The following is a 54,627-nucleotide window of genomic DNA, read 5'->3' as shown; positions in this document are numbered from 1 at the left end:
GAGAATCGCAGAACTTTTTGTTTTTACAAATACAAACTGTAGTCGGATGAGTGGTTGGTTTGTTCACGATAAATATCTAGAGGTATCTTTCGCTCTATGGCTGATATAGATTCTAATAAACATGTTGAAAAACGCGAGAAAAAAGTTCTTTTTGAGCCACCATTTTGTTTGCATCGAAATTTAGCTTGATAAAGCTATCAACTTAAGTTGAAATATGTCCAAAAAGACTTCCTACTGGTTTGGCAATATGTCGAAAAAATACCTACTTTGTTTGACAACCTGTTTCAAAATAGATTTCCGTACGTATTTAACCGCCAGTGTTCCCAATTAGGACACTAATTTGGGCAGTAGGCTATGGCATTTTTTTATATTTCAAAAAAATATAGACCATTCTTAGCACTGTGGTATAATTTGTTTCTCAAAATAAAATTGTGATATATACGTTTATTTTGCCTTATTTTGCGATAGCGTTTTCGTGCTGTGTAGCTTCTGATCTGCGAACCATAATACAGCTCAACAAAAGCTATCACAAAATAAGTTTAAAACCTATATCACTTGAATTTATCTCGATTATCGTTTGAACTATTAAAAAAAAAAAATTAAAAATCGTTATTAAATTAAAATTAATTGCAAGCATTACGCCTGGTCGGCAACACATACGCAATCTTTTACGATATTCAGGCGGTGGGCAACGCTTAAATCCGCTGCCAGAAGCTCAAGTGGCCTTCGAAACCGCCGCCTGGCGTTGACTGGAACCACTTGACCGCTAATTGGAGGCGCCTCGTCTCCAAAACGTGACGTTTTTGACGCTCACAGCGGCCTCGAGGTCAAAGGCCACAGGATGGACTCTGCCCTGATTCGCCTTGTGCCTAGCGAAGGGGCGTGGTCCAATTTTTAGGGGCGGGGAATGTACCCTTGTCCCCCTGAAACCCTATAGTTGTGTTTTAACGAGTGGACATTTTGGACAGAGGCAATTGTCGTGGAAAATAGTTGTTGTTTATTTTCGTAACTTGTACGCCTTATTTAAGTTTCTAGGAAGAAAGGTTTTGCTCGATATCGTATCAACAGAAGGACGCATAAAGGCGCTGTTTCTTTGACATGTTTGCTAATGGCAAAGAAATAGCAATGAAGTGAATCACTGAAAAGCATTGAATGAATCACCATAAAAACAAATTAATTTACAAAAAAAACACATTGAGTAATGCACCACAAAGGCTGTTTTACCAGTTTTACAGTTTTGCTTTTACGGCCAAAAAAACAGCACGATAGTAAACCCCTAATTTCCTTTTTTTCTTACTTGTTTCACGTAACTTACTGGACAATTTTGACGTTGTTTGTTGTGCGTCAAGAATACAGGGGAGTCCTGATTTTGATCTTTCTTATTTCCTGATGTGTTTTGTTTTTTGATGCTGTGGTGTTATTTTGTGTTTTACTCGCCCAATTCCACATCTACCCAAGTTTAAGGTGTGCGGTTAAGGTTTCCCTTATCCCATAATAGCCTCGACCCTTTGCGAGATTGATATCCCAGCTTTGACCTTAATCGCACCGGCATCCATTTATCAATCGCTTAACGTTGGGTTACACCTCCCTTCCTCATAACTGTTTTCGTCCCTGGGCCAAAAATTAGCACGTTGGTAAGCTTTTCGAAGGCTGATCTGCAGGCCACTTTGGTAGCTTAACCTAATCGACTGACAGTGATGGTAGAGTAGTACATCATCTGCTAATAATAGCAACTCGCAAGCTACAGAAAGGTCGAGCAGATGCTGGTAGCGCCGCAAACTTTAATTTCCTGCTGCTTTTAGCCACGTGGCGTGTGTTATGCACCGATTTTACCTTTTTAGATGCGCGTTTCGAATTCTAAAATGACCAATTATTTTTGATGATTAAGATGTAAACTTGAAGTTATTTCCAGTGTTGTAAATAAGTCATTTTGAAATGACTCGAGTCTCGCTGAAGTATAAGCCAATTTTCAACAAATACCAAGTCCGGTTCCAGTTCAAGTCTGCCATTAACACAAAATTTTACTACCGTATTATTACTAAAAAATAGTTTGCATTACAAGCAATATTACGCATAGCAAACGCCATAAACAAACCAAACAACAAGTAAATTGTTTCAAGCTTAAAATTTGAGATAGATAACTCATTTTTGCGAAAAGTGTTTTTAATAAAATATTCATGACTTTTGTCAGGCAACTTACTCAGTCATTTCAACAGCTTATTTCATAAAAAAATTATTAGGCAATATCAAACGTTTTGTTGCTGTTTTTAAATCGCACGTTGGTTAATTGCAAGATGTGCCTCGGCCGATTTAGATGTAAAGGTTAGACAGACCTTGTTCGAAGGTTGACAATCATCAGAACAACGATAAGAAGACGATATTTGGTCGAGTTAGAAAAAAATTGTCACACAATTTTACCTTCGGATGGACACATTTTCATTGCATATATGATTTAACTTATTCGTAAATTAATTGACTAAGTCTTTTTTTGCAAAATGACTTGACTCGCTTCGAAAAACGACTTTACTTAGTACTTGAGAGTTTTCATTAATAATTCGTGATAAAATTAGTCAGTTTTACTCCAAATTTCTGCTTTCAAAGCAGTCTGATTGCTGTATGTTAATTTTCTTTGTTTTCTAATCAAAACGTCCTGTAGAATCAAACGAGTTAATAAATTTCAATGATTTCAAATTTTAGTTCGATGTAAATCCATAGATTTGCTATGACAATGACTGGGACTTTACTTGCCAGTTTTTCGCAAATGATTGGACTTGGTCCTGATCGATTTTCAAAATGACGTGGTTTTAGGTCACTTCAAAACAACTTGTTTATAACTGTGGGTAACTGTAATGCAAACAACGTGGGTTATTTAAGTGGTATTTAGGAATTTTTGAACGTAACAAAAGAACAGCACAACTAACCATTGAGAGTACAACGTTTATTAACTTTTTTTAAAAAGCATTCGCTTGGTTTGAGAAATTATGGCCCCCTGGTAAAAATTTTAATAACTGTTTTTTATGTTGTTGATGATTATTGTTTTAAACAGGCGATTTGCGCAAATTCTTGCTGTTCAAGCGAAGGAAAACTTTTGAGCCCGAAACATTCGAAAATTTGATATGACTTAACTTAGCCAAGTTACAAAAACACGAAAATTCGCGTTGGACGACCAGTCTTACTTCCCCGATTGAATTCGTTTGAAGCGGCAAATTGCCCGCATTTTTTTACGACGTCAAATTTCCAAAACCTTCGAGAAGAAATCTCGCCAAACGTGATTGTTTTTTCGACGTGGGCGTCCTGAGACAACGTGTGCAGTTACAGCACAATCTAGCTCGAATACAAAACGGTTCTCTTAAGAAACAACGCCCCTTGATCGAACGCCAGGCCATTCCGATCGCTGCTCTAAAGTGCACCCTTCGCCTTTGATAGGAGTATCGTGTGGGAAAAAAGCTTTTCGAAATCGAAAGTAGTCGCAATTACGACGACTAGACAGGAAAAGCGAAATGCACGGAACACGTTGGAAGTGGGTTATTTTCTTCGATCCGGCCTCACCACAATGAGAAGGCGATTTTTTTTGTTGGATGTGGTTTCGGTGATGTATTGGCTAAAGCGAAATAAAACCTCAGAATTATGAAAAAATTAAAAACACAATTTAAACTACGTACCCTCTGAAAAAAAGCGCCGAATAACAATTTAAAACCCCCAAATTTTTTTTTAAATATTTCTTTAATTTTTTTTATTAGAATGACAAAAAACGTCAAAAACAGTATTTTTTTCTTCAGAAATTTCCCTTAATTTTTGAGAAATATCGAATATATTCACGTGAAAGCAAACATCAACTAAACACTCTCAAATTGTCTTGGATTGAACTGTGTATGGCAACCACAATTAAGACGAAAACTTACATAACACACGAAATGGCCGCTCAATTACGATAATGGCTCTTACAGTGAAGACGATTATTTGATGGAATGAAAAGGTTCTACACTGGCACTATATGTAAATCGCGTTAGGCACTGAAATACACTAGCTTAATTAACGACAAAATGAAGTGCACGATTGTTAGGTAAAAAGCATAAGAGAAACTAAAACTAGTGTGGAGCATAATGGTTGGAGGTTGTAGTAAAACGTAGTAAGAAGTTCAAAGCCCATACAGAAGTAGGTAGCATTTTGAACGTTTCGAATAACTCTTTTTTTATGAAAATGAATAAAAAGACATTAAAACTGCTGCCTATACATAATTCTTATCAAATGAACTAAAATGGTAAAAAAGGGTACTACAGGCGATATAAATGGATTGAAAATGGCGATAAAATTACAGTGATAATTAATTAACAAAAGCCTACAATGGCAATGATGCAATAAAAAAAACACAGTCTACAAATGCATTCCTAAACTAATAACACAAAATCATGGCGTCATATTACGGAGTAATCAATACATAACGTCTAGCTTGAACTTATTAACTATATTTACAAAACACAATTCACAGTTTTGAAAAAAAGGGATTGGAATTACTCAATTCAAGTTCTGCTAGAAAGCATGGCTTTAACAAACGATGCAGAGTTTTATACCATTTGTGCTTCAATGTTTAGGTAAAATACAAAAGGGTGTTTTAAAAATACCAGTCATAAAAAACAAAATGAAATGCTGGCAGTTGTAGGTCCTTGTTGAAATATTTAGTTATTGTACTCGAGTGTTTGGGTAAGTATTTGAAAATGTTGAAGCCCATCGTGCTTCGTTTTGTGGACTCAAAAATTGTTACATTTTTCTCCCAAACTAATATCTCATGGAAAAATTGATACCTGACGAATTACCAGAAAAAAATGCGACGTTTTAAAGTTACAACAAAGTCGGCGCCGTAACGCAATAAAACCTGAATACACGGGAGAAAATCTCGTTAAAAACTGCCCAAGAAACATCCAACAATGCATTACACGGCAACACAAACCAGTAGTCATAGGCGAAAATAAAGCAAACGTGCCGGGAAGCATTCAACTCGTTAGTCGCACCATTTTACATGCAACCGCAGATTAAAGGCTTAAATCGCTTTAAAGCCTATCGGAGAAGTCGCGAAAGTCCCAGATTCGAATAGTTCCGTCGTAAGAGGCGCTAGCGATCCGGGTCGCGTCACACGTCACTGCGTTCACTTGACCTTCGTGACCTTGAAGCTGGTTGACCTTGCCGGGCCTGTGCAACAACGTGGAGGTCACGCAACGATCTCGAGTGCCTAGAGAGGCTTACACGAGCCTAAAAGCTCTTATAAGTCAAGTGCGATTGAAAGTAGGCAGTTTAAAACCCACTTTGGTAAAAGCTGATTACTCTCTAATTAAAACAGCGCCCGTGTAGCTTAGGTAAACAACGTGACAAGCAAAAACAAGCAGCAGCAACGGTGCACGTGCATAACGCCTGTTAGATGTAGATCACATTTGCTGATTTCACCAAGGTAACGACGTCTATTAGATGTACTTGCTGTTTCATTCTGATATACGATATTTGAAGCAAAACGTATCCCGATACAATACGATACCAAACAACGCCACCACCGTGGTGAAATCAGCAAACTTGATCGAATATGCGATGGTGATATTATTCATTTTTTTAATCAGCGAAAATAAATTATTTATTTTTATCCACAGGATTTCAAATAATATTTTCTTCAACATTTACCTTACAAAGTGGAAAACTCTACGATTGCAAAACATGGCAGAAACACACACTGTAAATTTGGCATTGGATCGGCACCGATTCGAAATTTTTGGATATCCACAATGCCAGTGGTTTTCATAACACGTTGAAAAATAACACTTAAAGACCACATGAATTCAAAAAAACCTTCCTCGTTTTTCTAGGGCTAGGCGACCCTATAAAAAATTTGCCTTGGCTGTCTACAATGCCGCGAGTTTTAATTGTCAGATTAAAAAGAAAATATGGTGATTTATTTAAGCGACCGGCACAAATATACCAAGGCTTCTAAAACTTTGACAAACGCTGTCGCCTACTGTTTCTTTCGTTTAAAAAAAATAAATTATAGATTTTAGGTGTAATTAGAAATGTCCGATCCTAGGGTGGTATCGGTGACAATCGATATCAAACAAATATAGGAATTTCTGGAATGATTTACGCCAAACTGCACCTACCCTACCTTGAAAGGTAATTTTGTTAAAAAATAAAAGTTACCAACTGGATGCAACAATTACGTTTAAAAATTTTAATTTCATCTATTGTGCTTGTTTGGACATAGTAATGACATCATTTTGTATAGGATCGCGATGCCTTACGTCAAAAACATCCGGTATTGGTAACGTAATAAGACTATTGTACATTCCTTCGTGTAATAAGGTAGCGTTATATATCCAAATAAGACATTCCAAAGTCGCGAAGTTTGGAAGTGATGTACACTATAAATTTGGTATCGGACCAGCAGTGATAGCACCAGAGAATCGAACTAGTGCCGATACTATAGCATTTGCCACCCGGTATCGTAGCTTAGGTAAACAACGTGATCAGCAAAAAACACAAATCCCTTCGTGTAATAAGGTAGTATTATACATTGAAATACGACATTTCAAAGCCCGCACAAAACTATAGGCAACTTTGCTTGAATTAATAAACACATCTTTATCCCCTTTCGACGTCTGAATAAAATAAATGTTTATTCTACAAACAATAACAACAATCGAACCATATACAGACCCGTGCAAATTCCAGTACTTGATTTTTCCGTCTTTCCCGCCAGTAATTACGACACCAGAGGCCGCTACCGAGCCACTGACCCGAAGCAAAACTGTTTCGATTCTAAAAAAATAAACACGTCTTTGTTTGTGTAAACCAATAGTATTTAGGTGAACTAGGCACGGATATATAATGTAGCTTGACAATAAATGTCAAAGCCAAAAAGTTCGAGTATATCATATTAACTGATGATTAGGGCGAATATTTTTTGACCAAAAAAATAGGAAATTTTGACATGAAAATAATTTATTTTGACAAAATTTAGACCTGTTTTTAGAAATACATTGATTTAAATAACCTAGGCGTCGTTAATCACGCGTTTTTTATACGATATATTGCTCTAATGAAGATATAATACGGTTAAAATGACTTTGAACTTACATCAAAACTAATTTTTTTTTTGATAAAATGAAAGATAAATTTCAAAATAACCGACCGACCAATTTCAAAAAGCTGACTTTAGTTTTTTTTTAATTCTGTAAGCGATTTATGGGCAATTTTATTCGATTTTAACTTACAAAAATATTGACAAATTTTGACCTAACGTGTAAATTTTTTTTTTTAATATTCGCCCTACTGATGATAATACAAGTGCGTATCGTTAATCAAGATAATGTCGAGTTACTCGAACTTTTTGGCTTACATTTATTATTATCAAGCTGATAAATACAGTCAAAGTTTTATAACAGGGTTGCTTCCAACTAATTTAAAAAAAAAAAATTTTTTGACCTCTCAACAAATACAGTCTCCTAAAGAATTAATGCAAGTGTTGTGAACTTTTTTTAACGGGTACCTTAAAAAAAATTTTGGTTCGCGTTGACCAGGGTCGACATAACTTTTTGGAGCCAATCTTACAAATCTACGACGCAAAAAAATAACCTTTTAAACCGTTATCAGTCCAAATGCGTGAAATTGAAATCATGTCTAAAAACATTCAAGGAGAAGGCACCAAACCGTTTTTCAAACAAACGATTTTAATCCATTCCACTTTTTTAAATAAAACGCTTTCACCAATAGGTCCAGACTCTAGTAGACCTTCTTAAACTCCGTAAAACCAAGCGGTATAAGTACCAAGTTAAGGAATCCCTGGTCTAGGGAAAATTTTCAAGGTCGCATAACAACCTATAACGTTCAAAGTGATATTTTATTCCTTTAGTTTGTTTTATATTGTCGATTATTATTACGAAAAACATTAGAACATTAGGTCCGACAACGGGTTTCCATTAAAAAGACAATAATCGGATTCGATAACACGCCTAACAATCAGAGATTTACCATTTTTTTATAGATCAATTTTATGCAATTTTCGGCTTTAATCAAGTTGCCATAAATATAAAAATATCTTTTAAATGAAAAATATTAAAGGCTGCTGTCTAAACAATATAAATTGAATAAAAAAATTTTCAAATGGCAAAAGTGATTTCTCGAATAGGAAAACATTTTCTCAGATGTGAACTCTTCCAATTAACGGGTGAAAGTGATTTACAAAAAATAAATTTTGACAATCTCTTAAGAGAAAAAAAAAACGTTTAAAAAGTCTTGTTTTTACTCCGTACCTCTTCTTGTGGGCTTTATAAGCGCGCACTCGCGTTCCGGTCGAGTGCTCCCAGACCGTGACCTTTCCGCTGGAGGCGCACGCGAGCAGGTGCCGGTCGCAGCTTAGGGACATCACCGAGCTACGCTCACCGGTCCAAATCACACGAAGGCAACGTCCGTCCTGCACGTTCCAAACCCTTATGCTCTGCGTGAAAAAAGTCAACTTTTAAAGAGAAAACCGGTTGTCAATTTACCCATTTTTTTTCGGAAATCAGGTTAATGACGTCATGCTGTAGACTTACTGTCGTCACGTAATTTCTTTATACTTTTGGTCAGTGGTTCCCCAACTTTTTTGGCTTGCGGCACACTAAAAAATCTTAAATATTTCGCGGAACACTTTTAACAGAACAACAGAGTAATTTACAATCACCATTAACACACGACAAACTATATGTAAATATCTCCAAATTACTGATTTGTAAAGGATAGTGCGCATTTAAGTCAAAAATGCTTGCGAGTATGCCTATTGGTAAGACAAATTTAGCGTAATTTCCAAAATTACAAAAAGTTTCGCGGCACATTTGACAAATCTCTATTGACGGCACATTTGACAAAGCCTCGGCACACAGCTTGGGAATCAGTGCTTTAGGTCTTCACAATTGCGGAAATCAGGTAAATGACGTCATGGTGTGGATCGACTGTCGTTACGTCATTTCTTTACACTTTAGGTCCTTACAATTTAGCGCCGGTTTTGTTTCGGGCCGAGGGTCGGTTAGAAATATCTATGAATCCGGCCAAAAAATTAAACTCAAGCCCGACCCTGTAGACTACATTTAGCCCATTTACGTAACTATATTGATGCAAATATACAGCAAGCCACACATAAGGGGTGTCATTCACTCACAATACATGGTGGGAAAATATTCCACTACATGAGAAGAGTTAGAAAAAAAACGCAAAAATACCACATGGACGGCAGAAAGACTGTACGGCAGGGGTTCTTAAATTGGGGTCCGTGAACCCCTTGGGGCCCGTGGACTAACGTAAGGAGGTCCATGCAGGCCTAGTTAAAATATCAGCGTGTTCTTTCAAAGTTTAATAAACTCCTTTGATGAAAAGAGTTCATTTGAAAAAAAAAAAACGATTTGTCGCATTCTCCCTGAATTCATTTCGATTTTACTTCAGTTTCATATTTGTTTGACAGAAAACAGCAGGGTTTCTTATTTGTTTTATGACGTCATCTCTGAAAATTTTCATGCCGACCCTGGTCCAATTTTAGGGGTCAAAAAAAACGCATTACGGTTATTGAGTCAAGCAGTCCTTTGTAAATCTTAACGCGCCAACGTTGTTCACTAAATAGGTTTGCAGGAGTCCAGTTGATATGCCGACAACCACGTTATTAAATGCTGTAATGCACCTCAAAAAAATAAGTTTTGTGCCAATAAATATTGAAAAAATTGCTGATATTTCATCTTTATCTTTTCTTTTGCTATATTTATCTTTTTTTTTGCTATATGGTTAGATCAAGATTTTTTTTAATTTTAGAACTTTTCAAGCAATAAAAAACATGGTAAGGGAATTGGGTACTCTTAGTCTCAAATAAAGTTTAAGGAAACACTGATTTAGTTAAACTTTTTGCGATTCTTCACGTTTTTAAATGAAACACCGTTTTTTTTCAAATAATTTCGCAAACTGTCTCAGTAATCTCATACCAGGCGAGTAATTGCGCGACATTTTACTCGGACTTTTGCCGAGCTTGCATAAACCTTCAATCGCTGCTTACCACGAGCATTTTTAACCGTCGGTCTTGTATTCCAGCTACTCTTTGGCGGACAGTGCTAGCAAGGATCTTACATAAATAAAACACTTCGTTATTTGTACAAAACGAAATAGGGCAACACTGTATTGCCTCGGACACCAGATGTTCATTAACTGGCGTGTCCTTGTTTTTAGTTTCAGACAAAAGGCTTTCAATTTCATTGATCCCTTCATGTTTTTACGAAATCTCATGCATTTCCTCGTTTTGCCTTATTTTTAAAACGTTCCAATGATTTCTTATTTCCGCCCGAAAACATCCCTTTAAAGTACAAGTAAAATTTTTTGTCTTTGGTAAACGCAGCTTTAATTCTTTTAAAGACAAAACAGCATTAAAACGCTATAAGACGGACGCCATTAAATGCAATACATGGGTTGCAAGGGTAACCGTAATAGATTAGTTTTTTGTTTGCTCAAACTGACAGGTGCATTCTTTCGGGCGACTGGGCATTCTATTTATAGATTCAGGCCATGCTACCATTATCACGTGTTATAATCCGCGGCAGGTGCCCTGATCTGTTTTACGATAGGTGTAGATATTTTCGTTGCAGTAATTATTGAGCTATCTCAGTGTTTATTGTGTTTGAATGATTCTCTGCTAAACGCACTGAAAGATCATTATCTCAATCAGTTTAATTTTGGGGTTTTGCAAAACTTGCAAGTCAAGTCATTTAAAAACAGCAACTTAAGTCAAGTCATGGACTTAAGTTATTACAACACTGTTAATTTCTGCCCATATGTAAAATGGATTTTTTTACGGTAAGAAATGCTGCACCCAGTCTACATCAGATAGGATCGCAAAAACTAGTCGGCCATTTGCCAAAGTAATAAACGTTGCTCTTTGTCTGCCAAATTATTTTTTCGCCACCCCTGTCGTATAGCTCTTTCGAGTAGCTGTTGGCAATCGCCTAACGAGTGCGTCGATCGCTTATGACACAACAATCAAACGCGACTGCAGCGACGGCGCACTTGAAGAATCGACGCGCTAAGAGAACGACCGCTACATCAACCCTCTCAAGTGCTACTGGCTTCGTGGACAGCGCTGTAGGCTATCAGAGCCGATGTTATACGCGCCGGTAGAATAACAACCAGGTACCAGACTTGGACAACTAGATTTATTTTAGCTGTTTAAAGTTAGATCAGAACTAAAATCAGATCATTTTAGGGCGCTGCTCTAGAATCCTACAACAACACACATTATTTGGGTTAAGGTGCGGGTTAACGTTTGGGTTATGCAATAGAATTAATTAATGAATATAATAATACTTGACCCACGCACACCCAAACGCTAACCCACACCCTAACCCAAATATTGTGCTGTAGTAGGATTCTAGAACAGCGCCCAGTTTAGTTTTTTCAAATTAGATTAGAAGCGGAATTACCGCATTTTGGAAAACCAGAACTTTAATTAGAACTTAAACTATAGAATTCTTATTATCTATTCAACAAGCAGTTTAATTTAAATCGCAGTTTATTCTAGTAAGAATGTGCACGGTAAATATGTGGGTGCCAATTTTTATACATTTTAGCACAGCCTATTGTTTTTAAAACGTAAAAATCACCAAAATGTAGTTCCGACCAAAGCGTTTCAATTCAAATTCTTTGTTTAGACTAAGCGTTTAAAAATGCCGTTGGACAAAGTAGCATTTTTGGTCAAATCTGAATTAGATTAGAACTAGAATTTGAGCACAAAAGCCATCTCCAAATTAGATCAGAATTAGAATTAGCCACATTTTTCTCTAATTCGTTGAATTAGAAAACTTTTGTCCGGTACGAGAATGGTGTTCTTTGTAGAAGCGTTTAGGCTGAAACTGTGGCGAGTTTGGGTTCAATTTAAATTATACACGAGTTGCAGAGAAAAAGAGAGAGCTTCCAAAAAGCTTACTTTAATGAATTGCAAAGCCAAAAAGGTCGAGTAGATCGACATCATCTTGATTAAGACGTTTAGATACGAACTTGTATTATCTTCAGTTAATGTACACATTAACATTCACACATTAACTGAAGATGATACAAGTTCGCATCGAAACGTCTCAATCAGGATGATGGCCATTTTTTCACCATTTTGGCTTCGCAATTCATTACCAAGGTACGTTACAGATCTGTGCATAGTGTACCCAAGCTCACTTTACCGTTTTAGATAAGGTTTTGTAAAGTAGTGGGATGAATGTAGACAAGGTTTGCAAGCACAGGAAGCATTTATTTGAAACTATAATACATACAGCTTGTAAGAAGGGACTAAGTTTAAAACTGTAATTTTGATAATACCTGATGGGAGCTGAGTATATGTTATACAGTAGGTTCGATAAACACCTTTCAGCTAAACCATTAGACGCCGACTTTTGCTTAAAACTTTGCGCTAAATATTACGTCATCAAATGGCCGCTGAAACGATAATTTTATATGCGGAGTGGTGAAAGATGTAAAACGACGTCCGTATGGCATGCAGAGATGCGGGTTTAAACAAGGTGAACTGCCAGGGCTGTGGAGTCGGGTAAAAATAATCCGAGTTAGACTTTAGCCCAAAGGTTGAACACGACTCCAAGTTTGAGATTTCGTCAAGCCCGAGTTCGGCTCCGACTCTACAGTCTGTATTTCACCTATTTACGAAACTAAAATAATATGAATATTCAGCAATCAACTCCTAGGGGCGTCATATTTGATCTAACCATAAAACATGGTTTGAAAGTATTACAACATATGCAATTCCATCTTTACAATTTACAGTTTGCAGCCTTAAGTTTCGAAATTTAGTACTGCGCATGCGCACGTCGGACTCGGAATCCAGGTAGTTTTACGTGGTCTTACTCAAGTCCGACTCCAGTAAAAAAAAATTAATAATAATTTTTTAAACTTTTTTTACGTTAAACCAAATTTTGACCTAATGACCTGGAAAAAAATAACTGTAAACGGTTCAGTTTTATCTTTTTTGCCTCTGTGAGCATAAAGATGACGTCACTTGGTATCAGATCAGATCGCAATATTTTTTGTCCAAAATATGTGGTGTCGGTATCGGAATAAAAGTATCCCAACAGCGTAGCTTATTTGAATGTCTTTTTAGACCCCTGTGCCGGCCATGTTAAGGATGCAGTTTAATTTTTTTGTTCGAAAATTCCTTTTATGTACTTATCCCAATGCGTGGAAAATAAAAGTTACTTATGTATCGGACATCCCTCAATTCTGAGTCCCAGTAGTGATCTGTGGCGCCGCAATTAACACAGCGGCGACAAGCGAACGTTCGTGGTTAGCTTATGTTAGGTGATTGTGTCCCGCGGGGTTGGGCAGTATGTGTTTTAGTTGGACTCGGGAGAATTCGTTCAATTGGGCAGCGAAATTATTCCAAGCGTAAACAACAAATGTATTGGGTGAGAATTGTGTGATAACTTTTGACGATCGTTTGCATTTTGAACGTGCTGGTTATAAAGGGTTGTTTTCAAGCCATGGGTGCCTAAGAAAAGGGTCACAAAACTTTTTCATAAAAAAACGAAAATATTTTGAAACAGACTTTATTGATTTTTTATAATTAAACGGAAATTTAAAAATTGATTAAAATATTTATATATAGTAAGCTTTCCGAAATCGTTATTTAGTTTAAAGTTGTATCAGATTTTAGTTTTCATTTGCAAACATTTCTTTTGGTAAACCATTTTTCTGTTTGTTTTACATCGTACAAGAAAATGTGGGCCAAAATTATTTATCTCAGGTCGCAATTTAATGATCCCTTCCTCAAGATAACAACTATAAAATGTTATTTAAGAATGAAAGATGCACACACACATGTGTGTTAACATCTGAGATCTAGCCCTTCTGAATCTGCTTTTTGACCGATTACGGCTTAGGTATCATTAGTACACCGAAAGCCATTGCAGACTCACCGAATCTGTCGATCAATGATGCAAGCAGATCAGGCTATGTTATAAAAGCATTGCTTTGTAAAACAAAACGTAACATAAACGAACATTGAGCTTTGTACAAAAGCTGTAAATTCAGAATTGGGATAAAAAAGGCAAAAAGCATATGTAAAAAAACGGACCTAGCATTTTTCTAAGAGGCCCTGGCATATGATAAATGAGTGGGATAGGGAATACGTGGCAATTTTCTTAAGAATTTAGAAAAATCGCTACCTTAAAATTAGGGTAAAAAGGACAAAAAATGACAGAAATGGGCACCAGGAGCTTTCTAAAACTAGACAAAACTAAATTTATTAAAAGCAAAAAACGAAAAATTCACCAAAAAAAATAAACCAGAAATAAGGAAAAGGGCACTCAAGCGAGACCAAAACTAAAATCCTTGTCACTTCTCGTTGTGTTCGCCAAACTGAAAAAATAGCTAAAGTTAAGGCACAAAAGTGTTTTTTAATAAGGGTAGCCTTGCTTCTGTCGACTGGCTTATGGTAATGAGGGCAGCAGTTTCCTGTTTAAAGAGATGGGCTCATTTAATTTACAGTATGTGACAGCCAACCGCTGGTCTATAGTGTGCATTATACAAACCGTTCAGCGGCAAAGCGTAATTAACAAGCGCAGATAAGCTAGACCAGCGGTCCTCAACCAGTGGGTCATAAGAACATTTTTTTAGGGGGCCACTTACACAATTTAAAAAAAAAATTGTTTTACTATACTTAGTTTACCAGGAATAATGGCTTGTGGAGGAACTTAGACAAAATGGCAACAAAAAGCAAACTTATTGTACAGCAGCAAGAGTAGCTCACTAATGCACGGTTGAATAAATAATATTCTGTTTTGATATATGTTCTGCTGTTTTGTTTTTTTCTTTCATAAAAATGTATCGAGCTACAGTATATTTGTGCAACGAAAATGGGTCACGGAAGAAAAAAGTTGAGAACCACAACTAACGACACCTTAATAATAATAGACAAATGCTGCGTGAATTGACTGAGCGAAAGTAAATGGGGGATTGCGTGTTTGGTGTACTCGCTATGCCTTTAATTTTTAAGTTAAATTTAAATTATTCGGTGAACAGATGTTTTGGCGTCTGGTGAAATCTATATTGCGCGTTTTACTATTTCGGCGCAAAGCAAAGAAACAAAAAATATCAGTCATCATACTTTTAGACAATCTTCCGCACAACCGTCAACCAACCGTGGTTCATCTGATCAAAAAATAGAATTTGAAAAATAGATTTTCCGTAGGTTTTTATACTTTGACCTGATAAAGCACGGTTGTGCGAAAGCTTGACGAGAATTCAATACAATTTGTTTTTATACAGTGCCACCTGATCACCCTATTTATAATTAGACAAATGCGGCCATTTACAAAGATTGATATACTTTGACATTTAAAAAAACCCAGATAAATAGGGGGGGGGGGAGGTGGGGGATTGTACGGGCCGCTACGTCACTCTGAAATAACAGATTCTAAGTAGACTTTAAAAATAAACTCGAAAGCTATACACAGACGAAACCGGGGTTCCTGTTTCACGTGCGGTTGACATAAACGGCGGAAATGAAAGGCGACGATAAAAGAATGAGTCACTCGTTTGCACAAAACAAAAAACAATCGCCGCCGCTCATTAGCAGACTGGTGCAGTTGTGAAGATAGATGATTACAGGGTTGTAAACAAGTCATTTTTAACTCAAGTCCTAGCCAAGTAATTCTTAAAATAAATGAAATCCGAGTTGAGTCTTTTGGACTAATTAGCAGACCAAGTCCCAGTCAAGTCATAATTAAAGCAAGTCAACTTGAAAAGCTGGTAAACTCGCCTGATTATGTGAGCATTAACTCAAGGGGCCCAGGGGTCTGACATAGTCCGTTTTAGTATCAACGTTTCGGCGCCTTTATTTCGATCTTAATGGTGATCGAATAATGAAACAATTTTTTTCAAACCAAATTTTACCACTTTATAATTATAGTAAAATAATTGTATTACTGCCGATCCCTCAATAGCCTTCACGTTATACTTGTGATACGCGTATCACAGGTTGAGACCCGATTATGTAAGGTAATTTCGGCTTTCACTACAGATTTCTGTCATGGATAATTTATTTTCTGTTTTGGTAATGGAGCATAACGGCCCATTTTCAATACACACTGGGCAGCGACAAAAATAACGCACCGGTCTCAATCCTAAATTATTGATAACAAGGGTACCCATTAGCGGTATGTCCAGCGCACCGACATTGTACGAAAAACACAAGTGTTTTCGGCTTATATTGTGCATTTAAGTGGGCGGTTTTAATCTTGTTTGGTACACCCGCAACCAAAAACAGAGCAAAATACCAAGTTTTTAATTTCATGATTGAATTTGTCCAAAATCAATTGATATTAAACTGAAATAGCACGCATTTCACACAGTAACAAAGTTGCAGAAATTTAAGGCTAAATACCATTTTAATACCAAGCCATAATAAAGGATGTCTGATCCATGGCGTTTTATTCTACAGCTGATACCAGATATTTTGCATAAAGAACTGCCCTTTAGCCTAATACCATATAAGGTCATTACTATGGTCAAATATGCGGAAATTTAGAAAGGTTAGCTTGCCTTGATTTTTAATGTAACACTTTATCTACGTTAGATAACAAATCTTAAATCTTAAAATCAGGGCTGCGGAGTCGGAGTCGGACTCGGGACTCGAGTAAGACCTTGTAAAACTACACAATTCGGAATAAGACCATAATAGGACCAATACCTACGTCTAAATCGTTCAACTCCTAACCTGTCGGAATAAGGCCTAAATTATGAGAATAAGGCCTATACAACCTTTTACCTAACCTCAAACTCCTCCCCTAAATTCATCACCAACTCCGCTAACAATTCCAACCCTAATCTTTAATCCCACCCATTACACACCACCAGGGCTGCGGAGGACTTGGGACTCGAGGAGTCGGTTTGTTTTTGCTGGAGTCGGACTCGGGACTCGAGTAAGACCTTGTAAAACTACCCGAGTCCCGAGTCCGACGTGCGCATACGCAGTACCGAATTTTAAAACTGATATGGCCGCCAAATGGAAAATGTAAAGTGGAATATTATATGGCGGAATTTTTTCCAACCATGTATTGTGAGTGAATGAATTATACGACACCCCTATAAGTGGATTGCTGAATATCCACGTTATTTTAGTTAGGTAAATTGGTGAAATACAGGCTGTAGAGTCCGGGCCAGACTCGAGACTTGACAAAATCGCACATTTAACCGGAGTCGGACTCGGGACTCGGGAGTATTTTTTTGGCCGAAGTCGGACTCGGATTATTTTTAACCGACTCCGCAGCCCTGCATAAAATCACAAATCATTTGGTACCGGATCGGCACCGATACCACCCTAGTATCGCACGAGTAGCAATAGCACCACTCGATATATGGCTATCAGTCCCGATCCGGTATTACCGGTCATTAGCTTTGTCGCCAAAATATCGCCTGCAGTTTAGACATACAGTGGTAAACGTTTTGTAGCAAGCCCAAACGGAAGTAGGTAGCTTTTTGTGAATGTTACGAATAGATCTTAAGATTGTGGCTGCAGGCTGTATTACAGCCCATACAGATGTCGGTGCATTTCTAAACGTTTCAAAACCAACTATTCATTGATGTTAAAATATATAAAGATTTATCCGAAACGTTTGCACAATTCTACCTACTTCTGCATGTGCTTTGACGTCCACACTACACTTTCCATAGTTATACGTAACAACATGACGTCATGATCGCTTTGGTTGAAACAAAAAATTAACTATTAATAGGAGTAGATAGCTACAACCAACTAGCTAAAAACGTCACACTATTTTAGGTTTTTTGATGCTCAATTAAGGCCCCCTAGGGATGCAGACTCCAAAACCTCTGAATCGCACCTACATACCACTCTAGGCATGTATGAAAATTAAAATCTACGAAGTATACTTTTTCTGCAATGCTCCGGACAAAAATCGGCTTAAAGCCCTAAAGCATACAAAAGCAAAACTGAAAAGAATGGCGGCAAAAACAAAATATGTCTCGAAATGAAATGTTATGCCCATATAATGAGTGGTTTACATACCCTGTCGGCCGATCCTGTAAACAGAGTTGTCATGTCTTCGTCGGCATCCATTGCGAAAACCGCCGAACCGTGACCTCTCAAGGTCTGGTGGAGAACGCAGTGACGCATGTCCCAAAGCTTTACCTGGGCGAAACAACAACAACAATAGAGTTAGGCGAAGCGGCTAGAAGTGCGCAGTCGTATCTCAGTTAGCTAAGCTATGTGTTTAAATTTGTGGTACAAGCAGTGCTGTTGTGATTATTAAGATTTAACCCAATTGTACTCAAGTCGCTGTTCTCAAATGACTTTTAAACCGTTTGACAAGATGATTTTTTTCGTTAGGGGTTTAGTTTTGTTAAATTGGTTATTTACCCTTGAAATTTTGCAAAAAAGCATTTTGCCCGGTACAACGTTTTGCTTTTTGTTAAACTATACCTCGCAGTCCCCCCGAAGCCCATACAGAAGTAGATTTAAAATAATACCATACTTCTGCATGGGCTTTGACATTTTCACTACGTATAACAAGCAAGTTTTACTGTTTTTGCAGTCAAGTCGCCGCCATTGCGAGTATGCACAATTACATTTGCTTTTTTAGACGCGCATTCGACGATAAAGTCCCTTGCACGGTTGATAGCCCTTCGAAGATATAATAGGGCCCGTTAGACCACGCTTTGACAGGGAGTTCCTGAAGAGTGATTGGAGAAAGTTTACCTCCAATAGTAGCTGCTTAGTATAGGAAGGCAGTTTGTTAAGGTGTCTAAAACTTTACATGGCTGCTTTGTACCCCAATAACTTTTTCCCATTTTAACTGTATCTTCCTATGTAAAAAATTAAAGCACCCTGCTTGCGCAGATTACTAAAACAGAAAACAAATTTATAACGAAAAGTGCCAGGAGAAACAGACTAACGAAAATGCCCCAGTACAAACCATTTTACAGCGACATTTAGAAAAAAAGACAGCCACCAAAGACAGCAGATTCAAGTTGCTAAAATAGCTCAAAAGAAGATAAGCAAGAAAGTGCACAATGGACGTTTCACCAAGGGTCGTAGCAAGTTTTAAGCTAAAGCCGCATAAGCTGGTCAATAGTAAGCTTATTGGTTAACGTTGGTAATCGCCTAAGCCGAAGGTGCTGAAAGTAGAGGTTAAAGTGCGCTGGCAGAACTACAAAGGGAAGTCGTGGCGATTTTCATGTAAGCCAGTATTTTCTAACTTTTCTTGCTCTTTTCGCTTGCGCCGCAAAACCTTTAGTGCAAGTAATACAGTGAAACTTTAAGGACCCAACTCTCTATATTAAACTTTATGTAAAAAAAACAAAAAACAACATAATATAATAGCATAAATAGCTTTAAATTTAATTAATATGATCCATGTCTTGACATTGCTTTCGTGATTTTCTCAAATTATGGAGAAATCTTGCTAAGAAGCAATCTCAATAAAGCTAACCATATAAAACTACTGCAGTCAGCGACCTGAGCAGATCAAACAGCCATCCAAGTTGGGGTCACGACCTTAGGTTGAGAAACACTAACGTAAGCCAATAATGACCGTAGTTCAGTCAAGCAGATGCAGCTAAGCTTTATATAAATACAAAGCTGCTGTGGTAAAACGTAGTAAGAATACAGAAGTAGGTATCATTTTCGGAACATCTATTTATTCACTTTTAGGTTGAATTTCTCTTTATTCATTCTCATGTCAAAATGTCACCTATTTCTGTATGGGCTTCAATATTATTAATACCTTACTACAACCTTCAACCATTATGCTCCAAACATGTGATAAACAACGGGTTATTTATGTAAAGACTGCAAGTGGAGTTGCGTGTTTTTGCAAAAATTATTCTTCAAAGTGTGTTTGCCGTGAAACGAATGCTCAACTCAACGCAGTAAAACTGAATGATTTTTTTTATCTTATATCTGCCTTGGAAGCCAACATTTTGTGATGTGTGTCATAAAATTTTAATAATTTAAAAAGTTTGGTATACAAGCAGTGTTTTTCTGACTAATTGGAACAAATTTTAAAGAGCGACTTTTTACATTTTACAAAAATTGATTAAAAAAAGTTTGACTGAAATTTTAATGTTTGCTATACCGCAGTGCTAAAGTTTGCCAAAGGGCAATGTCACGGCATGCTTATAAATATTCCCAGGGCTGTCATTTAAAAACAACCCGCTTCCGGCCGAAAAAATAAACTGGAGTATAATTTTGTTTATTTTTATTTTTCAAGTCGCAAAAGTTCAAAAGCCACCAATTTATCGTTCCCAGTAATTTTCAATAAAAAAAGGAAGCTACACACATTCAGCATGACGTCAAGCGCCTCCTTAACCGTGTGACGTAACAATGACGGCGCCGCGGGTATACGCGGGGGCACCCGAGGGGGGTTGGGGCTGGGCGGTCGCTTGCGTCACCGTGATGACGTATGCCGTCGTTTGGGGAATTCCCCGGGGCCTGAGCGTGCTCTTCGTCGATTTTCGAGACAAGTTCGACTCGTCCAACATCGCCACCTCGTGGATTACGTCGCTCATTTTCGGATGTTTTGCTTGCGGAAGTAAGTTTCTGTTTTGTTTTTTTTGTTGTTGTTGTTTGGGATGACCGATAATATCGGATCGTGCAAGATTTTTTTTTTGGTGACTCCAATGTGTTTTTTGAAATACTTTTTTGAATACTTTTTCAAAGGACGGATGTTTTTTTATTTTTCGCCTGCAAAATTGTTTTGACGGAAATGACCGATGGTATCGGACCGTGAACGATACTTGTGTTCAAAACCGTTAGAGTTTTTTTTGACTTGAATATTTTTTTAAAGGACGGATATTTTTTTATGTTTCGCCTGTAAAAATGACTTTTTAACTTTTGATTGTTTTTTTACGGAGATGACTGATAGTATCAAATCGCGCACGATACTTGTGTCAAAAACTGTCGAGATTTTTCAGGACATGAATGCTTTTTTATAGGAAGGGTGTTTTTTAATTTCATCTGTAGAAATGATTTTTTGCAATTGCCTGCATTTTGTCATACAGAGTCAATTGACTAACGATGGCCTAACTTACAGTTTTTACATCACCTAAAGTTAGATAAAAGTCAAAAAACTTTTGACCTTCTTTAAAAAACTCGTTAAAAATGACCTAAATTGGAAATACGCTTTTTTGCAAACGACTTGACTTGAGGGTAATTTTAAATCGTACTGTTTTCAACACTATTTTTGCTGTCTATCCCGTTGAAGTGGGCCTACAAAAGCAAGTACTTAAATTGCAACATATTTAATCTAATATATTTTGCCTTCGCCAGCTTTGGTCGGTAGCTTCATAACGAGTTTGATCGGTCCACGACCCACAATGATGCTAGGAGGTCTGATCTCAAGTACTGGACTGATCGTCGTTTCGCAATCATCGTCAATAGGAATCGCCTACGTTGGAAGCGCTATCACAGGTAAGGCTTTGGACATTTGTTGGGTGGGTACCATTAGTTAGGCTGTGAAGGTGCTTTTATATTACAATAGTAAAATGTAGGGATTCTTTAGTGCTTGTAAATTGTATGTAAAGCATTGCAGCAAACAGTGCTGTAGGGACTTAATTCACTGTTTTCTAATGACTTGTGTCGTTTAACCAAAAATGACTTGACTTATATTTTTTTGACAAATGACTTGACTTGGACTTAAGTCATTTTGTCAAATAACGGGGATTTAAATTAAGTCATTAAATAATATTTAATACAATTGGGTGATTTGTCTTTTAACTTGCACTTTACTTTACTTGGGCAACTGATGACTTAGAAACGACTTGACTGAAAATTAAGCTATTTTTTTAACTTGACTAGGACTTTGTTTACAACACTGGGAGCAAGGTCGGCTGTACATTACTGGTAAATTATTTAGCCTTTAACGGTTAAATTAAAAAAAATAATTCCTTGGCAAAAGCAAGTTACTGGTAAAATGTTAGGCCCTTCTTGATATTCGATATACCCACTAAGCTAAAGGAACATAGTTGGTCTTAAAAGGACGCAAAAACGAATTAGTGTTGTTAAGCAATCAATTAGCGAAACGAAAGGGCAGAAATAGACCAACAAATTCATATAGCCGGAGCAAACAGGCAATTGAAACCAAGTCAAGCGTATTTGCATTCACCTGTGATTTACCCGCACCAAACCCACAGCTGTCTTGAAGTAGATTGTAAGCAAATAAATAATTGCATACCCACGCTACAGAGACATGGTCGATAGCCTTTTTTTGCCTAATTTGAATTTACATTATGAGCACTGTTTGCTAATTTCAGTCTAAATTTAGACAATGTTTAATATCTTAGTATGTGTTTTCACAATAGAATCTTGCCCTCCAACAGGACACTTAATGCCGACGACAAAACAGCTAAAAGTTTTTAATAGCTTGAGAAGCGCACCGCTTCGAAAAAAAAAGTTAGTAAGGCGTAAAAAAAAAAGTTTAACATCTCTTGCGAAGACAACAAAGCAATTCAACGCTAAAGCAATTTTGGCCTAACATGAAAAAGTAAAACGTACACATTGTAAATGGATTAGTTTTGCCTCTTGACTTGGAATGAAGTTCGATTGGAAATGACTTGACTTCGATCATTTGGTAAAGACTTTGGTAGATAAAAAAGCCAAGCGACTACAGTATGACACTTTGCCATGCCAAACTGCCTGATAATTTTGGTGCGCCCAGTTGCAGTAAATACCAAAGTTACGATTCTAATCCTTGAAATAAAATATATGTAAACAACCTTTGTCAACAAACGCAAATATAATCCCTAACTGGTTGAAGTCTATACCTGAGACGGTAACGACATAAAGCCATCGGTATTAACAAAACAAACTGTTTGTCTGAACAGTTTGCGGCTTAAGCTTTGGTTGAATTGTTGCTTATAATCGAAACAATCTTATCAAGTTTATTAGTTTAACGTAGTATTTTTATGACAAGGACTTGACTTGAATTTGACTTGCTCTAATATTGACTTGACTGGACTTGTTTCGGGCAACTGACTCAGACGGGTAGGTCACTTGTTATTTAACTGAAATGACTTGGACTAAGAGTTGACTTGTTATGCGTTGAGAATGGCTTGACTTGGACAAGTTATACTGTAAACGACGCAAACGACCCCTAAACCCATCGGTATTACAAAAATAAACTGTTTTTCTTCACAGGTTGCGGCTTCGGCTTCGCCTATTGCAACGCCACCTCTCAGCTCGGGCTCTACTTCGACAAAAAGCGCGCTCTAGTGTTCGGAATCGGCTCAATGGGCGCGCCGCTGGGTGGCATGCTAGTGCCGCTCATGCTAACCGCTTCGCTGACGGCGTTCGCTCTCGATGGCGCCCTCTTGCTGCTGGCCGGGGTGTGCCTGCACCTGACGGTAGGTGGCGCCCTCCTCCGACCTGTCGTCATCAAACAGCGCGATCACGTGACCGTGAAAAAGGCGGCAGACGATTTAAACGAGCTGGAGCTGAAAAAGTTCGCCAACGTAGCGCTCAGCGACAACGTCAGTTTCGGATCCGCGAACGAGCTTCGGATCGGCTTCGCGTCCGCGAATGACGTCAGCGCTTTATCGCGCAGCCCTAAAAGGCGGCTTCGCCACAAAGCCGCGCTAGTGCACGGCGGCTTGTTGCTGAGGAGCCTCAGCGAAAGCGAGATAGGCGCCGATTGCGCAATCGTTTCCGGAGGAGGAGCGGAGAAAAACGAAGATCGGGAGGAAAAGAGTGAGAGCGGCGAAGAGGAGAGGAGAGATGGAAACAACAATAAACGCAAGGGCGTGTTGGCGCAGTTGACGGTTGCGTGGAGACCTTACAAGTAAGAAGGTCTGATCTGCTAGAGATGACCGATAATATCGGATCGGAGCCGATATTCCGATGCCAAGTTGTAGTATCGGTACCCGAATTAATTTAAACATTTCAACCATGGTTTGGGATCTAACTCAGCCATTTATACTTTGCTAGGCAAATTTTCATAATATTCTATCCGGCTCATATGTTTTTACAAGCAAATTCGAAAGGCAAAGACTTATTTTCACTTTGCACAGAGAACTGCTGACTTCGTGGCGCTTCATGTTGTACTGTTTGGTCGGAACACTCGACTTTTTCGCTCGATTCTGCCCCACGTGGTTCATCGTTGTGCACGCGCAAAGCCTCGGCTACAGCAAGAAACAGGGAGCCTATCTACACGTCATCTTTTCGCTGTCCGACGGGATCGTCAAACTCGTTTCGGGTGAGTACAGTGTTGAAGGATTACTCGTTTCGTGTGAGATTTGCACAAACTGAGTTGTGTTGGGTAAGATTTGGTGAAATTATTCTTTTGGTGAATTTACTTTCGTGTAAGATTCGATTAAAATGTCTCGTTTAGGGCAAGATTTTGATGCAACTAATTGTTTGGTGTAAAATTCGGTTAAAATTACTCATTTCGGCCGAGATTTTGGTGAAATTACTCGTTTTGGGTAAGATCTGGATAGGATTTCTCTTTCTGGGTTAAAGTTAATCGATTATAGTTTTGGTAAAATTACTCGTAAGTATGCCTTCGGGTAGATTAAGCCATATTGGTAAAAAAATGGATAGATTACTCATTTCTTGTTAGATTTCAGAGAAATGTTACATGTTTCGCAAAGATGTATTTTCCGTCCACATATAAAAAACGCCATTTTAAAAGCAACATAGAACAAAAAAACATACGTCTACTATAAAAACATACCAACAACAACTGAACACAATCCAGGTTACGTGGCCAGCAAAATGCCCAAGGAAAAAATCGACGGCGGCTACGAAATTCTCGGCTTCGCAACGGCCCAGGCCATAATGGCCGCCACCAACCTTATGGCGCCTCAGGCCCGACATTTTCGGGGCCTGGGCGTCTATATGGCTTGCTATGCGGTAGGCAACGCTGTCAATAGCGTCTGGTGCATTCCTATTATTTCACGCCTTGTTCCAATGCGCCATCTGCACCAAGGAATCGGTATATTTCACTTCCTCAGCGGGATTGGGATACTTACAGGACCGCCGATGACTGGTAAGCTCCACTTGGTGTATTTTTTGCTGTCGATGTTCTTAATTTGAAACTAGGTTGGCCGATACTTAATTTTTTTAAGATGAAAATCGCAAATTATGGTTGAAATGCTTTCAATGATTTCGTATAGGATAGGTATAAGCCCATATGCTTGCCCAATTTATGAAAAACATTTTTTACGAAAAAAAACTAAACCTTTTCAAAAAACATTGTAAGTTTTTAAACCCCTACAATTGAATCGCTCACACTTGGTGTACTTTGCTGTTTGTGTTGTCAGTTTGAAATAGGAATGTCCGGTAATATTTTTGGTATTTTATCCAGAACGATAACTGAAATTTTACTATTAAAATACTTTTAAAGATTTGAAGACTTTGCGGCAGTCCTCCTAGCCCAGTAGTGGGCCATGAGACTATTTTACGTGGGCCATAGAGCTATTTGAAAATATTGCAACTATACATTTGGAGGTACTAAAACAGTTCTTGGCATATGTAAAATACTCCATTTTTGGCAAGGAATAAAAATCCTTATAATATTGGCAAACTTTGGTTAATCAATATGCAACAGTCATTTACCAGAGGTGAAACAAATTTGGGCCATGGAATAAAAAAGTTTGGGAACCACTGTCTTAGCCCCTTGATGTACTTTTGCCGTTTGCTCACTTTGAAATACTGTTGTCCGATACTGAATTTGAAATCGCGGCGCAAATCATGCCTAAAATGCTCTTATTGATTTGGTTCGGATAGGCATATAAGACCAGGCATGCCATACAATTTATGAAAAAAACTGTTTAAAAAAATGATCAAGGACTTTTAAAAAACATAGGACTTTTTAATACGTAAATGAATTAAAATAGATTTGAAGACTTTCAAAGTTTCAAATACTTTGTGAAAACCTCTAAGTTACTTGATGTACTTTTGCCGTTTGGTCAGTTTAAAACAGCGATATCCGATTCTTAATACTTAATAGATCTTTAATACTTTATTTATACATAACTATACGCGATATATGCGGATTTTTAAAAATCAAACAGCAATTTCTAAACGTTAAAATCGGTGTTCCAAATTCGCGACAAACTCAATTATTTCTCGTGTAGCAGCGAATTAACACGTCTGTGGTTTTCAGGTTACCTGGCCGACCTTACGGGAAGTTACGAGATCGTATTCTACTCGACCGGCCTAGTGTTCATCCTATCTGTCGTTTGCGGCGTTGCGCTTTTCCTGCTGGTCAACAGGTACGGTCTCAAAAAGAGCGCTCCCCAAATGTAAAATCTGTTCCTGGGACGACGCCTTTCGGTGAAGTATGAGGACAAAACGACTACAACGGAGTCGGATAATGTATGGGTTGGCAGCCAAAGGATGTCCGATTTTTTGTATTGTTGTAGACGAGTCATTTTCAAGTGACTTGAGTCCTAGGAAGTCATTTGCGTAATAACGTCCAAGTCAAGTCTCTCGGCAAACAATAACTAGTTTTAATCCCAATCAAGTGGTTTGTGAAATAACTTAAGTCCAAGTCAAGTCTTTGCAAAAATAAAAAGTCAAATCCCAATCAAGTCATTTGCAAATTAAATAAAGTCCAAGTCAAGTCTTTCGGAAAACAAAAACTAGTTTTAATCCCAATCAAGTGGTTTGTGAAATAACTTAAGTCCAAGTCAAGTCTTTGCAAAAATAACAAGTCAAATCCCAATCAAGTCATTTGCAAATTAAATAAAGTCCAAGTCAAGTCTTTCGGAAAACAAAAACTAGTTTTAATCCCAATCAAGTGGTTTGTGAAATAACATAAGTCCAAGTCAAGTCTTTTGCAAAAAATAACAAGTCCCAATCCAAGTCGGTATTAGAGCAAGTTAACTTCAAGGCAAGTTATTGACATAATGTTTTTTTTTTTTTTTTTTGCTTTTGCAATTTTTAACATGTACAAGCAAGCCTATTTTTCGCAATGCGCCCATCTATTTGCGCAATTTTTACAGTGCAATCGAAATCAAGCAAGAGAGTAGCAATCGTTTCCGCATTTTGTCGAAAATATTATTATACAACATTCAGGGTCGGAAACTTGGGTTATACGTTTTTTAGCAAAACCCACATCATATGCTTCAGCATCTAGCGTATATTGGAAAAAAATTAGGTTGAATAGGACGTTTAAATGTAAAAATGAAAGAGAATAGGCATTATTAAGACGGCAAAACTTTTAGTATAGTGAACCATGGTACGCGGGCCTTTGGGAAAATTAGATTTCTTTAAAATGGGATAATGCAAACTTAAAATGAGATAATGAAAAATGAGGTACTACTACGCCGAAATAAGTATACAAAAATTAGGTTAATTCAGACAATTTCATAGATAATATACCGAGCATAAAGTGCTATATATTTTACAATTTTTTTGTTCTGCAGGTAAAGCCTGGCATTAGTTCCAACTCAATAATATCAAACATCCCTGAAACAAAACCAACAAACCAAAAGGCACTTAACAGTTATTTTTGCTTATTTAACGTTGTTTTTTTAAATCTGTGAACACAAACTTCATGCAGTGAGAATTTTTATTAAAATAAAAATCCGCTGCAGTGCACGAAGCGCAAAAAATCTAAGGTTATCATAACGTTCAACTGGGTACCGTAACGTTAACCAAAGTTTTGTTAGTAAATTGTTGTCTTAAATATGCAGGTTTGTTCGATTTATTATGTGTATACTTTTGATCGTCTTTTTTCAACGCTAGTTTCGTTCAATTGTGTATAACTAGACGCTAGGTTTGTTAATTTGTAACCTTCCTTTAAACTTTTTTTGTCGCGCAAAACAATGTACTGAATTGCATTTATTTTTTCGCTAGTACAACTTGTTTCGTGATACACAACCCAATTTAGGTGGATTGTAAGTTTAAATAACGCTTTAAATAGGAGACGAACAAACCTTAGCAGACTTTTCTATTTATCCAATTTATAAAACTCCTAAAGAACTAGGTTTGATTTTTGAAACAAAAAATATAGACCAGCCACCGACCATTCTGTCAAATATTCATTAATTTTAATTTTGTTTAATTTAAATTTTAAATGCTTTATTTAAAAAAAAACTGTAAAGCAGACATACATTTGTTCCTGCCAACCTTAACATTTAAACGAAGAGCTTTACCATTTTTTTGGTTTTCCAAATTAATAAAATCCATATTAACAGAGTTTAAAGACCTATAGTTCAATACCAACAGTTTCACCGCCCGACACTACTAGTGTAACCCGAAATAAGTTTTCAATCTGTAAATAACTAAATAAACAATTTTTCTTGAAAATTAATCCTATAAGATCCCTATTTAAACTAATTGTAAATGGCATCGTATTTTAGTGTCAGCCAAAACGTACAAACGAAGCACCACTAGTTTAATCGCCCGGTAGTAATAGCACCACCCGAAATAAGCTTTCAATCTGAATATAACTGAATAAATCCCTTTTTCTTAAAAACAAGTCAGATTCCTATTTATAATAAGCAGAAATGGCATCTATCTTGGGAAATTTCTAATTGGTTATTTCCTGAGAAAAAAAAATAGCAGATTAGAAACAAGCACTAACCATTCTGTCTTGCGAGCCGGATGCAAGGTAATGACGTTTGCATACCATGGCCCAGACAGGGCCCTGATGGCCGAACAGGGTCCTCAGGCAGCCCCCGCGTGGCCCGAGGCGCCACACTTTTACCGTCCGGTCATAGGATCCGCTGGCGACCAGATGAGCGGAAACTATAGCCACGGACCAAACTCCTTTCTGAAAAGACAGCGTTATCCTTTTAAAAATCGAGCCTAAAGTGCAGGAGTTCGATTTATTTCAATCTTACACACAAAGTTGGAAGATTTAAGTAAAAATCAGATTCTTAAAAAAATCTCAAATATTCCTCGGCACCCTTGGGCATTAGAAGTGGCACCCGGTTGAGAACCTTCAGTGGAAAACGAGAAAATAACGTAAATCAAATACGACCAGCAGGGTTGCATAACTCACCTGGTGACCAGTGAAGCATTGCGTGAGCCGTGCAGACTCGACGTTCCAAACTCGCACCGTGCAATCCTTACTCCCACTCACGACCACGTTCCCCTTCAAGGCGACGGCAAGAACACTGCAAGTGGTTTGTTCGTTTTTACTCGTTAGGTAGTGTTTCACCCCATTGCCAATCTATTTGTTTGCAGTTCAATATCAACTCAACTTGTTCGATAAAGACTTCTCAATACGCAAATCAATCCAAAAATCCATTAAAAGACATTTAAAGATTCAAGGACTTTGTGACATCCCTTAGTTGCTAAACGAACTAACTAAGATAAAATTGGGAAGCTAGTCCGATTGGAGCAGTAACTCAACTAAAAATTAACTCAAAAATAACACAAAACAAAACATATAGCAAGCAAATTGTGTTACGCTCAAAATTTAAAATAAATAACCCATTTTGTTTTAAAAGCTTAATGAAAACACTTTAATTCAGCCAGAGTCATTTATCCTAAAGAATATGGTCAAGTCAAGTAATTTGCCTAAAAGACTTAAGTCAAGTCAAGTCATTTGTCCAAAAGACTTAAGACACGTCATTTGTAGTGCGACTTAAGTGCACTATAACGGCTTAAGTGCACGTAAAAAAATTAAGTAAAGTCAAGTCTTAGTAAACTTCGGAGCAAGTGCACTGAAGTGAAGCCATCAAGTCATTTCCGATCAGTTCCAATCGTACGAAAAAGCCAATTTAAAAGCCAATTAAAGACCAAAGGTTCAGAAAACTAAGCGGTCAAACTAGTAGAATACACACACCAAGTCCAGTAGATTTGCCAGCAGTCAATTATATCCTGTGCGAGTGTCCTATTATTTGAAAGCAGTGGATTAAAGATCACTTAATCCAAGTAATTTTGTCCGAAAAGCTAAATCAAGCTGTTTCATTTAAGAACAGTGAATTAAAGCTTTTAAGTCAAGTGATTTCTTTCGAGAAAGTAAAGCCAAGTCAATTCAGTTAAAAGCACTTAACTAAAAACTAAGTACACTCAAGTCAAGTCGTTTTTATAACAACACTGCAATTACCTGTCCGAGTGTCCTATCAGCTCCACCTGCTCACATCTTCCCTCTCTCCAGTTCCTCTTCATGACGCGGTCCTCCCTGTAGCTGCCCCTCCATCCCCCTAACTTGGGGGTGGCCACCGGTCGGACTCCCATGCGAGTTTCCTGGCACTTTCGCTTCCATATAAGGTTGTGGTAACAGAGGTCGCGCCACGAGGTTGAAACCTGGCCAATGGCAACAATTGTAGATTTAAAAAAGCGCGCCCTTTCCTCCTTTTATTCATGCTTCAAGCAGAATACGCTAGAACAGTGTTTCTCAGCCTTTTATGCTTCGCGGCGCCCTCTAAAAGGCTCTCAACCCTCGTGGCTCCCTGCTTATAAAAAATACCTAGCATTCTATTTAACGTGTTTTCACTTATTTTACTTCTTCACATATATAACAAAATACAGCCATTACCAACGAATAAATGCACTTAATTTCTAAAAATTTAACAAATTAGTCAGTTAAACTTAAATTAACTTAGTTGGTAGTCGTTGCAAAGCTTGTTATTGGACTCCGCCAAAGTAGTTTTATATTCGGCTCTGTTTTGTACTGAGCCAAGCGATGTTACAACATTCGTCGATAATTTCTCGATTTTCGTTTTATTAATACGTTACTATTACTTTACGAATGAGCTGTAGTGGACATAACCTCGCTGAATATTGACCTAAAATTGACCTTGTGTAACCCTGCAGCTGCGGCGTACTTTATGCGTTTTACGATCGAACATTTTATTTTCAACTTACCACCCTTTAAGGAAATTGCAAAACCTCTGTACCTTGCATTACAAGTTAGTTGCTCGGCTAACAGCACAAATAAAAAGGATCCAATATTCTACTTTAACCATCCCTACTGACGAGACCAAAATCGTGTCAGAAAAATGTGTTAAAAAACGTTACAAGGAAGGTTAACATTCATGAGAGTTATGCCCGTGACCCCCAATGACCGCTCCGTGCCCCCCCCCCCCCACTTGCCATGAATTGCTTTTCTTAATTACACTGAAGAAGTTTTACATTGCTTTAATTTATGATTATGTGTTGTTTACTTCAACTTGACCTTTCAACTGACCTTGGCGCAGTTGCTGAGGTCTACAGGGTTCAAGTAGGATAGAATTCGATGTGCGACACCAGAGGGCAGTAGGGAGAGCATGTCGCGATGGCAACGGACCGCCAGGAAGCTGGCCACAAAGTAGAGCTGCCGGGCGTCAAGCTTCATCAGGGCCAGGCGGTAGAAAGTGGCACGCTGCGGACCTGGTAAAATTGCCTTGCGAGAGAGGGCTTGGACAACGAGACAAAATTCTAGTTTTCTATAATTCGAAGAATGATGGCAAAATGCTGCTAATTCTAATTCTAGTTCTAATTTAATTCGGATTTTACTGAAAATGCTACTTTGTCCAACTGCATTTTAGTGGAAAAGAAGAATTTAAACAAACAAATATTTGGTTGGAACCACCAGGAGATTTTTACAATTTGAAAAGCATAGGATGATACCTACTTCTCTATGGGCTTAGATGCTCTGACAAAAAAGCAAAAAAACGCCATTTTTACACACACCTGTCCAATGCTTGTACCAGTCGTACAGCAATTGAGAGTTCGAGGGTGATGCGTCGATGACCTTCAAACGACCTTCGTCCTCTTGTAGATGACGTCGAACTTGCATGGCGGTCATCCTAAAGTTTAGACAAGTCGTTATAAAAGACTAATAGAGAAAAAAATCCCAAAAACTTGGAATGAATATTAAAGCACATGCAGAAGTCGGAAGCATTTTGTGAACATTTCACATGAATCTTAAAAAAAATGGCTGAAAGTTGTACTTAGAATGAATGTCAAATCCTACACAGGCATTTTGTAAACCTTTCATATAAATCTTAAGATAATAGTTGGAGGTTGTAGCTAAACGTAAAATGAATATTTAATCCCATACAGAGGTAGGTAGCATTTTGCGAACATTTTGTAAACCTTAAGATAATAACTGGGGGTTGTAGTTGGACGTACAGCGCATATCAAATCCCATACTGAAGTAGGTGACATTTTAAACTCTTCTAATAATCGTGAATTACCTTTCAGCATGCTTTTTATGCTGTTGGAAAGTGAAAGAAACTAAAAATAGAACCACCGAGCACAAAAAGTTCTTTATAAAATAAAACGAAGAAAAATATCGGTAGATTTGTTTTACTGTAATAACAACAGTGGAATTTTAGGGTTAGGCGAAAGGATACATAACAAATATTCAAGAGATTATTTTGAAACAACAGCTGAGAAAAAACATTGACGGGATTTTCGACAATTTAACGCTGTAGTCAGAACCAGAATACCAATCTTTGTTGGCAGCCGTTTTAGCCTAATTCCGAATCTTGAAATTAGGTGGCACTGTTTAACGCCAAGTGTATTAAAATCTAGACAAATACAATTCGTTGTCAAAGAGTGCCACCTTATTTCAAGTCTTAAAACCAGGATAGGTTCATTACTTCAATGAACAAAGGATTCCGTTAGGTGTAGTACATAGTACAGGTTTGAGAAACACTTTTCTAACGCCATGCGCCGACGTTCTTTCTGACAGCGAGAAATCACACAAGGTAAGGTCTTACAGTTGGGATGAACGGTTGTTTTCCTAATACTGGATATAACAGAGGACTGAATAACTCGAAAAGTTTTGCATTCCACCTAGATTTAAGATTTAAAACCAGGTTCATTACTTCAATGAACAAAGGGCTCCGTAAGGTGTACATAGTACAGGTCAGACGTTAGAGAAACACTTTTCTAAAGCCATGCATTTATTTGTTTTGGACCCATACAATCGGAATGTACGTCTATAAAACGCTGCACAGAATGGCCTTGGAAATAAAGGCGCTAAATCCACAGATCCTTATACCAGTCGCAAATATACACAAGTGCTTCCCACCAACAGACTTAGGCAAGTAGAAAATTCTAGTTTTCCAATTTAATGAATTAGAGCAAATACGGCTAATTCTAATTCTAATCTAATTTGTGAATTGCTTGAGTGCTATAATTCTAGTTCCAATCTTATTTTTTACCAAAAATCTTACGTTGTCCAACGGTATTTTTGGTCTTTCAGTCGAAACAAAAAAGTGAATTATTACTCTTCAATCAAAAGAAGTTGTATTTTTTATACTCTGAAAAGCATATACTATACAAAAAGCATAAAACTTAGCTAAGGAAATGTTTGCTATTTCACATTTTTACATGAATAAATTGCAATGTAGATTAAATTGATTGTGGACAATTAAATTTACTTCTAGTTTATATTTGGATTTTCTAGAATTGAGTAGATCTACATCCAATCTAATTTGGAAAAAGTTAAATGCTCTAATTTTAATTCAAAGTAATTAAAAAAAACTAAAATAAATCTAGTTGTCCAGGTCTGGCCACCGTCTCACCAATTCGCCTTTGGATTCTCGTAGCTAGGTATGACGTGATCTACTGGATTGGTCAAGCTGTTCCTGTGGTGCAGCCGGGGAAGGCGAATCACAGAGTGCTGGGTTAAGTTAGGTCGGTTCTCAGCATTCTCCGGTTCTGGGCTCTGAAAAATTATAGCAGCACGGTATGTCAAATTACTCTTGAATGACGGAAGAGCGTTTTGTGCTCAACTTAAACTCTTGAATGACCCCAAAAATGCGTGGTAGTTAGGCTAAAACTACAACTCCTAATGCAAGAATCAGTGGCAAACCTAGTATTATAATCTAGTTTTGTTGCTTCAGTTCAGATCGATAGAAGTTTTTTTGCAACCGAACTTACATCCAGAATTTACGAATTGTTTCGCTCTTAGACACACCCAATGGATTTGGCCACTGTAACCTGCATATTGTCCTAAGAGCTGTATAGAGTTACAAGGGATGCCCGTTGCTGGGTGTTTTGGCCGTGAAGTACGGCAGTCCTATTAGATATCAAACGGTGCCGCACTGCCGCTACTTTTGTTATAATGTTGGTTTATATAAATATGCTGTTGCTGGCAGGCATTGTTTCAAATGTACAATTGTTCTTCAAGTGCCAACGTTTCGACTACCTTCGGGCAATCTTCTTCAGGCAATATAATTGAAAGGCGAAAACATATATATATATATATACATACCAGGCAAACAGTAAGAAAGAAAGAAAAACAACAATGAACCACGTTCTAAAGCACGAGGCGCAAAAAAACGAGATAAACACGCGATACCAGTTGGTGTAAATATATTAAAAGATTTCGAAAAATGTCGGTAACGCCGGGTATAGCCAAGTTTTCTCTAAAAGTAGAGCATTGGACAGTGGACATAAAACAGCTTCTGGTGCACATACGCTCCAGTAATTTCATGTCATAAGTGAAATCATGTAATATTTGTTTTCAAACCTTGGTTTATATATATTAGAATTAGGTTGCTTCATCTTTTGCTAGAATGCCAGTAAGTTACTAAATTAACTTAATAAATAATTTTTCTTGTTTGAAAAAGTTTAAGTTTTAATGTTTATACAAAAGGGCATATTTTTATGAAATCCAATACCATGGGAGCAGGTTTCTGCTTGTCGATCACTGTTCCGCTGACGCGTATAAAAACTAAAAAAAAAACGATTAAAACCGGAACAGACATTTTTTAAAGGAAAATATACTTCGCCCATACTGTCATAGTAAGTTCCTTAATTAAATAGAAGGCGAAATATTCCTTTAAAATGCTGGTTTGTCTATGTTAAAATTAGGATGTTACATATTTTAAGTTGATAAATTTGTTAGTTTAAGACAGTTTAAGTTTAATCTTACATCGGTTTGCAAGCCAAGTTGCGACTTGACGTCGTTTTCGTCGCGTAGGTAAACACTCTTGGCTCTGTGGTATCTTTGGATTGTCCTGTTTCTCGTCAGTCGTTGTCTGGTAGCTCGCGTTGTTTCGGTGCTGAAGGGTGCGAACGACTCAGCTGGGTATCTTCCCAAAGCTATAATGCAACATATCAGTGTTGTAATGACTTAAGTCATTGACTTGAGTTTAAGAGCACTTAAGTCACGATTTTCAAATGACTTGACTTAAGTCCTTTGACCAAAATGACCTGACTTGATTTAAGTATTTTAGACAAATGACTTGGTATTAAATTGAGTTTTTTTCATTAAAATTTATCTCAAGTTTTGCACATTAAACACTTTTATTGGTGTATATTGTGTTTGTGTTATTTTTTTACTTAAATTGTTGCTTACGATCGGACAATTTTACCAATTTTAATAGTTTAACAGTTTACTTTTATTTCAATTACATGACTTAAAATTGACTTGCTCTCATAATGACTTGACTGGGACTTGATGACTTGGACTAGAAATTGACTTGGACTTGGAACTTATTTTCCAAATGACTTGGCTAGGACTTTAGTCATTTCAAAATGACTTGTTTACAACACTGCAACATATATATAAATATATATATATATAAATATATATATATATACAAAAGTACAGCAATTCGAGAGTTATTCGAAACGTCCAAAATGCTACCTACTTCTGTATGGGTTTTAATATTCTTAGTACATTTTCAGTATGTTTCTGTCTGTTGATAATTGTTCCGTTGCTGTCAATGACTTGACTTAAGTGTACTAAAGTCACTGTTTTCAAATAAGTCGACTTAACGTCAGTTATTTGGATAAAAACGATTTGTCTTGATTGGGTCTTTTGAGTACGGTAAGATTTTATGGTGTTGTTCTAAAGTTGAATTAATCTAAACTAGAAGTCACCAAGACCTGTGGTTGGATACCACCGCCCTATAGAGAACAGGCTATTTTGTTCTGAAGTGGCCATAAGGTATAGAAGCTCGAGCGGTTTATTCATGACGTGTAAAATGTTTCACATAGGGGAGTCGGTCTATTAATAGTCACCATAAGTAAGAAACGCACATGTATTGGCAATTTTACGTGGCATTTGAGACTTGGCTACAACTAGTTAAAGACTGCTTAAGCTTGCCAATCAGCAAAGCTTTTACCAAATATACAAAAGCTAAATAAATTTATTTTTTTTAAGTTTGCTATTCAGATGCCAAAATTGTATTGAAAAAATATACCATCTTTTGGCATAATGCATGTTTTTTAAACGTTCGTGGTTGGTATGAGGTTATCAAATTAGTTATTATTGTCCATTGACCGATTAAGTGTTTCAAAATCGTTTTCCTTTTGAATGCTTAACTGAAGGTTAATGTATTACAAGGTTTAGTGTATAAAACAACTAAACTTAAAAGGTGCAAACCTTTGTTCTTTATACATTTACATTGCACCCTATAAAATAACTAAAATGTAAAAAATGAAACAGCAACCACCAATACCCCATTAGTTAGTTGTAGTGAGCAAAGGGGCTTAATTTGTTGACCTTCTTTTGTTGTCAATGAACAAACAACAATAGGAGATTTAAAATCCTGTAAACAACAGGAAAAAGAAACCTAATACCAAACGAATCAGAGGGCGACAAATACCATAAATCTTTTTCCAATGCTGTGGAAAATTTCAGCTCTAATTTTTAATTATATTAAAAAAATAATGTGGGATTAATCATTGCGGGCAAATCTTTACAATTCTGGATATTAAGAGTGCAAGCCAAGCTAGTATAAAAGAAAAGCTCCATTGACAGAGTAATACCTTCTCTTATTTATTAATATCACAAACGTTGGTTGCTTTTTGCACAGTGTTTTTGCTGAGGTTCTTTTACGCCGTTATTGTAAATGGTATTTTTGAAAAAAAGACCCAACTTTATTTATTTTGTTGTCTCTCAAAATGCCATATTGGTCACCAAAGCCATACATTTTAAAAACCTTATTGTGCACCATAGTACTTTATGTACTCACATGTAAACATAAAGTCGCGATGCAAGATCGGTTGCGCAGCAGTCCACAGAAGTTGAAATTGAGCGTAGTCGCTGTGCAAAATGAGATACTCCAGTATCTGACAGCGCTGTAAAAGATAATGGTGGTGGGTATTTCCAAAAGTAAGATTTTTTTAGAAATGACAGTAATAAGAATGCAAGTTAAGTGGCAGAAGTAAGAAAAATTTTAGCATTGCATTGACAAATTGCATATATATATAAATAAAATACATTTGTGAATATGTGTTGACAGAATAAAACAAAGTAGTTTTTTTTTTTTATTAAACTTTACCATTGTTATGAATACATTAATTTATATTTTAAATTTTTGCCACCTTATTTTACTATTAAAAACAACAGTAAATTGACAAGTTAGATGAATTATTTTAATATTAAATTTTCAAAGCCCTTTTTTCATTTGGTCATGGTTCACCCCCACTTAAAAAAGGAAAAAAAGTTTGGCAATAAAAATACAATAAGTGCAGATTAAATAAATAAAACATTTTTTTTCAATTGACTTCTGTCCATTATAAATTAAACCAAAATTACACCCAATGCCAAGTGGTAGTATCGGAATTATTCCGATACCAAATAAATATGGGAATTTCAGTCATGATTAGGTAAAAAATGCAAAGATCTTTTACCTTTAAAAAATTTAAATATAAAAAAATAGTAGGTTAACAACTGGAGGTAACTAAACTTATTAGCAATTTAAAGCAATTTTTGGCTTAATAACTGTGTAGACAATGTTTTCATTTTATATATTTTGCTGGTTTTATTATAGTATTGACAGTATTTAGTTATAAGATTGTATTGTGTTACTTTTAGTCCAAAATATTGTGTATCAAAAATTGGGAAAAAGTATTGGATTTCCTAGTGATAAATAAACTATAAAAGTTTGTTTTTTTAACAAATAAAATTAGAAGTTGGTGAGTATCAAATTGAATCTGACTGACCTCGTCATGTGACCAATTTTCAAACCAAATTGCCAGTTCGTCCAGCTGTTTTTCAAATTCAACGCTCGTGCTGTGGTCCAAAGCATTTCTTAACTGGAAGCTTTTCTCACTTTCCGCCTTGCTGTCGCTTTGCCTGAACTTTGCAAACTGGGTGCTGATTCCGTGCTTGAAACCAACAACTGGAAACTGCACGACCTGCAGGTCAGGCGAACCATGGGGATTGTTCACTTCAGATGCCATTTGCCGACCACTACGCTACCGAAACACTTCAAATAACAATATGGTTATTGTGTATGTTGTGCGTTTGTCAGCTGGTTTCTTCTCATACAACATATGATTTTTTTTTAGGTCAATAACTTAACTTAAGGGCAGTTAAGTCGGAACTGTTTTAAATAACTTGATTCGAAAGATGACTGTTATGCAAATTGCTTGACATCACTTGGGTTGAATATTTTAATAATTTCAATAGCTTAAATCATTTGTATTAGAAGCTAACAATTTAAGTTGCTGAAATACTGGGACTTGACTTGTTGTTTGACTAGCCAATTTCCTTACTTCGAAATAACCTTTTACAACACTACAAAACATTCTTAGTAAAACCTGACATATAATCATTTACAAAAACTAATCGTAATTACAAGACTCAATACTTGAAAAACTAGCAGATCCGTTAAAAAGCTAGAAATTGTAACGAATATTTGAAGCACAAACAACACAAATTATAAAGTTCAAAAGTTGAGAAAGTCATAGTTTCTGCGGAGTCAAGGACCACAAGCTGTTACGCTTCAATTATCTCTAAAGTGGCGTAACAAATATTTTACCTGATTTTTAAACTATTATTTATTCCGAAGTAGCTAAAATAGTATATTAAAAAATTTGTAATAGTAGAAAATGCACAATTGTTATCAAGGAAAGATACACAGTGTTATACATACTTTTTTTAACCTAAAATTTTGAACAAAAGTCGTTATCACGTATTTAAGTGAAAACAACTAAATTTTTGAAATATTTAAGATCAAATTTTTACTTTGGATACAATGTCTGCATAACTGTGTTTGTAAGTACTTTTACAACAGATATATTGACTGCGGCGTTTTTAGAAATGTATAAATTCGTAAAAAAAATCAATGCCGAGTCGTTGTGAAAACAGACTGGCACGCAACCGCAGGCGTGAAGAAACTCTCGCGTTCTTTTTCCGTTCACCGAATTCAGCAAGATGGTGTACAACAAATTTGTCGAGATTGGCGCAGTTGTATACATCAGTTTGGGCCCGCAGGCCGGCAAACTGGCCACGGTGGTCAACGTGATCGACCAAAATCGCCTTCTGGTCGACGGCCCGTGCAACAAAGTGCCACGGTGCGTGGTCAACCTTAAGCAAGTCCAGTTGACAAAGTTTAAGATCCCCCTGACTTGGGGCGCCCGCACCAGCAACGTTAAAAAAGCCTGGGAAAAGACCAATGTCAACGAGCAGTGGGCCGAGACGGCCTGGGCCAAGAAAATCGAGTCCAAAGCCAGGAAAGCTGCCCTGACCGACTTCGATCGTTTTAAGCTGATGAAGCTTAAGCAAAAGCGAAGCAAGATCATCGGAGCCGAAATGGCCAAGCTGAAGAAACAGGCCAAGAAAGCGTAAATGCGTTTCTGCGAGACAATAAAGCCTCATTCGTGGCAGTGAGTGTCTGTTGATTGACAGAAAGCTTGGTAATAAAGGTAGTTTAAATGGCTCGATAGGCTCACCGCTTCGAACAACATGGTCTAAAATTTGTTACATTAATATGTATTTCACCATGTAAAGGAATGGCATAATCAGTTAATCTATATACAAATAAAAGTATTTGTCCATTTAACTGAAGTTGCCATTTCTTTATACCAGTGGCTCCCAAAGTTTTTTGGCTCGCAGCACACTAAAAAAATCTTAACTATTTCGTGGCACACTTTTAACAGAACTAATCTAGAGAAATTTTATAATCGTCCTTAACACACAACACACTATATATAAATGTCTCATAAATTAATAATTTGTAATGGACATTGCATATTTAAGTCTAAAATGCTTGTGTGTATGGTAACACAAATACTCTCTTTCAAAATTGCAAACAGTTTTGCGGCACATTTGGCAATCTCTCGAGGCACACGGCACACTCCGCGGCACACAGTTTGGGAATCACTGCTTTATTCTGTGAAATGCATATTTATGTGGGAAATTTTAGACTTTACTGATTATTGTTCGAAGCGAAGCGTTTCCTAAGCTATAAAAAATATTGAAATTTTATCGTCAACATTATTTGTCCGGTTGGAGGTGAAGATTGTTTTGCTAAGAAAGTAGTTTAAATTAGATTTAAAAAAATATCGTGCTGATTTGCAGGATTACTGTCATGCAGTTGCCTAACATTCAGAAAACTAGGTAATTTATACATATAGCAATGCAATGTAGGGGGCTGACTGGTAACTTTCATAATTACATCACAAACTTTTGGCTGTTGCAATATTTTTTAAATTTTATTTGTTTTTCAGAAACTTTCATATGTCTCGCTTGTAAAAAATACTCTTTTCACAGTGAGTATTAGCAGGAAATGCCTGTGTGCACATACAACCATTATTGATTATACATTTGTTAGGTTTAGGGTTGGATTTTTCAATCAGTTTCTGGTAATATAAACTTTAATTTGTTTAACGGAATCTTACAATTATTTTTGTCTGTTTCCAAATCTATTTAATTCAGTTGGAAACCCGTGTAAATAGCCCTTAGGAATTTTTTAAAACTCAATATTACAGGAAAAAATATGTTTGTTAAAAAGAAATGTGTAACAACCCTCATGTAGTAAATTATCAAGCCATCCATGATTTCTGTTACTGCCGAAATATTTATTTTTAAAATCATTCACTAACCCTGGCATCCAATGTCTGTGACCAACTAATATCCCTTTGGCATAATAGGACTCTTGGGCTATTTTAATCTTTTCTTGCCCTCAATTCAAAAAATTCTTGTCATAAGTTTTGTAAAATCTAATTCTAAGGTCTTTAAATGAATTCACCTGTTGTTTGGTGCAACTGTCGAAGTTGATAATACAAAATTAACTACATTTAAAGGTGATGGTATAGTATATGGCCTACCTTATTTATTGTTGAGGTAAATTATTAAATTGCCTTATCAAAAAAATCATTTTTTTTAAACATTTTGAGAAATATATCAATTCTTGTAGCTTGAAGTTAACCACTCGTTACTAAACAGCTGAAACATGTATTTATATGTCACAAGGTTGTTATTATACTACCTCATAAAATTATTATTTAAGTAGGGCGTAGGCCACTTACCATAATGTTACTAAATTTACTATAAATATATATATAAGAAACAGGGCATTGGTGAACAAATGTAACTTGTAATAATCCATGAGCATATCATACTGTCAATATAAAGATAATGAAATTTCCCCCCAAAAAGTAAATTCCCCCAAAGAGTAACCCCCAAAAATTCGATATCCAGTCTATAAAAGCTTTATAAAAAGGCCTAGTATACAGCATCATGAAACATGTAGTTGTTATTCGGTTATGTTTGGCCAACATTATGTATCTTTAATATATTATACATTTTTCGGTTTGGTGTAGTCCAGTGGTTCCCAACTGGATGGCCATGGCACAATAGCTGCCATTTCTGATGCGAAACGATTCTGAAAAAAGTTTTCGATTCTGAAAAAAGTTTTGAGTTCTTTGAAAATCTATATTTGTTCTCGCTTAGTAAGCCTCTTTATACAACTCTATGTTAATGATCAAAATAAATCAACTTCTGCTTTCCTTCATTGTGTCGAGTTAATTTGTTTTGTTCTAGTTCTGTTTTTACTGAAGTTTTACACTAAACCGCCTAACGAAAATTCTAGAAGGGTTATTAAAAGGTTGGTCACCACTGGTTAAGTTTTTTTTTTTGACTCATACGAATAAAAAAAAATACGAATAAAAACTGTTTCTTACAGCGTATTCCAGTCATAAGATCGAAAGAAGAAAAACACCAACATCGAAATAAAACAAAAAAGACCAATAATGCCTCATAGTCATAATAACATCTAAATACGAATTAGTCCTATATCCGTCGGAATATTACCTAAAAATGGCCATAATCAGGCCAATGAACTTTTTGACAAACCCGAAACTTCACCCTTAAGTACATCACTAACCGTAATAGTTTTAACACCATTATCCCCAACTAACCCCAAACAATCTTGTGCAAAAAACAGTGGCGCCAGTCAAACTAGGGCTTCCAAACGTCGACATCAAATCCTGCGAAGGCCCCGATCGTGTCATACTCTATCCCTACAGTTTCAGGCTTTATTTTGGCCATTTAGGCATTACAACGATAAATTTGGGACGTATTTCAGGGCTATCATACTTTCAGCAGTCAAAAAGAGGTGGATTTTTTGCCGGCAAGTAAAACGAAAGTAGAATTGTTTCGTTTGAGTTTGATGATGTTTTATGCTGATTTTCCGTATCTTTGGATGTTTTGGGATTCTTGGATTAATTTTCGATAGGAAATTAGGTGTTACTGGCCGACTCGAGCGCAAATATTGATCTATTTGTTGCGAATTTTGCTGTTGGTTGCTACGAAAAGAGTTATAAGCGACGATTTAAAATCCTACATTTTAAAGTAAATAATCACACACCTTCGCTTTATGGGCCTTTTTACATGTGAGGTTCTGTTGCCATTTTTCTGGCGCAATGTTTGTAAAAACAATCAAGATAGTAGGGCTGGTAGGGCAATTTGTTGGAAAACCTTTTCTAAACCAGAAGTTCGAACTCAGCATGTTTCATGGCTACAGTATTTTTTTGAAATAAATACAACGTCTCGCCTAAAAGTCTTGATGAAAGTATAAGCAACTAACTCGAAATGCGAAAAAAGAGGACATTTGAGCAATTTTTAGAGTCCTAGGAGGACCATTCAATTTTCTAAAGAAAAGAGAACAAATCCTCCTAAAAGAGGACGTATGGTAAGCCTAACGTATTTCGACAGATTTAGGTCTTATTCGGACGATTTAGATCTTATTCTGCCATGGATTTTACTATGTATTTGACTTTATGTATTTGTCTTATAATGCTATTTATGGTAGGCCTATTATAGATTAATCTCTTTTAGATATTGTAGCTTTGTAGGTCTTATTGTGTGTACCCCTTACAGCTACTACACCCATTGACTAGCAACGACGAAGGTTATTCATCCCTGGTCTCTAAGTTCGTAGTTTTGCAAACCTATTTGTTTAAGGCCAGTTTTTTTAAAGGGGCCGGCAGCCATAATAATATTTAAAAAGGGCCTGTGATAAACATAGGTTGGAGATCATGGCTTAAGGGCTTGGTTTGACTTAGACTACGTTTACTTAAGTCAATATTTTTAAAAGACCTTTCTTGACGTTATATTTTCGTCCTAATGACTTGTCTTTGACTAAAAATGCCGTTTGCCACTCTAGCTCTAGCATATTGGTAAAATCCGAAATAGAAGAACTAGAATTAGTACACACATGCAATTCTCAATTTAAATTATAATTACCCTTATTTTTCTCTAATCTTTAAATTAGAAACTATTGTTTCCCAAGTCTGCTCTGAACCACCACTATTACTTTTGTAAATAGTCTAATATTACGCAAAGCTCGTTTTTTAATCAAAATACAACCTTTGGTGAATTTAATTTAATATACTGAATAGGCCTATCCACCAATGTTCAAAATCGCTTTTTAAAATCGGTGCAAACGAGACTAGAATTTGCTGTTCATTTGTGCCACACGCGACGCCGAATCCATATGATGCTGCGAGACGTTTTTATAGGCTATAGCAATCTGCTTCTGGTAGTACTTTGCTCGTTCCATTGAAACGTCGTTCAGTTCCAAACCGGTGCTGAGTGCCTTTATCTATTCGGTAAAATATTGTTTTACTTTTTCTGGGTAATTATTTCGTTAGAGCCCAGTTTTTTGAGCTATTTTTAAAGCATTTAAATGTCAAAATATTCGCGGCATACTTTTTACAAAACAACAGTTTTATAAGCACGTTTTCTAAAACACTGTTAAATTTAGTGGAAGTGTTTGTCGGATGGAAGTAAATTAAATTTTATTTGACCTGATGAAGCAAGGTTGTTCGAAATCTTGTCGAGAATTTAATACAATTTGTCTTCATATAGTGCCACCTAAATACCCTAGTAAGAATTAGACAAATACGACCATTTAGAAAGCCTGACAGTTTGTATGGCTAACACAGCGGTTCTCAGCCAGTGGGCCATGGCTCACCAGTAGGCCATAAGAACATTTGAGGTGAGCCACAAACCAATTTAAAAAAACTCAGATTTACTTCCATTTTTTCATTTGTGTCACTACATTTAATTTTACGGGAATAATGGCTTGGGGAGGAATAAAAAGGAATGCAAATTTATTGTTCAGCCGCAAGTATCTCACTAACGCACGGTTGAATAAATAATCTTGAAATTATGTTCTGCTGTGTTTTGTTCTAAACCTATTTTACAGTTTTTTCTTTCATAAAACTATTGGGCCACAGAATTTGTTTTTCAACGTAAATGGGCCACGAAAGAAAACAGGTTGAGAACCACTGGGCTAACAGTTTTACTTATTTATAAAGATTTTGCAATACACGAACCTGAATCTGGCAGGTCTGTTCCACTGTGTACATCAAATCGAAGGCTTTTGCAATACTCTCGCCCACTGTGACAACTCCGTGGTTTCCTATCATAAGGATCCGTTTGGACTCTGTGTCAAAAAAGTGTCTTGGTATACTATATAGCAGGGGTTCTTAAACTTTTTTTTATCGAGGCCCCTTTTTTTTGCTTTGCATGGACCCCCGGTAGACAAGAAATGCTCCAAAATGACGTCATAAATTGACGTCACAATACAATAGACTTTATTTCGGCCGAAAAATGTGAAAGTTAAGGGGTCTAATTATACATTCAGGACAAAAACCGTTTAATTTTTAATTAAAGTGTTTTTTTTTAAATTAATTACTTTAAGTATACACTAGTTCTTCAAATTAGGCCTTCATGGACCCCCTAAAACTAGTTCATGGACCCCTTAGGACCCCAGTTGATGAACCCCTGCTATAGAGCGAATATAGAGTCACGAATTATCGTTACTTCGCCATCCCAAAGTATAGGCCGCGACCCAAACATAAGCGAAGGGCAAAAAAATGGGTCATGCAGCGACGATTCGAATCTTTTCGGCCCACAACTGCATGACAAAACTGAAATATAAAAAATATCCCGCAGCCCACTTAAATTGCCCACATTTGAGACGCGGCCCACAATTGGTCGACCACTGGGACCACTGGATAGGACTTCAACAAAAATGTTGTGATTTTAGAAAGAACGCATTCCTGCAACTCTAAACCGCTGAACATTTTCTTGGATTCAGCGGAATATCGTGCGACCCACTTCCTGTTTTGGAACGTTTAAGTTTGCCAGCGTTTTTTGGGGGCGTTTATCACAACACGATGTTTGATGCAATGGTTTTGGGATTTATTTTGCTTTTTGACAAGGTATAATTTCTTAGCTTGATTACGAATCGACATCATGTTGATTAGGACGTTTCGATACGAGCTTGTAGGCCTATTAGCCTTAGTTGCTCAGTTAACATTAACTGAAGCTGATACAAGTTCGTGTCGAAACGTCTTAATCAAGCAAATGTCGATCTAATCGATCAAGCTACATTACAGATCAATAGTGTACCCAAGTATAATTTCGTACTTGTATGAATAATAGCCTTTTAACGACGCTTTAGTCAATACAAGCCAGTGCGTTTAAAACCATATTTTTGACCATGTTACAAATACGGAAAAAACAGTGACTTAAGTGCACTAAAGTCAAGTTATTTAATTGGGTCATTACAACACCAAGTTTTTTTAAACAATTTAGCTGTTGAATGTGCTCACTAGTTTAAATGTTTGTGGCTGCGCTCCTACCTCCCAAACAATCGGCAATCCTATCGAATTCCATGCTGCGTGGTCGAATTCCGTCAAAATCCCGGTCATAGGCGATGTCGTCAATGATACCCATACTGCTTGTGTGAAGACAACGAACCTTAAAGTCCTTCAGACAACCTAGGAATATATGAACAGCCTGCTAAATTGAAGTGTTTTTCAAAGAGTTTAGTCACTTCAAAAATTTAGCGGTGTCTGCACCTATAAACAAGAGTAAAATCCGCATTGCCTTATTTAATCCATTAGTGAATTGGGCCAAGCACAACTAATAATGACTGAGCGAAGGTAATATACCGAATATTTCCTATTTTTTAGACTCGGGACTTGAGACACTGATAATTAGGCTGCAAGCTGTAAATTGTATAAAAGTGGAATGGTGGAATATTGTATTTATGTGTGGATGAGTTATATGACGACCCTATTAGTGGATTGCTGAATATCCATCAGTGTTTAGTTACGTAAATTGGTAAAATGCAGGCTGTAGAGTCGGAGTCGGGACTCAGACATCGGACTTGGGGTATTTTTAACCGATTCCGCAGCCCTGCATATATAGGTGCAATATATTAATTTCGTAGCAGCCATCAAAGCCACACCTTTAAAAAACTGTACGTCTAACTCTCAGTAAGGTAACTCACACAGGCTTGTTGCATTGATGGGGTGCGCGTGAAAAGCAGCCCTGATATCTGGCCTTCTTCTGTGTATTGTAAGATGTAACCCCATAGCAATTTCGGACACTGTCCCTTGCCCTTCTATCACGTTGCCTGTGTCGAGATCCATTCCAACCAAACCCTCGGGAGTTACTTCTGTAAATTACAAAAGGAAAGTGGTTCGTCGACTTGCCAAGAAACACCTATATACATATATTGCTTAAGGCAGGGGTTCCTAAACTGGGGTCCATGGACCCCTTGGGGGTCCGTGAACTAGTTTTAGGGGGTCCATGAAGGCCTAATTAAAATATTCGTCTATATTTTCAAAGTTACCATTTTCTCGAAGAAAACAGTTTAATTATTAATAAAACGGTTTTGCACTGAATGTATTTAGACTCCATTCCACTTTTACATTTTTGGACCCAAAGCAGCAGATTTATGAAGTTTTTTTGTATTGTGACGCCAATTTATGACGTCATTTTTGAATTTTTTCCCCCTACCGTGGTCCACGCAAGGCCCCCCAAAATTATAGGGGTCCGCGGTAAAATAAGTTTAGGAACCCCTGGCTTGAGGTAACATGAAAAACTACTGCAAAGAGGTCTGTTAATTTATTTTTATTACGTACACATGAACTTGCAGTTTAGTTTATATTTCTAGCAACGAAAGAACATTTGGGATTGCTATGTCCGTGCTGTGTCCTTCAGAAGCAATTTTGACCTCATTACTATCGAGTTAATGATTGGATGGTGGTGCGTTAATACGCCTTAGGCTACCGCACCAACTTTAAAGTTCAGAGATACCGGTACCGTGAAAAAAATTTAAGAAATTTGCTGATCTCAGTGATCTGTTTACTCGGTAGGCGAACAATACTGCTGATTTACTGATCCACTGGTCCCCACCGGTTTGTGAACCACTGGTGTCCATTTGCACTTGGCATGGCCTGAGTTGAAACTTAGACCAGCTTTTCAGGTGTATTATTTGTACCTAACTAAAATGCAATGAATTTTTCCAATTAAACCTTTTCTATTGGATGACATGCAAAACTACTGAAAAGAGGTCTGTAACAAAGTATCACCTTGTCACATTCCGAACGGAACAGACAAAATATTTAGCTACGAAAACCGTATTGTCCGCCCATGCCACACTTATTAATAAGGCGCAACGTCGTCGCACAGTAAGTCAACAGCACAACACCCGCACAACCGTACTGTGACCTTGAATTCACCTTGCCACATGATTCCGAACGGAACGGTCAAAACCACGACACCGTTGCCATCACGTGACTTGGCTAGTGCTGAAACGTGGTTGAAAACGCTGTCCTGCATTCCGTACCTGTGAATTTTAACATGAATTTTGTTATTCTTTTTTATTGTTTAGGGATTATAAGTGTTGTAAACAAGTCAATTAAAAATGACTAAATTTAAGTAATTTAAAAAATAACTTTAAGTTAAGTCAAGACTTTGCAAAAAATACCAAGTCAAGTCCCAGTCCAAGTCATCTAATAAAATAGAATTGTAACTTGTCCGACTTTGAGCAACAACTGAACTAAAAATAACAAAGGTATACAGCAAACAAATTGTTTTTCGTACAAAATTTAAAATAAATAACACAATTTTATTAACGTTATTTACTAAAAACATTTAATTTTAACCCAATTTAGTTGACAGACCGAAGTTTAAGTCAAGTTATTTTTCGAAAAGACTTAACCCTCATTTTGGTAAAAAGACTTAAGTCATGTCAAGTCCTTTGAGAACAGTGACTTAAGGCGTTACCAATATGGGTAATATTTTGATGAATTTTTAGATCCATGTACGTCGAACCCAACGTTTGTATGTCGTGGATCGTGCGGTTAACGCGTTAAGTTTGTTTTGCAAGAGTCCAAAGAAAATTAGGCTCTTGGATCTCACTGGTTACATGGTTAGGCACCCCTGCACTATAATGACTAATATAATATATATATATATATATATAGATCGACAGATTCGGCGATTCTGCGATGGCTTTTCGGTGTACTATTGATACGGAAGCCGTAATCGTTGGTCATAAAGCAACTTCCGAGGGGCTAGATCACAGATGTTATTAAACACATATGTTTGTGTGTGTCTTTTCATTATATATATATATAGATATATATTTCAGTTTATGTTAAAGGTGTTTTTTTAGACTTTTCGGGTAGAACCAAAAGTTTTTTTAAAAGACACAAGGGAAATATAATTCAATGCCCGAGTTAATTCTACCAGCGCGAAAAATTTCCATTTATCTTCATTTTTTTACATTTTGAGTGACTTCACACAAAAGACCTAAAGAACGACATAAACGTCGGAATAAAATGCACTAGGGGCTAAAAACAAAATAGGACGAATACTCAATAGTGGTGATAACATGTAAGTCAGAATAAGTCCTAAATATGTCGAAATAAGACCTAAATGGCCAGAATCACGCCATGAAACACTTTTACTTCCGAAAAACCCACCCATAACCCCCCATAACATGTGGAATAAGTGGTGTTTTCATGCATTAAGGTAAAATTGTTTCTATCGCTCAAGTACTCACCAAGCCAAAGCCGTACATGCTTTAGTTAGGCTATTTCGCACCGTCTCGTTGTCTTCGATTTCCCCTGGTAGACTTTTATTGCACTCCATTTTTTGTTATAATTTTGAGCAAATAAAGTGCGTTGAGCTAAAACTGCAACGATTTCAATAAATGAATATAACAATACGCAAAAAAACGTGTATGCAAGGAAAAAGGGGGGCACTTACCCCCCCCTGGAATTTCAAAATACGATTATTAGTATTTTTGTAAATGTAATATGTATTACTTTTACACTATCCATTGCCCCCCAGTAGCGTATCCAGGGGGGGGGGGGTTCTTACCCCCCCCCCCCGTTTTTGTAAGTGATATTATCGTTTTTTGTTCGTTTTTGTCATGGTTTAACAAGCTGTTCGAAGCGGCGTGCTTTCAAGTAATTGGGTCACGCGTATTAATCTAATGCGAAACCAACATCGAGCGCAAAACGCCGTTTTTCTTCTGTTGTTTGGTCGACCGTAAACGCTGGGTACTTTTTCTCTTTCGTTATTTGTTTAGGTTGTCGACTGATTAGCAAGTGTGTATTCGACAATTGACAACGCTAAGTCAAGCCTTCTTTCTTTTTTTCTCGCTAAAAAAGATCGAGTTATACGCCGTATGTTCCTCGCTGCTCGGTCTCTGCGCTAATACCCGATGTTGGTGTAACATCGACATTTGTTTAACTGAAGCAGATTCTTCTATGACGTCATACTATTACTGTTTTATGACGTCAAAATTCATTAACGTTAGACGAAAAATAGGGAAATTCCCTAAGTTGAAAATTCAGGACCCCTTTTTTTAATTTTTGGTTACGCCCCTGATTGCCCCCCCTGGAAAATTTTCTGCGGGCGCCCCTGGTTATACTTATTATTAAGCCAATATACGGTTGTATAAGACCCATTTATTCCAATATGTTATTAGGCCAATAAAACTTCATCCTTTTACCTAACTTTTAGAAAAGCTTTCAAAGCTTCATCAAACTTTAACAAGTTAGGGTTATTGGGTATATTCTTGAACTAATAAAATCCAGTTCCTTAAGGTGTACAAAAAGAGTTAAACAATCAATGAAACACCGAATCAATTGTCCTGCTAACAATCACATAAGTTCACAAGAGATCTCAGTTTATGCTGCAAGTAAGTTATCTTGCAAATTACAGTGAGTTTCACGGCACAGTTTAGAATCACTGCTAGACGCTGATGGGTCTCTGCAAACAGGTTAAGAATCACTGGTCTAAATCCTAAGTGAGTGTACAGTACACGTTTCCAGTAACAAGCTGACTATATTTACACCAGTTCAACGGTCACCAAAATGATTAATGTAAGACATTTCATCTAGGTTAAAAAATAAAGTCAGGTCAGTCTGTTACAGAATACAGAAAACATTTGGCTGTACGCGATTAATCGCACCTCCGTTTCAAATTAGCTAGCTATTTACAGGCAGTTTTACCAATAAAGATCATCTGAAAATTGCAACAATACGCTCAGGTATTATCGACCCAAAGGAAATTTACTAACCAAAGCCTCAAAACGCTAGAAAATTTAGGTGTTTAATTAAAAAAACATTACCCATACACCAGGTTAGTTAGTTTTACTTATGTGTTTATTTACAGTAATGGCGTCATTTTATATCGTGCGGTAGTATGTTTTGCCCGTAACCTACCGCATTACAACCAAATACGAAAGTATCAGACATCTTACCGCTGTTTCTGCCTTGCAATCAATATTTCCAGAACCAGTTAGTAAGCCACGGCCTCCGCAAACCATTTTTTGCCAACTTTAACTGCCTGAAGGCAAATTTTTTCGTGCTTCGTGTGTATGTTTTTTAGCTTAAATCCTAGATTTTGCTCAGTTTAAAAGAAATCTTTTTCAGCGTGGTATAGGCTATAATCATTATCACATTTTCGACCAGTTTATAGCCTAGGGCGCTGTGAGGACTTAGATCAACTACTACAAAATGGAACTAATCGCAAATCACTATATCTTACTTGGTTCCATTTTTTGTTGTCCGTGTGAATTAAACGCAAAACCTTTTCGCGCTTTCTGCGATTCACTTAACTTCAGTTGCCACCAGTTTGTTTGAGCATAGCACGCTTCTTAAGATTAATTGAATTATGGCGTCAACTTTGAAAAATAGCATGGCTTTTTACGAACTTTTCGACAACAAACCAGGTTTACTAGATTGGCTTTTTTTCACGCCAAATTTTAAAAATATTGCGTTTTTGTAACATGGTTGACATAAAAAAAATGTAAATTATTTATTTTTTTTTTCTTTCTGGCTTTCTAACGCTTCAAAAATAAAGTGAATAGCCTACGGTACGTTTATTTTCTAAAACGTTTATTTTAAGGTCTTTCGGCCCTATTTTTCATCAATAAGTATCTCATGATTCAATTATATTAGGCTTTATGCCAGGGCTACGGAGTCGGTTAAAAACAACCCGAGTCCGACTCCCGAGTCCGACTCCGGCCAAAAAAATACACCCGAGTCCGACTCCGGCCAAATGTAAGATTTTGTCGAGTCCCGAGTCCAGCTCCGACTCTACAGCCTGTATTTTACCCATTTATGCAACTAAATTAAGGTAGATTTTGTGCAATCCACTCATATTGGTGTCATAATTGATCCACCCGCATTACATGGTTTAAAAATATTCACATTTGCTATTACACTTTTCACAACCAGTTAAAAAAATTGATATTGCGCATGCGCACGTCGGACTCGGACTCGGGTAGTTTTACGCGGACTTACTCGAGTCCCGAGTCCGACTCCGGCAAAACAAACCGACTCCGTCGAGTCCCGAGTCCGACTCCGACTCCGCAGTCCTGCATTATGCTGCAGTATTCCTCAACCTATGTGTCGCCGACTCGTTAGAGTTGGTTGAGTTTTGATTGGGCCTGAGTAAGATATTTCAAACATTTGCGAACTTTTCTGAAGAAATACGGATGCATGGCTCAGATCAAACACATTTGAACCTAATCTTGTGCTAATGTCTTATGTTTGGTACGATTCTACCTTTACATAGCGGTAGCTTTATCTGCTAAACGATATTCAAGTGGAAGTGGTATTCTATATATAGCCTTAATTCTTTGTGTGTCTGCCTATATGCTCGGTATCTACTCTTTTCTTCAGAGACCGCTCTGTCTCTCGTCTGAGACTGGACTAGCATTATCTGGTCTCCCTTGCTTTTCCTCTACTCGACCTTCTGTGATGGAATAAAGAAACTATTTAACTAGTAGTAGGCTATTTGCAAGTATGATATGCCCTACACCAGTGGTTCTCAACCTTTAATGCTTTGTGGCCCCCTTTAAAAGGCTATCGACCCTGCTCGTGCTGGCCCCTGCCTAAAAATACCTAGCGTTGTGTTAAACTATTTTCGCGTGTTTTACTTCTTCACGTTAACAACAAATACAGGCATTAATCAACGAATAAATGCACTTTTCTGAAAAATTAACAAATCGGTCATTTTAATTTAAATTAACATTGTCATTACAAAGCTTCAATACAAAGATTTTACCAAGGTATTTTTTATAATCTGCTCTTTTTTGTACTGAGCCAAGCGAATGTTACTGCATTCGTCAAGATGATTCCTTGAGTTTCGTTTTATTGAGCGTTGCTATTTCTTTACACAAAACCTCGCTGAATACTCTGCAGCGAACTTTATGCGTTTGACGATGGAATATTTCTTTTGCAACTTAACGCCCTTTAAGGAAATGAATTTCTGCTGCTGGCATTTTACACGTTATAAATAGTTGCTCGCGCATTAGCATTTGACGGACACTGATTAAGTGAACTTTATCGCTGACTCTGCACTACTTGGCTACAAACATAAAGCAGCTAAGTAATTGTTTTGCCACAGTGACACCTTCATCCAAACTTGCCACTTGCGTACGTACGATTGAGCGTAACTTTCCGCAATAAAACGATTAAAAATATTTAGTATTCTACCTTAAACATCCCTACTGACAAGTCAAAGAACGTGTCAGAAAAATGTGTTACAAAACGCTACAAGAAAGTTTTACAGTTATAATAAAATAGTTCTATGTTACGGTCGAGATTCCATGCCCTTCACCCTTTTACGATTTTCGAACTTAAAAATATTACTAATTAAAATTTTATTTATTTTTTTTATTCTCTTTTTTTCTTACTTTTTTGTTTTTTAAATACAGTTTCTGGCAACCCCGCAACAAACTTATATTTTTCGCTTACCATGAAATCATCAGGTTATGTCACTGAGTGGGTTATGTATATTCTATTCGCGTTAGGTGTTGCACCAATTTGATCAAATTACGGGTAAATACTAAAAGTGTAGGCGACTAATTCATAGAATGCTTAACACATTTTTTTAAAGACTGGTTTGATAACTTTGGGCACAGAATATTCACCGGATTATTTGCAACTGTATAAAAATAATTTTTAGTTGAGCAGTAAGCAATTTCAACATACAATTTGGAAAAAAATGTTATGTTAAATATATATTTTATAAAGGCATAGAACACTTACGCATTCGCGCTAATATCCCGCGCTTTTTTGATGCCCAATCTTTTTTGCCAATTAAACTGAAAGAAACTATATCGTATTATAAAAAGTACATTTTTTTTTTCTTAAGTATGGAATATCGAAAACGTCGGATACGTTTGACTGCCCCTAAGTTTATGTTTTCTAACCAAGCTCTTTCCCCCGACTCTCTACCCCCGGACTTAACACTGCCCCCTGACTCTCTACCCTCGGACTTAACACTGCCCCCGGACTTAACACTGCCCCCTGATTCCCTACCCCCGGACTTAACACTGCCCCCTGACTCTCTGCCCCCGGACTTAACACTGCCCCCTGATTCTCTGCCCCCGGACTTAACACTGCCCCCTGACTCTCTACCCTCAGACTTAACACTGCCCCTGACTCTCTACCCCCAGACTTAACACTGACTCTCTGTCCCCGGACTTAACACTGCCCCCTGACTCTCTACCCTCAGACACTCAGACTTAACACTGCCACCTGACTGTCTGCCCCCTAATTCAGCTCCCCAAAAAATTGGACCCCCAGATCAAAATCTAAACCCTTGTGCATTTAAAAAAGTGGTTTTCGATCCGTTCAGTGAGACTTCCCAAACAAGGAAGATATCACAAAATCAGCATTGCCCTAACTTGAAAAATGAAGTATAGGTTTTTATAGTGAAATAAACTGTAAATTTGGTTTATTGTTATTATCTCACTTTGTATGATTTTAGTGGTTTCAGTCATACCAGAAATCCAGGCCCACTATGGAAGAGATTTCAAAATCAACAGCAACTGCTTTAAAATTGCATTATTCTCAAAAATATGGTTGGTTATTTCAAGTTATTGGTATAGCTGTAATAAAGTTTAATCATACACCACTTAAATAAATCTATTACTGTGTTGTGGCTTCTTAGGCCTCCTCTCCAATGAAGTAATATGTTTGTGGTACTGTTTTATTAGGATGCTTTGTTGTGTTTAGATTGTTCCAAGAATAGAGTTCATTGGGATGCAAAACGTTATACCCCTTATATTATTAAAGAAACAGAAGGCTTCAAGTTATTACCCGTAAACTATGACAATAAACAACCAAAAAACGATGTTCGATTTTCATTATCAAAA

General features: G+C 37.0%; 4 protein-coding genes across 4 annotated transcripts; 2 read left to right on the top strand and 2 right to left on the bottom strand.

Moving 5' to 3' along the window:
- Positions 1–4,919: 4,919 nt before the first annotated feature.
- On the bottom strand, positions 4,920–38,152 carry LOC146136945 (uncharacterized). The gene is made up of 13 exons (XM_083395086.1): positions 37,853–38,152; positions 36,880–36,985; positions 34,830–34,999; positions 33,475–33,653; positions 31,631–31,746; positions 31,146–31,327; positions 30,063–30,262; positions 29,010–29,124; positions 28,590–28,778; positions 18,071–18,193; positions 8,289–8,473; positions 6,694–6,795; positions 4,920–5,187 (listed from the first exon to the last, which is right to left on the bottom strand). Exons 1-13 carry the CDS (start codon positions 38,090–38,092, stop codon positions 5,049–5,051), a joined length of 2,046 nt encoding a protein of 681 aa, XP_083251212.1. The 5' UTR covers positions 38,093–38,152; the 3' UTR covers positions 4,920–5,048.
- LOC146136946 (monocarboxylate transporter 13-like) lies at positions 19,075–26,936 on the top strand. The gene is made up of 6 exons (XM_083395087.1): positions 19,075–20,594; positions 21,332–21,472; positions 23,198–23,837; positions 24,067–24,251; positions 24,753–25,043; positions 26,163–26,936. The coding sequence occupies exons 1-6, from the start codon at positions 20,387–20,389 to the stop codon at positions 26,303–26,305; spliced, it is 1,608 nt and encodes a 535-aa protein (XP_083251213.1). The 5' UTR covers positions 19,075–20,386; the 3' UTR covers positions 26,306–26,936.
- An 881-nt stretch (positions 38,153–39,033) lies between the features above and the next one.
- On the top strand, positions 39,034–39,520 carry LOC146136944 (large ribosomal subunit protein eL14-like). Its single transcript, XM_083395501.1, has one exon. It carries the CDS (start codon positions 39,069–39,071, stop codon positions 39,480–39,482), a length of 414 nt encoding a protein of 137 aa, XP_083251627.1. The 5' UTR covers positions 39,034–39,068; the 3' UTR covers positions 39,483–39,520.
- A 4,046-nt stretch (positions 39,521–43,566) lies between these two features.
- LOC146136943 (uncharacterized) lies at positions 43,567–47,787 on the bottom strand. The gene is made up of 5 exons (XM_083395866.1): positions 47,681–47,787; positions 46,444–46,611; positions 45,791–45,928; positions 44,477–44,586; positions 43,567–43,740 (listed from the first exon to the last, which is right to left on the bottom strand). The coding sequence occupies exons 1-5, from the start codon at positions 47,778–47,780 to the stop codon at positions 43,588–43,590; spliced, it is 669 nt and encodes a 222-aa protein (XP_083251992.1). The 5' UTR covers positions 47,781–47,787; the 3' UTR covers positions 43,567–43,587.
- Positions 47,788–54,627: the final 6,840 nt, after the last annotated feature.

The sequence above is a fragment of the Ascidiella aspersa genome, chromosome 8, assembly GCF_963924565.1.
Source record: "Ascidiella aspersa chromosome 8, kaAscAspe10.2, whole genome shotgun sequence".
Taxonomy (NCBI): Eukaryota; Metazoa; Chordata; class Ascidiacea; order Phlebobranchia; family Ascidiidae; genus Ascidiella; species Ascidiella aspersa.
Note: the sequence above shows the minus strand (reverse complement) of the source record. Positions and strands in the feature narration are given on the sequence as shown.

Coding starts and splice junctions, on each gene's coding strand:
- LOC146136945 (XM_083395086.1), bottom strand. CDS start 38,092: ATGGCATCTGAAGTGAACAATCCCCATGGTTCGCCTGACCTGCAGGTC. Junction 31,747..33,474: donor GAGAATCCAAAGGCGAATTG/GTGAGACGGTGG, acceptor TCTAAACTTTAG/GATGACCGCCATGCAAGTTC. Junction 29,125..30,062: donor CTGATAGGACACTCGGACAG/GTAATTGCAGTG, acceptor AACCACTTGCAG/TGTTCTTGCCGTCGCCTTGA.
- LOC146136943 (XM_083395866.1), bottom strand. CDS start 47,780: ATGCAGGACAGCGTTTTCAACCACGTTTCAGCACTAGCCAAGTCACGT. Junction 46,612..47,680: donor GTTCGGAATCATGTGGCAAG/GTGAATTCAAGG, acceptor TGTAATTTACAG/AAGTAACTCCCGAGGGTTTG. Junction 43,741..44,476: donor AACAGACCTGCCAGATTCAG/GTTCGTGTATTG, acceptor TTTACCGAATAG/ATAAAGGCACTCAGCACCGG.
- LOC146136946 (XM_083395087.1), top strand. CDS start 20,387: ATGACGGCGCCGCGGGTATACGCGGGGGCACCCGAGGGGGGTTGGGGC. Junction 20,595..21,331: donor CGGATGTTTTGCTTGCGGAA/GTAAGTTTCTGT, acceptor TGCCTTCGCCAG/CTTTGGTCGGTAGCTTCATA. Junction 25,044..26,162: donor TACAGGACCGCCGATGACTG/GTAAGCTCCACT, acceptor TGTGGTTTTCAG/GTTACCTGGCCGACCTTACG.
- LOC146136944 (XM_083395501.1), top strand. CDS start 39,069: ATGGTGTACAACAAATTTGTCGAGATTGGCGCAGTTGTATACATCAGT.